This window comes from Pinus tabuliformis, chromosome X, assembly GCF_031772625.1.
Source record: "Pinus tabuliformis cultivar Carrire ecotype Pingquan chromosome X, CPIR1, whole genome shotgun sequence".
In the NCBI taxonomy this organism is placed as follows: Eukaryota; Viridiplantae; Streptophyta; class Pinopsida; order Pinales; family Pinaceae; genus Pinus; species Pinus tabuliformis.
Genome location: NC_142308.1, coordinates 828,504,089 through 828,576,177, shown reverse-complemented (window position 1 = coordinate 828,576,177; position 72,089 = coordinate 828,504,089).

The following is a 72,089-nucleotide window of genomic DNA, read 5'->3' as shown; positions in this document are numbered from 1 at the left end:
TATTGGAATCGCAAGTTTGATAGCTAGTTTCTGCACAATGAAAGCATCCCAGGGGTTTTCCAGGGTGCTGAATCCAAATATGCAGTTAAAAAACCATTTTAACTGCAACAAATCAAGATTTAACCTCAATTTCTTCTGCCGGATTCCGTCACCGGAATCTCCAAAAAGTCGCATTATAGACAACTCCATTAATTACAAATCACTTTGAGGTTTATTACAACATTATTCTCAATGATGATTACACCATGGGTTAAACTGGGTTCACTACTCCAAAAAATAGTGATAGGGAGAAGTGATAGTGAAATTATCCCCAATGGGGTTGATCACGCAGACGTACATGTATCTCGTGCGAGGCCATTGGGGCTTGCTCCTCTTTCACACGAGTATTAACTCTCCCTTATGTGTCGTCACTGAATTCATTCCTTATGCTCAATGATCTCCCTCACACAATCGGTGGTTAAATTTGGAGATTGGAAAACGGTCCGCTTCAGTTTGGGCAATGAATTTGGGTTGGACAGAGAGTGAAGGTGTCTGGGTCTGGGTTTATGGCACCTCACTAGGACTTCGATATTGGGTGAGTAGTGCAGACGACAATTGCAGTTTTTGAGTGTGGGTTGGGATATGGCTTCTGGTTTGCCCTTGGGATCTAGGCACACAGACAATTATGGTTGGTATAATTTCCACGCCTTCGCGGGCTGTATGCCCTCTTTGCACCTACGGAAATTTCTGGTTCCACTCCCATCTGCGAGGGCTCTTTCTGGTCTTGACAGGTGTGTGGGTATCATTCTAGTCTCTGGTCAATTGTGTTATTGGCTTAGGTCTCCTCTCTGGTGCGAAGTCAACAATATTATCCTATTTTGTAATTGGGGTTGCACTCTCTTTTTGCGTCAAGATTTGAGGTCGTATACGGGGGATGCTCCACTTCGCTCTCCGGTCTGGGTGAACTCTAGCTTGTCTTTCCCCTCCGGTTGTGGTGTCGGTTTGGTGGTTCATATTTGTTTGGGGAAGTGGTTTCGTGGTATTGGGCAGTGTTGTGTTTTTTGTAGGTCAAACAAAGGTCTCTCTGTGGACTCTCTTTGTAGCTGGCCATCAACCTCTGTCACTTTTAGCATGCCCCACCAACGGGGCTGTTTTCACCACAGGAGGGGCCAATGTGCCTAGGTTGGGCGTCCCGAGCCAGGTCACAATTCATCCTCTACCAACTCGGCCAGCCGAGAAATAGAGGATGCTGAGGCTATCTCTCCAGCTAGTTCGACAGGTCACCTTGTGGCCCCTTCTTCCATGGAATCCATTGCAAAGCAGCTGCGACACATGCAACTTTACATTGACATTCTTGGGGACCATAGGTATGAAGACCATAATGAGATAGTGGCCTATCTTACTGATATCCAATATAGTCAAAATGCAATTCTGGAGCAATTGGACAACCTCTGGCGCAGCCATCGCCGCACAAATGACCACCTTCGCAGCTTGGAAGCGCAAGTGGAACACATTGACTTCCATATTCATGATCGTGTTGGTTACTTTGCAACTCCCCCTGTAATGACCCCCTATCCCCTCCTTGATATGTTGTTGTCATTTCAGGTCTCTTTTTGTGTTACTCCTAGTATTCTAAGGCCACAATGTCCTCCAGAAATAATGTATGCAAACTGTCTTTCTTGGTATTCTCCAGCTCCCAATCTCAAAAAGTCTAGTCGGAATGAGAGAGTGAGAACTGTTAATATCATTTTTGTATGCTGTGCTATTTTGAAAATCCAATGAAAGCCATTTTGAACGACAAAAAAAAACAATAGTGAAATTACATTTAATATTTACTTTTGGTAAAATTACCTTTATAGAAATTTCAATCCATACCACTCCCCATTAATTTTTTTTTGGGTGATAATAAGAATTTCATATACAACATTTATTTAATAAGATTTTCACAATGTAATCTAAATTCTGGGTAATAATATGAATTTCATATACAACATTTATTTAATAGGACTTTAACAATGTAATCAAATCTGATTTAACGGTTTCTAATTTTAACGTATCTTGTAATTATATTACTTATTATAACTTTCAATATGAATAATTTCATAATTATTGTATTCCTATCTTGAGGGTATATTTAATTCAAGGATTTAATTGATAATATCTTGTTCGTTAGGATGCATATATAAGAACCATATGCTTATGGAGGGAGCACGAGGGAGCACTTTGATAATAAGAGGATACACAAGAAAGTGGGTGATATAATTATTATCATATTAATTTTAAATCCAAAATGTTAGTTTTGATCTTTCCAACCATCGCAGGGGATTCAACTATAGTTTGTTTTACCACAAAATTATAAGAGATTGAATTAATGAATGAGTATTTTGTTTCCACAAACATTAACAAAGATGTGGGAGGACCAATTGTGTAAATAAATGTCCATAATATTTACGTAAAAGGAAAAATAATTTTAATAAAATGGAAACATCATTGTGCATGAAGAGAGAATTTATTCAACATAAAAAATGTGAAAAATATGAGAAAGTTATATTTTCATTAGGAAGTAATATCTTCCCAAGTGTCACATTAAAATTGAAACTATGACCAATGAAAAGACAATAAGAGCTACTTGATAAATATTTATTATAAAAATTGATTTTTCATAGGATATCCATACATGAAAGGTGTATAGAATAGAAACAATTGATTTATGAAAACTCACGAAAATGCTAAATTGATTAAGAAATATTTAAAGGGAAATAAATTGATTTGGAGCCTTTTCAATCGAAAGTTTGTTTCGGAAAACATTTACAAGAAAGGGCCGAGTTAGTTGTATAATGAAAAAGAGAAACTAATTTTCAAAAAAGATAAAAGGGAAGCCTAAAGAGAGAATAGGGGTTGGAGTCTACTATGGAAGGGGAGGCTAAGTGCTCAAGTTCAAAGGGTCGTTGCAACACTACAAAATATTGTGCCAATGGATGGATTCGCTATTCTTTAAATAGATCGCTTCTTTATCTCTTCTATTCCTCCACATTTTTTTCTTGGATTCGCTATTCTTTAGATAGATCGCTTCTTTATCTCTTCTATTCCTCCACATTTTCTTCTCCTCATTATGGTTGTATGCCTATGTAATGTTTTATTTTAGTTATAATAAAATTACAGGCTTCAACTTAATTTATTATTATTATTGTTCTGAATATTATGGTTGTATGCCTATGTAATGTTTTATTTTAGTTATAATAAAATTACAAGCTTCAACTTAATTTATTATTATTATTGTTCTGAATATTTTGCAGAGAAATTATTCAACATAACACTTATTATTTTATGAATTGGTTAATATAGAGCTCATTTTTTGGATTATAATTTCCTTTGCAAGCTTTTAAAGAAGTTTTATATTTATTATTTCATGTTTTCATAAAGATCTTATATTCTCAAGATTTAAAGCTTAGAGAGGTTTTATTTGTTGTTGAATCTATCGCATGTAGGTAGGATTTAATTATTTCTCACATACAGTAAAGTATGTTTACATATTTTTAATATGCTTTCATCTATCAAGGGGGTTAAACACTGCCACCCTCACCATTCACCTAAATTTTATGTGTCTATGTGATGGGATAAAGGTCCCCATCAAAACGAGTCTGGTATGCTAATATAGTTCGAGATGACTAGTGTCTCTCACCCACTATATTACAACAATATTTGTTTATTATAATATTTAAATTTGGAAATAGAGGGTGTCTAAGGAGGTTGTTTTGAAGTTATTAGAACAATTTTTATTTTGGTAGTTTGGGGGATTACTCCTTGGCCAAAGATCTAGCTTAGGGCATAAAGCAGGGAGGAAAATTTTTCCTCCAAAGATGCCTCAACATTTTTCTATTCTGCAGAATGGTCTCAAGGGTTACAACACTTCCATAAATCAATTTTCTCATTTGGATCTTGGTGGCAACATGACTTCAAACCAATATTGCTAAATAAATTGACACACTTAAGTTGATCAAGAAGATCATTAATATGGGGGATCAAGTATCTATTCTTGAAAGTGATTTTGTTCAAGTCTTTATAATCAATATAGAGTCTCCAGGTCCCATCCTTCTTCTGCACCAACACAATTGGGCTCTCCCAATATGGTGGGCTTGGTCGAAGTGGACCTTTTTTATGAGTTCATGAATCTGATGTTTTATTTCCTCATTCTATAAGAGAGAGCATCAATATATTGGGTCATTAACTGGAGAAGCACCAAGTATTGTTTCAATTGAGTGTTTAATATGGAAGTGTAGAGGCACCCCCACAGGGGAAGCAAAGATATATACGTATGCTTCTACAATATTTTCCACCTGCTTATATTCTATAGAGAACTGTTGCGTTGATGCTATGGTGGTCACAATGTCATTCCTTTCACCTTCTGAAGAGGACAAACTTTGCAGTCTGAGAGATTACCTTTCAACACTGATTTGTGGAGATCAATGAAATTACAGTAGTTGGAACTACCTCTAGTACATTATCCAGCTAAACCCTAAAGTAAAAATGACACTAAGTGGACACGACTAAAGAAAAATTTCCACGTATGCAATTTTCCTAAAAGAACATCACAAACTTTTAGTGAGGCAACATCACACAGTACCTCATTTTTTAAGGGTTTGATGTAGTAGGACATGGAACATTACTAGCTGACATGGATGTATTTTTAATGGCTCAACCAACCAATGGTGCGTCGTTGGGGATGTGGAACTATCAACAACCTCAATGTCTTGACAACCTTGACTGATACTAGGTTCTTTTAGCTCCCATTGTTAACAATGAAATGTGTTGTGATCCCCTTAACCCACATCTACAAATGGAAGAGGCACTCCCATGACTCCTTCAATTAGATCTTGGTGATCGTGATGGTAGTATTGAGTTCGACCTCGATGGTTCATTTTCATTTATCATGTTCTAAATCAGAATCTAAACCAGATTTTTCTTCTTTCTCTTTAAGCTTAGCCAAAAATGATTGTTTCCAGAAGTATTCATCAATGTTGTGCCAAGGGATTTTGTGGAACTCACACCACTTTCCAGTGTCTTCTTCGAATTCCCATTACCTTTGTTTTCCTGTGACTTGGGCTGGTTGTTTTGAGCTTATATCTCCTTGCTTTGTCCCTTGTTCTCTAAGTTTATGCTACCTTTTTTATGATTTTTTACAGTTGATTTGTAGACCCAAACTTCTACTTTCTCCTCTACTTCAATTTCTGCTCAATTTTGAAAGCATATCAATAAGTGGCTCCTTATGAGGACATTTCAAATAAATTCATCTCCATTTGGATGTACCTATTATGCCACTGTGGTACTTCCAATGTAAGTGATGCTTAAATTCTCTGATACCTAGCTTTGAGTGCAAGGTATGGAGACTATTGGTGTACTATGGAACCATCTAGTATCTCTCCTATTGTAGAGTTGTCCATATCATGTATTGGTCATCGTAGTTCCCTACAAGGTAGGATTCCTCTTTGAGGGCATGAAAAAAAGTGGAACAAGTGCATCTTGCATTGAACATCACATACTTGTCTTCATTGTGTCTCTCCTAACAACCTTCCAACATCCCATTTGGGGTGTGCAACATCCCATTGGAAATAACTAACTAAGGATTACAACTTTTGGAAGAGGCCAAGGCATGCTAAGGCAACCCCTGCCTTGTAACTCACCAAAAAACATCATTTAGGGCCTCAAAACAACCCCAAGAGTTTGGGACTTGGGAAACCATAGAAAAAATACCAAGAATATGGAGAATCATTCATTCAATGGAAGAGATGGGTGGATATAAAGATCAAGAGAAAACTTAAACATGCCATAAAAGCAGATATTATTTTTCTTGGGGGAATTCCTTACAAAGATGAGCTATGCATGCTCGAAAATTTCATGCATTCTTACTCACGAAAAGAAAATCATTCTTACTCATTAAAAGAAAACAATGATGGCCATGAATTAGAGACACCTTTTCTCAACATGGAAAGGCTCTTTGAATCCTTCATCCACCAAACTTTGAGAAGGTTGCACTCTTCAATCTTCCATTTCTTCTATTGTACTCACCCAACATATCCTTGCATCTCCTTATTTCATTCTGCACTACAACATTCATTTTTAATGGTCTACATTTGGAAGGCCAACTATCAAAATGGTTGGTTTCCCCTTCAAACTTTTTGTTGCATATCATAACAATGAAGCTTTATTTGTTGGGGAAATTTCTTACAAAGAGAGAGCTACGAATGCTAAAAAATTTCATGTATTGTTACTCACTAAAATAAAATTGTAGATGGCCATGGTTTAGAGACACCTTCACTTAGGGTGGATAGTATCTTTGACTACTTTGTCCACCAGAATTTGAGTAGGTTCCACTCTTTAAGCTTCCATTACTAATATTGTTGTCAGACCAGGGTAACTCCAGACTTGGCAGAAAAGACTGATTGATTATTTCATTAGGTAACTATTGTTTATATACATGAATGTGACTGATCAGTTCATCTTCTTGATGACTGTTCACATTCCAGTTTACCCAACCGTTGAGGATTAGGTGTCAACATTCCCCCCCTTAATCTGAAGGGATGTTGGTGAGTCCAAGCATCGTTCTGAATCTTTCAAGCTTTTCTCTTCCAAGCGCTTTGGTGAAGATGTCTGCAATTTGTTCATTTGTGGAACAATGACGGAGATGGATTGTTTTGGCCTCAACATGATGTCGGATCAGATGATATTTAGTATTGATGTGCTTACTACGATCATGGAACTTTGGGTTCTTGGCCAACTTTATTGCAGAGGTGTTATCAATCATGAGTGGAGTTGATTGTACTTGTTTTACCTGCAAATCTTCAAGAATTTTCCTGAGCCACACAATTTCTTTCGTTGCTTCAGCTGCTGCCACATATTCTGCTTCTGTTGTGGAATCTGCTGGAACTGATTGTTTGCGTGATCTCCAGGAGACAGCTCCTGATCCAAGACTCATAGCATATCCTGAAGTAGATACCCCAGTTTCTTTGTCTCCATCGAAGTCTGAATCAGAGTATCCAATCAAGCTGAAGTCGTCCACCTATGTATACTTGATTCCAAGGTCTTGAGTTCCCTTCAAGTACCTTAGAACTCTTTTTGCAGCAGACCAATGTCCCTCACAAGGCTTTTGCATAAACCTGGAGAGGATTCCAACAACAAATGAAATGTCTGGTCTGGTAGTAGTGAGGTAGATGAGACTTCCTACAAGCTGTCTATACTTTGTTGCATCCTCAAATTCCTTTCCTTCAATAGATGTGAGCTTCAAGTTTTGTTCCATTGGAGTAGAAAGAGGATTGCACTCTGTCATGCCAAATCTGTTTAACAAATCTCCAATGTATTTCTTTTGAGAAAGAAATATGGATTTTGTATGTTGGGTTACTTCAATACCAAGATAGTAATGAACATAGCCCAAATCAGTCATTTCAAAACTTTTTCCTAATTCTTTCTTTATGGATGCAATATAGCTTTCATTGTTCCCTGTCATTAAAATATCATCTACATATACCAAAAGATATACAACTGTTTTTCCAACTTTCTTGACAAATAAAGTTGTATCATCAAGATCAAAATGATTGAAGTTGAGTTTCAGAAGATGTTCAGTTAGTTTTTCATACCAGGCTCATGGTGCTTGTTTGAGGCCATACAAGGACTTCACAAGTTTGCATACTTTATTTTCATGTCCTTTCACAGCAAATCCTTCAGGCTGGGACATAAAAACATTCTCTTTTAGATCTCCATTCAAGAATGCAGTTTTTACATCCATTTGATGGACTTTCCAACCGTTCTGAGCAGCTAGTGCAAAGAGTGTCCGGATGGTGGCCCATTTTGCTGTGGGGGCAAAAGTTTCCTCATAATCGACCCCTTCCTTCTGTGCAAAACCTTTTGCCACAAGCCTAGCTTTGTGCTTGTCAAGTGAGCCATCAGCTTTGTACTTGTTCTTGTAGACCCACTTGCAACCAATTGGTTTGGTTCCACATGGAGGATCAACCAGCTTCCAAGTGCCATTCTTTATGAGAGCATCATACTCCTTTTGCATCGCTTCTTTCCATTCATCATGAGAAGCAGCTTCTTTGAAGGAAGTTGGTTCAAAATCTGTAGACAAGTTCAATTCACAATCATAAGTAACATCCATATCAACAGGTGAATTAGAGTCATCTACATCACCTCCATTTTGTCGGTTTGAATTTCTGGTTCCTGTTTTTCCAATTTCATCAGGATGAACACTTTCAAGTGTCTTTGTCAGCCACTTTGGGGGACCTTTCTGAGATGGTCCTGGCTGCTCTGTTGATTGAGTTGGGACTGAATTAGGATTGAGTCTCCCAATTCTATCAATTACATCACTTAAAGGATCATCCGATGTTGAAGTTTCATGCAAGGGAGATTGTTCTTCAGAAGAAGATTCCACATGTTGATCTAGTATAGGAATCCCCCCTTCAAGATGTGGAATCTGATTATCAAACTCTTGAAATGATTTCGTTTTTGTGAATATATCCAAGCGATCAAGTTGTTGCTCAACAACACTGTCAGATTTGGATGATTCAAGAAAAATGACATCTCTAGATACAACAAACTTTTTATTTACTTCATCATAGAGACGGTATGCTTTAGAGGTGTTTGAATACCCCAGGAAGATACACTTACGACTTCTAGCACCAAGTTTGTTTCTATGTACCTTTGGTATTAAAGCATAACAGGTGGAACCAAAAATCCTGAGATGTTTTACCGAAGGAACATGTCCATACCACAATTCATAAGGAGTCTTGTTTCTTATAGCACTAGATGGACATCTATTCTTTATAAATGCAGCACATAGAACAACATCAACCCAAAACATTATCTTTACATTTTTGAAGAAAAGCATGGATCGTACCATATTCAAGATTGTTCTATTCATTCTTTCTGCTACACCATTCTGTTGGGGATTATAAGGTACAGTTGTTTGATGTTTGATCCCATGTTGGCGAAGATAGTTTTCAAATTCATTTGATGTATATTCTTTTCCATTATCAGTGCGAATAGACCCAATATGAGATTGTGCATCATTTTCAATCCACTTATGAAAATTCTTGAATGTTTGAAAAGCATCAGATTTGTTCTTCAATAAATAAACCCAACACATTCTGGTGTAATCATCAATAAATGTCATGATATATTTATTTCCATTTGCAGAAGGAACAGGCATTGGACCACATAAATCTGAATGAATGAGTTCAAGCTTCCTATGTGCTCTTGAATGTGAATCATGAAAAGACTGTTTGCTATGCTTTCCTAGAATGCAAGCATCACATTGCTTATGTTTTCTAGGAATTGTAGGCAAAACCCGCAACACCATTTTTCTTCAACAAGCGGAGACTATCATAGTTTAAATGTCCAAATCTAGCATGCCATAATAAACTTGACGGAAGTGTACCTTCTTCATGATGAGAAATATATGAGAAATGTTGTGCATGAGCAGAGGTTCCTTGCAGTTTAAGAAGTCTTTCTTCTTCTATTCCCCTCATGACAAGTGAGTGGTCAGATGCTTTTCTTACCTCAAGCTTGCCATTAAACATATGAATGGAGTGACCTTGCTGGCGGATGTGGACCAAGGACAACAAGTTTCTTTTGAGCTGTGGGAGATATAGAACATGATCCAGAAGAAAGTCTGGAAGACCAGGCAGTTTAAGCCTGATTGTGCCAAGCCCTGATGGCTTGATTTTTGACTGATATGCAAAGTATACTGCTTCATCAACATTGTCAGTGAAATCTTCAAAAAAATCTTTTCTATGAGTCATATGACAGGTTGCTCCTGAATCAAGCAACCAATCATTTTTCGAAGAAGCAAGTGAAGCATTAAACAAATCTTCATTTACTCCAATGTTACATTGTGCCTCAATATAGTGAGCGGATTCAGGTGCTTTACCTTTGTCTGTATCATCAGTTTTACATTTCTACTGGTTTCTTCTCTGCTCAATTTTGTCCCATGGTAGCTTGCATGTAGAAGCATCATGTGATCCATTTCGTTTGCAGCGAATGCAATGCAGATCTGCCTTTTCTCCTTGAGAATGTCTGCCCCCCCTGCCTCTGAAGTATCTTCCTCTTCCTCTTCGTCCACCTCTTGTTGGAAATAATACTGAGAGGGGGGGTGAATCAGTATTATCTAGCAATTAATAAATCTTCCTTATTTGATCTTTGAATTATTTTTGCATGTCAGTACCATAAAATAATGAGCATGAACAAAGAAAACAGATAGTCACACCAAAGAACACAAGATGTAAGGTGGAAACCCAATGTGGGTGAAAACCACCTGTTGCAATATGTCTCTATCTTCTTTCAAATTAGAAACTCCTTTTACAATGATTTTGTACTGGTGCAATCCTTTACCAGTACGCAGGCTGCAACCTGCAGAGAGCTACAACTCTCTCTCGTTGTCCAGTCTTCTCCTGGAAGGGAGCTACAACCCCCTACTTCTTTTCATAAAGCATCAAATTATCATCAAGTATATAACAGTTACAGTCCACTACAGATATCAGATCAGCAATAACAGAACTAACCCAGAACACCTTATCAGCAGAGAAATTCAATCAACAGAACATCTTAAGACAGAGACGTAGTTTTCCCTTCTGTGGCCTGCGTCGCGACGCAATTCGCCTTCTGCTTTCCTGCGTACACCCGCAGGTATCCTTCTTTTGCACTGCGTTCCCACGCACTGTTCCTTGAACTGCACTGCGTCCTGTTGCTGCAGGGATGCATCCAGAAACACTATCGCGCCGCGTACTTTGCTGCAGGGACGCACCCAGAAATCCTATCGCGCCGCGTCCTTTTGCTTCAGGGACGCACCTGAACCTTAGTCGCTTTGCGTCCCCTCGCGGATCACCTGTTACTGCACTGCGTCCCGGACGCACCTGAACTTGGTCTGCCCTGCGTCCCCACGCAGGTCTCCTGTTACTGCGCTGCGTCCCCACGCATCTTTTCTGATAAACACCTGCGACCTTCTGATTAGGGCTGAATAGACAGTTCACTAGAGTGGCACAGATACTCAGATCTGATCATGCGCTCGAAAGATCACCCTTCACAGATTCACCTTCAACTTCCTTTTCATATAGATCAAGCTTTTAAGACCATAACCCAAAAATTTCAGATCTAAAGATATTCAATTGCAAAAGATGATTAGCCAAGTGATCTCCTTTGCTTTATATAGGCAAGCTCCTCCTCAAATCATGGAACAATACCACGAGCCGACACCATAATAACACAATACCGTCAGCTAGATACCAGGAGTAAAACACAAGAAACCCCCACGTGTGCTTTTCTCTGCCTTGAAATGTGTGCACTGGGTGGACGCACCTCCTGAACGGCTGGCCTGCGTATCTGGACGTGGTCCCTGCATGGTGTACCTGCGGGTACACACCTTCTGAACTGCTTTCCTGCGTACTTCTTAATTTTCAATAAATTGAGAGCCTTGCCACGGGAGTTGCCATCAAGTACAACATCTGTAACATATAGCCATACCAAAAACATAATGCCAACAATCTCCCCCTTTGGACTTGATGGCAACCTCACAAACTTCAGCTTCATTCTCCCCCTTTGACATCAAGGGCAAAGGGGTATGCTCCCCCTAAGAACATGCTCCCCCTGAATATGAACCAGATCTGCAGCAAAGAACCATAATCCACCATGAAAGAGATAGAGACATATTGCAGCTAGTTCCAAGATCTCCTTTTGACCATCCTCCATAATGCCAACAATGCATTATATGCTCCCCCTGAACCTGTACTGTCAATCAGAAAATGTTCAACAATAAGATGATGCATCAACAACCCCCAGCTTTTGCATGAGGTATTCAAAAGTGTCCCTGGGCAATGGTTTGGTGAGAATATCAGCAACTTGTTCCTTAGAAGGAACATACTCCAACTTGACCTTCTGTTCAAGTACTTGTTCCCGGAGAAAATGGTACTTGATTGGTATGTGCTTGGTTTTTGAATGCATAACAGGATTCTTTGAGATGCTGATTGCACTTGTGTTATCACATAAGATGGGGATTGGAGGTGTACAAGTGATTTGAAAATCCTGCAAAGTCTGCATCATCCAAAGGAGTTGGGTGCAACAAGATGTAGCAGCAACATATTCCGCTTCAGCTGTAGACAAGGCAATTGAACTCTGTTTCTTGCTGAACCAAGATACCAGTCTGGAACCCATAAAGAACGCACCACCACTTGTGCTTTTCCTGTCATCCACGCTTCCGGTCCAATCTGCATCTGTATAAGCATGAAGAGTAAGATCTGTATCTCTAGGATACCATAAGCCATAATTTTGAGTCCCTTGAAGATATTTGAAAATTCTCTTCACTGCCTGAAGATGAGTCTCCTTCGGATTTGCCTGAAATCTTCCAACTATTCCAACTGCATGCATGATATCCGGCCGGGTACCTGTCAAATAAAGTAAACTTCCAATCATAGATCTGTAGGTTGGTTGATGTACTGCTGCAGATTCATCATTTGCACTGAGGCTACATCCTGTGACCATGGGTGTACATACTGGTTTTGCATCTTCCATACCATATTTCTTCAAAATCTGTTTGAGGTACTTGGTTTGAGATAAAAAGATTCCTCCTTCTTTTTGTTGGATTTGCAAACCAAGGAAATATGTCAGTTCTCCTAGCAAAGACATTTCAAATTCTTTCTGCATGACCGAGGCAAAGCTTTGACTCATAGCTTCTTCATTGCTCCCAAAAATAATGTCATCTACATACACAACAAGAATTAGCAATTTGTCATTTTCAACTTTTATATAAAGATTGCTATCTGCTGATCCTTTTGAAAAACCTTGTTGATGAAGATATTTGTCCAAACGATAGTACCAAGCCCTTGGAGCTTGTTTGAGACCATAGAGCGCCTTTTTCAATCTGCATACAAGATTTGGATCATTTCCAAGAATGAACCCATCTGGTTGTTCAATGTACACTTCTTCTTCCAAGTCTCCGTTCAGAAAGGCTGATTTCACGTCCATTTGAAATACTTTGAAGTTTTGAAAACTTGAGAGAGCAAGGAACATTCGGATGGCCTCAAGTCTTGCAACAGGAGCAAAGGTTTCTTCAAAGTCTATTCCTTCTTGCTGCGCATACCCTTTACAAACAAGTCTGGCTTTGTTTCTAATTACTTCTCCATTTTCATTCAATTTGTTTTTGAAAACCCATTTTGTCCCGATAACATTCTTATCTTTTGGTCTAGGAACCAGCTCCCAAGTGTTGTTCTTTTCGATCTGCTCAAGTTCTTCATCCATTGCTTTCACCCAACATTCATCTTTGCATGCTTCTTTCACATTTTGTGGTTCAGTAGAGGAGAGTAATGCCAAATAGCTTGAAGCTTCTGCAACTGTTCTTCGAGTCTGTACACCTGCTTCTTTCTGTCCCATAATCTGAGATTCTGGATGGTTCTTCTGAACGTATCTGGATGGAGTCTTTTCTTCTATTCTTGTTTGCTCCTCTGGTTCTTCTTGAGGTTCTTCTTGAGATTTTTCTTCTTCATCATTCTGTCTTTGAGGGTAGCCTTCATCTTCTTCGATGTCTTCACGATGTACTTGCCTAGGAATGTATCCCTTCTCATCAACCACTACATCAATGCTGTCAACAATTCTGCCAAGTCTTTTATTGTAGCATTTGTATGCTTTGCTATATGGAGAATAACCAAGAAGAATGCCTTCATCTGCTCTAGGTTCAAGTTTGCCAAGCTGCTCATCAGTATTCTTGATATAGCATTTGCTCCCAAAGATTTCGAAGTGCTTTACCGAAGGAGTCCTACCACTCCAAAGCTCATGAGGAGTTTGAGTGCTGTTCACCCAGACATTTGTTTTGTTGAGAATAACAACCGCAGCATGTGCAGCTTCACCCCAGAAAGTTGCGGGAGTTCCTGATTCATCAAGCATAGCACGAGCCATTTGTTGGATTGTTCTGTTCATTCTTTCCACAACTCCATTTTGCTGGGGAGTTCTTGCTGTAGAGAATTCTCTTCTTATCCCATGTTCTTCACAGAAATCAAAAAATTCATTTGAAGTAAATTCCCCACCTCTGTCGGATCTGAGGCACTTAATTTTGTGACCTGATTCATTTTCAACCAAGGCTTTGAAGGATTTGAATTTTTCGAATGCTTCATCTTTGTGCTTCATAAGTCCTAACCAGACAAACCTGGAGAAATCGTCAAAGAATAATATCAAGTATTCTTCTCCTCGAGGTGTTCTTTTTCTGAAGGGACTGCATGTATCTGTATGTACTAGCTTAAGAGGCATGCTAGCTGATCCTTCTTTCTCTGGAAAGTTAGTTCTGGTTTGTTTTCCAAACTGACATGATTTGCATATGGTGTTGTCAGGAATTTTGATATCTGGAAGATCGCGAATTGCTTGATATTTGCATGCTTTCCGTATTTGTGAGAAGCTTAGATGTCCCAACCTTCGATGCCATAACCAGTGCTCTTCATCCTTGCTCAGATAGCATTGTTGTTGTCCTTCTTCAAATATGTACAGATTATTTGGAGTTCTTTTGCCTTTGAGCACTGTTTTACCTGTATCAAGATCACGAACAAGGCATCCATTCGATCTGAATATAACCTCAGTTCTTTGATCACACATCTGGCTGACACTTAGAAGATTATGCTTCAATCCATCAACATACAAAACATTTCCAGCCTTGACCTTTTCTTTTAACTGAGCAATGCCCTTTCCTTTTATAGTTGCAGGAGTATCATTTCCAAAAGAGACTTTCTTTCCCTTTTCTAGAGCAGAATAAGATTCAAGTTTTTCTTTATCACCTGTCATATGCTTCGAACATCCACTATCAATGTACCATAGATTTTCCTATCCCTCTGCATAAAAAGCTATCCCGCATCTTTCTGTTTGAGGTTCCTTTATTCTCCATGTTTTGGTGCTTGAGGCTTGTTCCTTTTTCTGCTGAAACCTGCTCCTGCATTCAGAGTCTTCATGACCAAAATGATTGCAAATAGAACATTCAACTTCATTTTCAAGAACCGAAAAGTTGTTATAGGTCCTTTTTGTAATCCCTATCATACTTCTTTGTTTTTGAGCTTCCCTAGTCATGATCGTTTTATATGCAACACATTGAGCTACTTTGTGACCAAAGTTATGGCAAGAAAAGCATTGTCCATTGAAGAAACTTCTGCGGTTATCGAATCTACCAGCCAACTGATTGTAATTTCTATTTTCATCTATTCTTGAACCAAATTGAGAAGATTTTACCTGTGGCTGGTTGTAGCTTTTGTTCACCCTTAAGATGGATTGCCCCTGATAGTTTTTGTTTGTAACTCGTCCCTGCTTTACCTGATGATCTTCATTGTTCTTCTGCCCATTTCTTCTTGCCGCATCAAGATAACTCTTTGAGGTGGATGCTTGAGAGGTTTCTCCATTATAGCCCAGACCTGTCTTGTTTAGAGGAGACCGCTGCACATTGATAATCTCATCCAAAGTTTCAGATCCTTTGACAAACTTAAGATTAATAGCTTTTGTTTTCTCAATCTCTTTTCTAAGACCAACAATTTCACCTTCTAGTTTTTCAAGATGTTTTTCTTTTTCATCAATTTGAAATTGTAGAGTATCAATGATCACATTCTTTTCTTCTATACATCTCTTGAGTCTAGTAATTTCCTCATAAAGGTTATCCACATCTACAGCATCCATATAATCATCATCTTCAAATGCCATTAACAACTTATATTCATTACCTCGTTCATCTTCATCACTGTTCGATAGACCATCACTATCTTCATGGGTGTAGTAGCTTTTCTTATTTGCACTTTGTTTCTTGTTCCATCTAGCAGGTTCCTTTCCTTTATCCTTATAAGGACATTTTGCAGCATAATGACCTACTCTTCCACAAGCAAAGCATTTAAAAGGTAACTTACCTCTGAATCTTCTAGAACCCCTTTGAAGATTTCTGACAAAATTTGATTCTTCTTCCTCTTCTTCTGGGACGTGGCTTGCTTCATAATAATCTTCTTTACCTGATGCCTTGAAAGCAGCTTCTCTTCTGTCTGATGGACCTCCCTTTCTCATTTCATAAGCCGTTAGAATTCCATGTAGCTGAGACATAGTGAGAATTCGTAGATTTTCCTTTTCTTCTATTTCAGATACTTTAGATTCAAACTTGGGGGACAATGATCTTAGAACCTTTTCAACCACTATAGCCTCTTTTATTTCTTCACCCAAATTTTTCATACAATTAACAATCTCATCTACCCGAAGAAAGTAATTAGCCACACTTTCATCATTATACATATTGAGAGTCTCATACTGAATCCTGAGAGTTTGAAGTTTAGCACGCTTTACCTGTTCATCTCCTTCATAGCTCGTGACAATTTTGTCCCATATCTCTTTTGAGGATTTGTAGTGCATTACCTTCATGAATTCCGTTTGGGATATACATCCTAATAGAGTACTGACTGCTTTCGCATTTGTTTCATACTTCTTCTTCTCAGCTGCATCTGTAGGAGTAGCTGAAGGAAAAGCGTAGCCTGTTTCTACAATGTCCCAAACTTCTGTACCAAGAGATTGAAGATATGCAGTAACTCTTACCTTCCAATAATTGAAGTTTGTCCCATCAAAAACCGGTGGCCTGATTGATGCTTCTCTCTCGTAGTTGCTCATGATGAACGATCTACCTTCAAGCGATCAAGCTTCTCTGAAGGACCTGCTCTGATACCAATTGTTGGAAATAATACTGAGAGGGGGGGTGAATCAGTATTATCTAGCAATTAATAAATCTTCCTTATTTGATCTTTGAATTATTTTTGCATGTCAGTACCATAAAATAATGAGCATGAACAAAGAAAACAGATAGTCACACCAAAGAACACAAGATGTAAGGTGGAAACCCAATGTGGGTGAAAACCACCTGCTGCAATATGTCTCTATCTTCTTTCAAATTAGAAACTCCTTTTACAATGATTTTGTACTGGTGCAGTCCTTTACCAGTACGCAGGCTGCAACCTGCAGAGAGCTACAACTCTCTCTCGTTATCCAGTCTTCTCCTGGAAGGGAGCTACAACCCCCTACTTCTTTTCATAAAGCATCAAATGATCATCAAGTATATAACAGTTACAGTCCACTACAGATATCAGATCAGCAATAACAGAACTAACCCAGAACACCTTATCAACAGAGAAATTCAATCAACAGAACATCTTAAGACAGAGACGCAGTTTTCCCTTCTGTGGCCTGCGTCGTGACGCAATTCGCCTTCTGCTTTCCTGCGTACACCCGCAGGTATCCTTCTTCTGCACTGCGTTCCCACGCACTGTTCCTTGAACTGCACTGCGTCCTGTTGCTGCAGGGACGCATCCAAAAACACTATCGCGCCGCGTACTTTGCTGTAGGGACGCACCCAGAAATCTTATCGCGCCGCGTCCTTTTGCTTCAGGGACGCACCTGAACCTTAGTCGCTTTGCGTCCCCTCACGGATCACCTGTTACTGCACTGCGTCCCGGACGCACCTGAACTTGGTCTGCCCTGCGTCCCCACGCAGGTCTCCTGTTACTGCGCTGCGTCCCCACGCAGCTTTTCTGATAAACACCTGCGACCTTCTGATTAGGGCTGAATAGACAGTTCACTAGAGTGGCACAGATACTCAGATCTGATCATGCGCTCGAAAGATCACCCTTCACAGATTCGCCTTCAACTTCCTTTTCATATAGATCAAGCTTTTAAGACCATAACCCAAAAATTTCAGATCTAAAGATATTCAATTGCAAAAGATGATTAGCCAAGTGATCTCCTTTGCTTTATATAGGCAAGCTCCTCCTCAAATCATGGAACAATACCACGAGCCGACACCATAATAACACAATACCGTCGGCTAGATACCAGGAGTAAAACACAAGAAACCCCCACGTGTGCTTTTCTCTGCCTTGAAATGTGTGCACTGGGTGGACGCACCTCCTGAACGGTTGGCCTGCGTATCTGGACGCGGTCCCTGCATGGTGTACCTGCGGGTACGCACCTTCTGAACTGCTTTCCTGCGTACTTCTTAATTTTCAATAAATTGAGAGCCTTGCCACGGGAGTTGCCATCAAGTACAACATCTGTAACATATAGCCATACCAGAAACATAATGCCAACACCTCTTCCTTTTGTAGAATCTTGAGCAGGATGATTTTCTTTATGAGCAAGGCAAACAGTCTCTTCAGAAGATTCAGGGACTGTCTTCTTTCCAAAGGCTTTCTCTCTTTCAGCAAACTTTTTCACACGAGAGTCAAAGGTTATATCTTTAAGATTTCCATTTGCTTGTAATGACTCAAGATAATTGGAGTAGGTAGGATAGAGTGCTTTGAGAAAGGCAATAAGAGGGATATCCAGCTCAACCTTAGTGGATTTAATATCATGCATTATAGACTTTACTTCAGATGCAAGAGCAAGAGGATCATTATTTTTCAGTTCAAGAGTGAAGAGTTTAATCATGAGCTGAACAACTTCAAGTGCAGAATGTGAGTCATAGAGTTCTTTCAGCTTTTGTAAAGCTTCAAAGGCAGTGGAATAAGATGAAATATGACGACTTACTTCTTCATTTACAGATGCTGCGATTAATGCATAGGCTTTGCTGTTCTTATTTTCCCAAATGGCGAGTTCTTTGTCTGATGTAGGCTGCACAGGGTCTTTGTCTTCTTCTCCGACACACACTCCTTTCCACAACTCATTGTAGATGAGGGTGTGTTTTACCATTCAGGACCATTCAGGATAGTTCTCCTTGCCAGTGAGAACTATTCCTACCATAGAGATGATTGAATGGATTATGTAAAAAATACTTCTGCTAAAAAAAAACTTTTGCTGATAAAAAGAACTTCTGCTGATAAAAACTTTCTGCTGATATACAATGAAATTGTACTCAAAAGGGCAACAGATTTCAAATTCTTTATGCACTAAGTTTTCTTCAAATGTCTCCAAAATTTTATAAAATATCCTCCACAAAATATTCAAACAGCGTCCAAAACACATTCAAAACTTATTCAAACAGCTTACAGCGCATTCAAAACTTATTCAAACAGCTGGTCAATATATATATATGCTGGTCAATCATCAACAAGGCATATACATGCGGTTTAATACCAAACTTTATGGAAACATATACCACTCAGACGGTGCTAATAGTTCTCAGACAGGAGCTTTTAGGCCTTCGAATAGTTGTAACCTTCGATGGATTGAATCGTTATGTGCCTTCCAAGAGTTTGGCATTGAGCACAGGTTGGAGGGTCGGGTCAGGGCACTCCAGCAGAAGCTGAAATACCTCGTTGACGCCGAGGAGGCAGCAAAAATTCAAGAAGCCGAAGCTGCTGCCTTCAAGGAGAAGACAGATATCGAAGCAACTCGCAAATGATTTCTGCTGGATTGACCTACTGACTGGACCACTGGTTCTTTGAATGCTTCATGTTAATATGGATGCGGAGACTATGACCATAAATGCGAAGGCAAATCATACACAGTCACCCTTGATTGGACTCTGTGCTATTCAAAACCCACGAGTGTGAAGACCAGAGCCGAGGCGCAGAGCGGACTTCAATAGATCGAGGTAAACGTAAAAAAATATGAATTGCTGTATAACAAGGCTTTTAGCCTTTTTGATACAAATAACCCAGCAGTCCCATACCACCATAAAGCATATAACTCTTATGGAGATACAGTTCCCAATCAAGCTTGTAATGAAGAACAATGTACATCAATTAAGAACTGCAATGCGAAAACAAAGATTTGTTAAAAATCGAAAACCAGGAATATACTTGGTAGAAAGCGTCTTGCGAAAAGATTTGAATCTGATGCGCCGTTTCCTTTGAAATCTCCGCAACGGAAGGATTTTAGAGCCGGTGCATCAGGTGTGGACAAAGGCAATCAATGCTCAGAGAATCAATGACTTTTAACGGATGTGCATAGAGTCAAACGTTTAGGCAGATGCGTTATGGCCAGACAAATGTTCAGGCAGAGGCGTTATGGCCAGACAAACGTTTCAGGCAGAGGCGTTATGGCCAGACAAATGTTTAGGCAGAGGCGTTATGGCCAGATGCGTTATGAACAGAGGAGTTACAATGAATCTGGGACCTGCGCTCTGATACCATGTCAGACCAGGGTAACTCCAGACTTGGCAGAAAAGACTGATTGATTATTTCATTAGGTAACTATTGTTTATATACATGAATGTGACTGATCAATTCATCTTCTTGATGACTGTTCACATTCCAGTTTACCCAACCGCTGAGGATTAGGTGTCAACAATTGTATTCCCCCAAGTTCTCCTTGCATCTACTTCTTGCCTTCTTCACTATAGCCTTCATTTTTAATGGGATACCTTTGGAAGGAAAATCATCAAAATGGTTGGTTCGCCTTCCAATTTTCCCAAAAAGACAAAATGAAATGATAATTATAATTACATTCTTATTGCAAAATCTACAAAATATTTTGTGGAAGGATCTAATTTGGATCATATTTATATTTGAGCTAAACTTGTGTTGGATGTTTTATGATTAGAAATCCACCAGTTGACACCCACCATTCTAATAATATTTATATCATCATACTCTTATTGCATGCCAATTCTAGTCCTTTCCATCTAGATCATATAATCAATTCCCTCTAAATTCTCATGGCTGGTAACCATCATGTCCCCTTATTTCACATTATTGTTGGTACTGAAGGATTGTTTTAGTTGATTACATTTTCACCAAATATATATAAACCTTACTTTTATATTGCCTATGTTTATATCCTTGAAGAGCTTGTTTCAAAACAATATGCATGGTAGATCAACCATTAATCTATTCTTGCCTCACCCTTAGCAACAATACACAAGTGAATTGTTGTTTCTATGGTTCTTTCAATTGTGATCCATAATTACCACTTCTTGCAAACTTTTCTTTACATCTTATAACACCTTTTTCTAAACCATTTTGAGCTTACTATTATGCATATTTATGTACTTTATCCAAGGTATGATTTTACCTCATTTAACATCTTTTTTTTGAATTATGCTAGTGTATGTAACAACCCCTAGTTGATTTCCCATGTAAAAAATATAAGACCAAGTTCATGGGACATGTATTCCAAGTTGAATGGTGGGAAAATATTATAATGGGGATCACTTTTAGTTTATTAATGGCTATGGAAATTTTCGAAGGCATTAGAAAAGGCAAAGAGGAATTAATTGACATTTGTTTATGTAAATAAAGGAAAATAGGAGAAAATGAAGGTGAGGAGACACATATTTCCATGCAAGGGAAATTAGAGGGAAAATGAAGGAAAATGAAGAAAATAGAGGCCTCAATGATAAAAAGTCTTATGAGGATCAATTCATGGCTTTTGTTGGTTTAACTTTTGTTAGTTCAATTTTGGAGCTCTCATTTCATTCTCTCATTCTCTCATACTCTTGCACACTTAGAGAAATATTGGAGCATTCTTGGAGCATGCTTGAAGCACTCTAGTATTCACTTGGATTTGGAGAAAGAAGGAAAATGAAAGTAGGAAAGTGCAAGGGAGTAGTTGGATTAACAACTAAAACTAGATTTCTTGGTAGGTAACAGGTTGACTGTGTGATTTCCTCGTTGATTTATGGATGTATAGTATATGCATACGATTTTCTCATTATTTGTTGTCATTTACATGGAGATTTTCTTGGATTGACAGTGGTTTTAGCCTTAACCTCATCATTTCTTGGATATCCATGGTGTTGTGGGTTTTTCCACTTCTTTTTTTTTAATTAATTAATTTATTTATTGGTGCTCATGTTTCTTATGGCTATATGTTGGAACAAACACTCTAGAAGCCCTAGAACAACTTGGGTTGAGTTACTAGTCCTAAAGCCTAGGTTGGGACAAACACCTTGGAGCCCTTGGTCGATTGAGTTACTGGTCACTGGAGCCGGGTTGGACAAATGCTCTGGAGCCCTGGAAGCTTGTGGGTTGAGTTACTAGTTCCTGGAGCCATGGGCAACTTGGGTAGAGACCGATCTAGTTGGTGTTAGTGATATTCAATAGTAGAGGTGGAATCACTGTGGTTGAGGGTTGAGGTGGTTTTGCCTTTAGAAACCCTAGTTTTATTTTGTCTTGGTTTATTCCATGAGATCCCACATTCATGCTTAGAATATGGCGTGAGGGTGATTAGATGAAAGAGTGATTTGGTTCAACCCAATATATGGTCAGTGGCACATGGAAGTCCATAAATTGGTTCGTATTTTCATATATTAATGAGTTATTCTTCTACTGTGACTCAATATACTTGTAGTGATTATTATGGTGATATGATGGCTGAGTTTCCATGGTTTCTATGTTGGATATTTGTTGGTTACATGATGGACGTCATCTATGGCTCATGTCATGATTTGTTTAGTAATATAATGGGTGATGAATATATGGAATAATAAGTGTTGTTGCAGCTATGTGGAGAGGGAACATAGCCTTCTTTGTGATTCTCAGATGAATCTCAAACTCTTATGATCATATATGCATTCATGACTTGTAGCTTACATGTTTTCCATGTGTTTGACAAAATGTCTAGTGTGTAGTAGGCAGTCTAGGTCAAGTTATGCCTTCAAGTTTGAATGATTATCATTTTTGTTATGAGAAATATGATTTGAAAAATTTACAGGAAGTTCTGGGAAGTGTTTTGGAGACTAGCCTAGAAAAGTGGCGTAGATCCTAGGACCATAGGCACAAAATTTGAGATCTGGGGTCATAACCACATGGAGCAAGGTTTGAGAGTGCGGTTGGAGGCTCAAAACTACATGTAGGTAGTGTTAAGGGTGTGGTTATAGGTCTAGGTCAGTGAAACATGATTCCAGCTAAGGTATTGACCGTCTGGAGTGTTTCTTCAGCTCCTGGGTGATTTGTAGCCCATGCAAGATGTTAATTTGTGGTCAATTTGTAGACCCCACTTCCTTAACTGGAATTAGGCAGTTAGGTCAGGTCAAGCTTGTGAATTTGGGTAAATGTGGGAGGAGGTGTTACAGGGTGGTGTCAGAGCTCCAAGTTCAAACACTTGGACTAGATATATATGGCTATGCATGCATAGTAGGTCAAACATGCATCATGGTGATCACTATGCAGTTTATGTCATCATGATGTTATTGGTATGTTATGAAGCTGATATGTTGGATGAGATGGAGCAGGAGATGCAGATTATAAGATTGAGGTTGCAGCACTAGGCCTCGAGGTAAGAGAAAATTATCATACAAATTTTTATGTTGGGCATGCAGGTATGATGGTTAACAGTTTTTATATACATTTTGGTTATATATATGCCTATAATTCTATTGTTGTTGTGGTTACATGCATGATAGATGCTAGTTCATCTATGAGGTGATATGCATGTGTGTCAGTTAGTCATGAATGGTAGTTAACTTGTTGTTATATGCATTATGGTCATACAGATAATGATTATGGTCATTGCATTTAATATCTTGATTTTATATGTATTGTGATAATCTAGATTGGCCTATGCAGATGGTTATGGTTATGATATTCAGGTATGAGTCGATATACTTGTGATATTATGTCATGATAATCTAGAATGACTGCATAGATTTGATACCTTCCCCTAAGATACGTTAAGGTATGAGTTTGATTATTTCATCTATTTGGTTTATTTAAGATGCTATGTCGTTCTATGAGACCTATGACCATAAAATCTCCGTGGAAATGATGACACATAACCATAAAATCACATTCATATACCATGCATCCAGAAATCAGCAAGGAAATCACACATGCAACCTGTTACCTACCAAACAATCCAATTGTAGTTGTTAATCCAATTGTTCCCTTGCATTTTCCTGCTTTTCGTTTCCTTCTTTCTCCAAATCCATGTGAATACTAGAGTGATCCAAGCATGCTTTATGAATGCTCCAAGATTTCTCTAAGGGTGCAAGAGTATGAGAGAATGAAATGAGAGCTCCAAAACTGAACTTACAAAAGCTAAACCGATAAAACCTATGAACTGATCCTCAAAAAGCTTTTTATCACTGAGTCCTTTATTTTCTTCATTTTCCTTCATTTTTCCTCTAATTTCCCTTGCATGCAAATATGTGTCTCTTCACCTTCCTTTTTTCCTATTTTCCTTTATTTCCATAAATAAATGTCAATTAATGCCTCTTTGTCTTTTCTAATGCCTTTTCCAATTTCCATATCCATTAATAAACCAAAAGTTATCCCACTATAACATTTGCCCACCATTAAACTTGGAATATGTGTCCTATGACCTTCGTCTTATATGTTTTACATGGAAAATCAACCAAGGGTTGTTACAAACCCCTCCCCCTTGGGGGAACACCGTCCTCAGTGTTCTATGACACCTATGACCAACAAACCACTGAAAACATAACATATTGCCTATGGAGCTTTATAACTTAGCTCATTGCAATATTTACAATGACCATTGTTGAAAACATGGAAATCATACCGTTTACAAGAGATTTATAACATAGTTCATTATGATATTTACAATAACAACCATATATATACTCATGCACATTTTCTTTAACCAACAAATAATCATACTGTCTATGGAGCTTTATAACCATATATCAATACATTATTTAGAATAATATACACATATACATATGCACATTTTCACAAACCAATAAATAAAAAGATACAGTGCTCACATTAGTCAACAAGGGAATCCATAGGCTCACACCTCCACCCTCAAAAGTAGTACTATGATTCACCTCCTTCCCAGGAAGTCCAGAATCCACTGCCAAATTCAAACCTACATCCAATCTCTAGCGCTACAATCCTCGCGCTACTTGTTCTCTCAATGAATAGTTATCTACTATTGTTATAGGGCCCACTCCCAATGTGCTTCTAATTCCATCTAGAAATGCTAATGACAAAAATAAATTCATTCCCCAACCTTCCCTTCTCTGCTACATAACCCCTCGAGCAATCTTGTCACCCCCTTACATGAAATCACACATCTTCCAAGTTTCGTTGGCATTCCCTTCTCTCCTACATAGTTCCTTAGGTGATTCATCCCTTGGAAAGGTTTACTTGCATCGAAAGGGCCAAAAACCAAGGCATATCCCTACCTTAAAACTATCATATCAGTCATAGCATGCTCATGAAAATCAATGGACACTATTGGGTACTAGTGTCCCATAATGGCTCTGCTCCTAAATGCTTTACTAGCATAGTAATGCCTATTCCAATTCCTTTCACTGCTACTGCTAACATTCTTGCAATCGGTTCCAACCACCCAAACCAGGCATTTTTTAATCACCCAAACCTAGGTATTTTCCATGATTTCTTGTAAAAGCACATAATTGCCATTAGATTCAAAAGGAATTGAAATAAATTCAAATCATAACTCATTGGTAGCCCATCAATAAGGTACACCTGCAATTTTGTTTTCTTCTTGTCACAATAACTCAAATTAGCTCTTTGATCAAATCATCATGTATAAACATATCACATTTGGTTAGCTAAAAAATAAACCATCATAAATCGAAATCATAGGTCACATGCATCCATCATAAATCAGAATCATATGCATAATTAAAACTGAAATAAAATACCGATACTTATCTTTCAATTGGTTCTTTGCTTCTACCTTTGTTCTTTGTTCTTTCCATACATACACCAGATCGGTTGCCAAACCTGACAAGTACTCAGTGGCTTCTCCTCTCTTCAATCACATACACATACACACAGTGTACATCACACACATACACCCACACACAATGTACCACATAATACATATACCTACACCTGGTGTACAACACAACACATACACCTACACTCAGTGTACAACACAATGAATAAACATGCCACGATATAATGACTACACAATACATGTAACACAATACCATATGTACACAACACAACATGTATGGCATGTACAACATGTACACATCACCACATGTACACAACACCATGTGTACAACATGTACACAACACCACATGTACAACATGTACACAACACCACATGTACAACATGTCCACAACAACACATTTACACAACACCACATGTACATAGCACCACCTTCATGCAACACCACATGTACACAACACCACTTGCACAACATGTACACAATAATAGTATTGCACATTAGGAAACCATATTTTCTTTACCAAGAAACCTTTCTTCTAGTGTCTTTCCCACGGCTTACTACGTGCATCCGCAATCCAAATCTCAAGTATGTGTTTCTTTATACTATCTGTTAGAGCATAGATTTGCCTCAGGCTGAAAAGGCAAGGTTCTAGGTCCACATCAAACCACGCTCAGCCTCATAGCTAGCCCTACGAGGACAGGAGAGGGCTCTCTCCAGGTCAATCTCAGCGAAAGATAATTGATGGGGCTTGAGATGACTGATTTAACAACTGATCTTAGGCTAGGTATGAAGTGCAAGGATTTGCTTTGAGTTTTTGGGGGTTTTGTTGGAAAAAAGGGACAAGAAAATTTTGGGTTCGGGGATGAGGCCAGATTTTTGCAGAGTTCTGATTGGGGCAAGGAAGGAAATCATTTGATGCTTTGGATTGAATGAATGGATGGATCAGACTGATGAGAAGCTAAGGAGGGCAAGAGGGTCTCAAGAGTCCTCCTTAAATAGATGAAAACATGAATAATTAAACAAAATATCCAGGCAGATCATAACAGTCCAATGAATTCTACCTCAATCACTCATTTGTTTAATTGCAGAAGACAAGAGAAGGGAAAATGATACACATAAACATCAGTGAAATTACAAATGCATAGAGAAAAACACCATCAAAACATAGAGCCACATGGATCCCAACAAGTGCTGCAAAGCCCTGGTCTTTCCTTTGCCAAAATTGCAGAAATGAAATGTACAATAGAGTGCCAAGCAATCCCAAGTCTCCAACCCTGAAAATGACTTAGAAATTACATAATATAGACAAGCCAAACCTATTCCCTTGCCTCTAGGGGTCGAGGTCATCATTCTAGGAGCTGTTTGAACTAATTCTAAACAAGGAACTGAAATCTAGGTAGTCAAACAACTTACCCCTATATGCTAGGAAACTGATTCATTCATTCAATTTTCAATTTTTAGTGAATGAATCCTCTAGAACAAGTGAAAATGTACCAAAATTACATCATGGTTATGAAATTACATCGTGGTGGATCATGAGTAACATCAAAAAGAAAAACTGGTCAAAACTGGGCGAATTTCTGAGCTGAACAGTGAAAAATAGGCAAAAATCCTCTATGCGCCGCGCCTAATTCTCTATGCGTCGCGCCACTTTGGAGCTGATTTTGAGGCACTTCCTGAAGTCCAAATTTAGCCCAAGTGTGCTTTTTGGAAAGCCCTTCCTATCTACTTTCCAACCCAAGTGGAATTTTCTGAATTTGGATGTCATTTTCCCCTCCAAAACTTCAATCTCCCAAGACTGCTTCCTGTGTGTCAAAATAGGGGCAGTGAGGTTATTTTTTGAGTGTTTTTGGCCTCTTGAGGACTCAAAACCTACCCAAATTTCTTGGCCATGTACCAAAAACCATGATTTTTCATGTCAAATCCAAAAATGAAATTTTTTTGTAATTTAGAGCTCCCTAGCAAAAGTGCGCGCCACGTGGCGCAGCGCATAGGGAGAAAAACCCTGTTTTTTGTGCCAAAATTTGTCAAAATGACAAAAATGCCCCAATTTTTTTGAAATTTGGGCTGGAGCTTCTCCATCAAGTGTCATGCTGGGCTAAAGAGGCTTCGGCCAATATCCGAAGATGATCATGCTCCTTTTGCCTCTTTTGCTTCCTTATTGCCTTCTTTAATTTTGCCTTTAGATTCCTTATTCGTGCCTTGCAAACCTTGTTCCACGCCATGTAGTGGAAAGCCATGTGTCTCAAGAATGCTTTGTCTCTATCAGCTTTGTCCAGCAGTCCCTCTAAGTGGATGTTGACTCTCTTGAGCCAAATCTCTCGATCAGCCTCTATCTCCTGCTGAATGGGTGTCATCTCATTTAGGCTTCTTTGGGCAGCCTGCTGGTCTTCACAGATGTTTTGCCACCTCTATGAGGCCTCCGGGGTGCATGTTCCTCCATGGGTGAATCACTTTGGGTCTCCACTCCATAATCAGATGAATGACCGGATGACATAACTACTGCTATACAAATTGCCTTAGAGAAATAGATGCTGGTGTATGAAACTGTGTTGGACTACTCTTTAGTGATGTGCTTGACCTCCGTCACCAAGGGGAAAACAGTGAAACAAGGGACTACAAAGGGAGGGGAGAACAGTGAGGGATTAGGGACTGTTGGGATAAAATCAGTTAGGGAAATATGGGAGAGTTTGGGAATTTATGTATAGGGTTGGGAATTTTTGCATAGGGTTAGGGTTTGAGGACATTAGGAAATTTGGGACAGAGAATTTGGGATAGGGGTTTGATGATTTTAGGGAGTAGGGAAACTTAGGAATGATGAAAATAAGGGAGAAATGGGATGGGGGAATGAATTCGGTGACAACCAATAAATTTGAAACCCTAAACAACAATTTTCATGTGAAGATTTTGACATGGTAGGGTTTGAGTTTTTGTTTTGGCATTCACCACATCAAACATAATATACACCATAAACTTGGATGGATGAACAGCGAAGGTGGAGCTTAACCTACTTGAAATCAAGAGAACGCAAGTGATTTTGGCAATTGGAGACTGTTCTAGAACTTTTTGGGCCAGCCAGCTGTTTGCCCAACGTGCCGCGCCTTCTTGGTGTGCCGCGCCCGTGTTAATTTACATTGTATGATCATGCCCAATGCGCCGCGCCGGCTTGGAACACAGCTTTGGCTTGAAACTTCACAATTTCGCCCTCTCACCACTAGACTTCGACGCTCTTCGATCTCTTGGATGCAAATGAATGTTTTAAAACAATGAGAACATCTTATAGTGATGGATTTAATTTTTTGTTTCTCACAAACCCACTTTGTAATGTTTTGACTTGGCACTTTTTTCACAATTAATACAACTATGTCTTTTTGTTTCCTCGAATTTTTGGCTTGAATGATGTTTTCTTTTGGCAATTTTTGCAGGGATAGTAGCATGTCTTGACAAAGGAAGACCAGGGCTGCACCTGGAGAATTTAGCAATTGAAAAACTTTTGAAAATTACATGGGAATTTATTATAAAACGAAATGACGAATTTTCTTCAAAACAGAGTTTTGAAGAAAAGTCATAGTCGAGCATATGATGATGAAAATATTAAAAATGAAAACTTATTAAGGACCTCCCTCATGGGTCTGCTGGCATTGTTGGACATTGTTGAGGACAAAATTGACTAACCCTAGACCTAGTGACCAAAATGACTCTTGCTGATCAATAGACTAAAACATGACTGTAAGTGATTTTAAAACTTGATTTTGATGAACAGACCTAAGCCAACATGGATAAGGCATGAAGGGTAATGAATGACAAGACCCTTCCATCAGATTATGGCATGCCCCTAGCGAAATGCAACTGAGTGAATTGAGCGAGACACCTAAAAATGAAATGCAATAAGAGAAATGATCTCTGATGGAGGGATGACCAGACTGACTCTAACACTATCCATGCTTGGCCCAACATGTCATAGATCACACTACTTTCATTCCGCTGATGTATCCTTGAGCAGTACCTTCCATAGCATAAAAATAGGCAAAGTATAAGCACATAATATCAATTCATATCCACTCGATACTAACCTCATAGGTCCATCAGGATTACTCTTCCCACTTGATTCCTCATAAAACCAAGAACCACTTCGTGCCATTCACCTACATAATAAATCATTCCTCCACAAGCATGATCCTCGACGACCCTATCAAACAACGACGTACATACATACATATATACATATAAACATTAGCATAAAAAAATCGTGATCCCTGATGACCCTGTCAGACAATGGCATACATACATATATATGCACATATAAACATTAGTATAAAACAATCATGATCCTTGAGGACCTTGTCAGACAATGACATACACACATATGTATATAATCATTAACATATTCATAATCACAACACAATTACCAACGTTCATAAGATCAAGTTTAAGAGAAATCCCTTTATTTGAGTTTGATTATGTCATCTATTTGGTTCATTTAACATGGTATGTTTGTAGGAAAATGGAGGACTAGGGATGAAGAGCAGAGTAGTGGACTATGGTTCACGTGATTCCCTTAATTGTTCTAACGTGAAATCTAAAAAATGGAAAAGTGGCATGATTATGTGGTATGTTTTCAAGTACGAAATGTATGAGAAATCAAAATCAAGTTTTGGCAAGTGTGGTTAAATCTAGTAGAGATTTGGAGATCAGGCCATTATAGTAGCTTCCTCCTTCTACCTTAGTGTGGACCATGGACAGTAAGGGGGTTATGTTTACAGGTTGGCTGAATTTTTTATTAATTTAATGATATGGGTGTGTGTCTATAAGATTGCATGAAAGAATGATCTTGTTTTAAGACGGTTATACTAACATAATATGTGCTGACACAACTAATATGCACATGAGTGCAAGTGGGTGCTAGTTGTAGTATTATGACTAATTCCTGTGAGTTGATTTCAGATTATGACATGGCTATTAGTTTTGGTAAAGGATGATTTCAATTAACTGACACGATGTCTTGATCTTTGGAACATGCGACTGGAATGTGTGAACAATTGCAGGGAAACATGCTTAGTATGGCAAGGTAACATTTGATTTGTCTATATATAACTAACAATTGGGTGATGTGATAGCACATAATAAGACTCTATTGCAACAAGGAAAAAGGTAAAAGAAAGGAATTGGGTGAGAATTCCATTAGCTATGTTTGGAACCCACAATTCCAAATGAATGAGTGCTTTGCATGAATACAAGAAGTCTTCTTAACCTTTATTTTGTCTGACATTATGTGGATATGTGTTATATTCATGAACATGTTTTTGACAGATATAACAACTGGTTTTCAGTTATGACTAGATTTGTTAGGGAATTGGAGTCCCTTGAGACATGATATATGTAGGTGTTCAATTATAGGTCAATGTGTTGGGTACAACAAGGCAAGGTAACCGATATATTTTTATGTTTATTTATGCACTGACAATTGTTTGTTTACGACAATATGATGTAGGGGATTTCATGGAAAAAGAGACTGCTATGAAATCTTGAAGAAGGCCCAGGTTGAGATTTTCCTTGGAAACATTTGGAACCCATGGGATTGAGTCATGGTGTATGTTGAAAGCTTTGTGCTTTCGGTGCTTCATGGTTTGTTTGCACTTTATTTGTAGTTTTGTTTATGCCTATTGCATGGCCATGCCACATTGGTTGTGGTGTCGTATTGCTATTGGTTTTTCAGGGTTTTCTTCTTGTTTTCCTTTTGTTATTTCCTTTTATGTTTTGATGGCCTTGGGAATTGGTTGGGGATAGAGGAAAGTCAATGGAGCTTAGGGATAGCTAAATAAAACCCAAAATTTAATTTAAGACTCAGGTGAAGCCTAGTGCATGAGTAAGGGTAGTTGAAGGCAAGCGTATGACAATTGGTTGAGCTAGTTGGGTCCATTGGGGAAAATGGGCGGTGGCAGGACAATCATGAGAAAGGTAACAAGAAAGGTAAAGTAAATGGATTTGAGGCATCAAATGCCTTGGTTAACTTGGGAACTATTGTTCTCAATGTTGTGCATGTGATGCATGGATAAAGGGAGTTCTCTTATGATCCGAATTTAAACAGGAACATAACAAATTACATATATAACCATAAATACAAAGATGCAGCAGAAATAGCAATTCATTTCATTAATATCAAATAGAAAAATATTCTTACAAACATAGTGGAAATAAGACTAACTCGTGCGATGGTAGCTTATCTTTGAGAAGAGATGTGGTGGCTACATGCCTATGAACTGTGTTACAATGAGGGTCCAAGGCCTATTTATTATCGAGAAACAATGGAAAACCCTAAACATCCAGAAACCTAACCATAGGAGATGAAGTGCCAAAATTGTGGGCCCCGTTTGGGTAAATTGGTACATCAATTTCCTGGGATCGTAACTTTGGCATACAATCTCTTTTTGGATATCATAATACCTCGTTTTGAAGATATCAAAGAATAAGGCTAAAAAAAGAATTACCAACATTAGAACTTTTACGGTCTCTCTGTTTTCCCTAAAATCGTCATTTAGGGCCTCAAAACGACTCCGGAAGTCCAGGACCCCAAAAAATGCCAAAAATAGTAAACTGTGCTACAATTAAGGAAACTAAAAAACTGAAAGAGACAATGTTGGGGGTCCAAGTGGAATAGGAGGGTGGCCACCAATATCCACTTGGATCAATCCTCCCCCCTTAGGAAGAAATGGTCCCCATTGCATTGAGTGCTTCCATGAGATGGGGAAACTTCTGCTGAACTTGGTCCCTGGTGAGCCACTTTCCTTGGTGCAGGAGTTGGCCGGCTTTGACAATCCGATATAGTTGGATATTTTGCTAGCCAGTGTTTTTGACCTATGTGTCCATAATCCGATCAGTTGTGGCCTGTTCCATGCAGTCCGAGTTTAACTTTGTTGGTGTGAGTTGTTCTGCAATGTCTGACGTGTCCAACAATTGTGGGAAGTATGGTCGAAGGCGATCCACATTAAACACTGGGTGCAGGCCAAGTAATGGGGGAATGATGATCTCAAAATAATTATCTCCACAACCTTGGTAATGGTGTAAGGACCATATTGAAGTGGTCTGAGCTTTCGATGTGCTCCAGAAAGGCGTCTGTCTTGATTTCAAATGGATGTTGTAGGTCTGGAAGTGTGATTACCAGTGCAAAGTAGAGGCAATGCTTAACCTCAACGGACACCTTTTGTTGGGAATCGGACCAGGAAAACTTTTCTTTTGCCCCACCCTTAGTAATCTGACTCAAAGGCCAAGTGATATGGGAGAATCCCAACGAAAACTTCCGATAGAAACTTGCAAGGTCCAAAAAGTTGCGAAGCTCTATTAGAGTAGTCGGGGTTGGCCAATCCCGAATGACTTGGATCTTGGCCGGTCCACATGCTCACCACAATCATTTATGATGTAAGCCAAGTATTGGACCTCACTCATGCCAAAGGTGCATTTCTCCAAGTTGGAACATTATTTGTGTTGCCAAAGGGTTTGGAGGGCCTGTCGAATGTGTTGCAAGTGTTCTATCCAACTCTTGCTAAAGATGATGATGTCATCCAGATAAACCACCACGAATGAGTTGGTGAAGCGCGGAAAGATGTCATCCATTAGCTTCATAAAAGTAGTAGGGGCATTCTTCAACCCGAAGGGCATAACAAACCATTTAGAAAGGCCTTCCTTGGATTTAAAGGCAGTCTCCCATACATCTGTGAGATCTATTTGAACCTGGTGATAACTAGACTTCATATCAGTCTTGCTAAAATACTTGGCCCCCTTGAGTTGGTCCAGAAGGTCATCAATCTGTGGGATTGGATACCTGTTCCTGACAGTGATTTTTTTTAATGAACAATAATCATTGCAAAGCCTCTAGGTCCCATCCTTCTTTTGTATGAGTACAATCCGACTCCCACAAGGTGAGGAACTTGGTCAGATGTTCCCTTTATGTAGAAACTCATGGATTTTCCGCTTGATCTCTTCATTTTCCAGAATGGAGTGGTGATAGGATAGAGGTGCTCTGGGAGTTAGATCAATTGAATGCTTGACCTGACAATGCAAGGGTATCGTTGTGCATTAGTAAATATGTCCCTATATTCTTCCACGACCGTATCCACCTGCTTCTGTTGCTTGGAGGGACCCTTCCCGGGGGCCATGGATGTGGCTACAACCTTCCCCTTACTTTGAGAGTGAATCAGAAAGAAAAAAAATTTCCCTATCTGGGAGATGACCTTACTGCATTGCTTAGCAGAGATCAAAGAGATGGCGGTAGGTGGGGCTACCTCCGATATCCTGTATAATCTAGTACCCAAATAAAAAATAATAGAGCAAGCTCTAGACTCATATACATCATGTCGCTTCCATAAGTATGGTTTTCCTAATAATACATCACAAACTTCAAGAGGAGCAACATCACACAATACCTCATTCGTGAAGGGCTTGATGCTGTAGGGAAGGCGACACTGCTGGCTAACACAAAGATCCCGTACTTGGTGAAGCCTCCTGATGGTATACGATTGCAGATGTGATGTATTCGATAGGCCTAGCTACTTCACAACCTATGTTGAAATGAGGTTCTTTTAGCTCCTACTCTCGACAATGAACTGCAATGGAGAACCCTTCACCCACATTTGTGAGTGGAATAGGCGCTCACCCTCTTCTGGATCTTCAGGCTCAATCTTTAGGATCTTGGTGGTGGCCATAGTGGCAATGGGCTCCGCGTCAATGATTTTCTTCCCTTTGTCACCCCCCTTGTTAGGTTCTGACTCAGAGTTAGAACATGTGTTAGACTCAGAAGCCTTCAGCTCGGCCACCAGTGACTTCTTGGCTCAACACTCACTTGTGTTGTGAGTGGAGCTCTTATGGAACTCACACCAATCTCTCATGTCCTTCTTTGTCTTCGTGGTGTTGCTCTTTGCTTGCAGCTTTGACAGGTTCTCTTGGGTCACCCCGCATTGACCTTGCCCTTTGCTTTGCAGTTTTGGGGCATCTTTCCCTTGCTTCAGATTCACAAATCCAAAGTATTGCTTTTTCTGTTTAAGCTTTTGCTCGATCTTGACAGCGTATCGGTACACCATGCCAAGCAAGGAGATGTCCAAGAACTTCATCTCATCCTAGATATACCTTTGTAGGTAGCTGTGGTACTTGAGTACCAAATGTTTCTCAGAATCCTTGATACCCAACTTCGTGTGAAGGGTATGAAAGTTTTTTGTAAAATTCAACACGTCTTGATATCTTCCTTGTCACAGTGTGATCCACTTTATGTATTTATCCTCATAGCTCTCGACATGGTAATACTGCTCCTTGATAGCATCCCAGAACGAATCCCAAGTGGGTGCGACCGAAAAAATTGAGGGCGCACTTTCATCCTTCTACTCATAGTAGGTTCCCACCAGTCCTTGACATGGGAGGCGTCTTTGAGAAGAGAAAAAGTAGTCTTTTCCTAGTTGGAAAAATGATGAACAAAAAAATATCCTTCTAGCAGATTTAACCATTTATCTACAATGTCTACATCTATCTAACCCTCAAATATGGGAATGTCAAAGTTAACTTGTACCTTAAAGGGTGTGGCACTTACCACATAGCTCCTGGAAGTAGATGTGTCGCCCTTGGGTAGCTGCTGAAGGATCTGGGAAAAGTTGTCCATCATCGCGTTCCTCTGTCGCTTGAGGGCTTCTTTGAGCAAGATTTTGAAAGGATCTCCTGCCCCCTCATCTTTCTTTTCTTCGCCCATGGGAGGCTGTGAGGATTTGCGAGGCTGGTCTTGCAAAGATTCAACCAGTTCAAGCCCTAACTCCTTATATCCTGACCTCGTTGGGGACATGCAAAGAAAAACAAAGAAAGAGCAGACCGCTTGGATACCACTGATTCAAATTTAATCAAGAACACAACAAATTACAGATATAACCATAAATACAAAGATGCAATAGAAATAACACTTCATTTCATTAATATCAAATGCTGAAATATGCTTACAAACATAATGGAAACAAGACTAGCTCGGGCGATGGTAGCTTATCTTTGAGGAGAGATGTGGTAGCTACATGCCTCTAAATTGTGTTACAATGAGGCTCAAGGCCTATTTATTATTGAGAAACAATGGAAAACCCTAAACATCAAGAAACCTAACCCTAGGAGATGAAGTGCCAAAACTGTGGGCCACGATTGGGTAAATTGGTACATCAATTTCCCGAGGTCGTAACTTTGGCATACGATCTCCATTTGGCTATCATAATACCTCATTTCGAGGATCTCAAAGAGTATGCCGAAAACAAATCAATTACCCCATTTGGGACTTTTCCAATCTCTCTGTTTTCCATAAAAACGTCGTTTAGGACCTCAAAATGGCTCCAAAAGTTTAGGACCCAAAAAAGACCAAAAATAGTAAGCTGTGCTACAATTAAGGAAACTAAAAAAATTAAAGAGACAGTGTTGGGGGTCCAAGTGGAATAGGAGGTTGGCCACCAATATCCACCTAGATCAATCCTCCCCCGTTAGGAAGCAATGGTCCCCATTGCGTTGACTGCCTCCATGAGATGGGGAAACTTTTGCTGCACTTGGTCCCTGGTGAGCCACTTACCTTGGTGTAGGAGTTGGCCATATTTGACAACTCAATATAATTGGATCTTTTGCTGGCAAGTGTTCTTGACCTGTGTGTCCATAATCTGATTGGTTGTGTGGCTTGTTCCACGCAGTCTGGGTTTAACTTTGTTGGTGTGAGTTGTTCTGCAATGCTGATGTGTCCAACAATGGTGGGAAGTATGGTCAAAGGTGGTCCACATTGAACACTAGGTGCATGCCAAGGAATGTTGAGCTTAAAAGCATTGTATCCCACAACCTTGGTAATGATGTAAGGACCATATCAGACTAGTTTGAGCTTCCGATAGGCTCCGGTAAGGTGTCTGTCTCAATTTCAAATGGCTCCTGCAGGTCCGGTAGTGTGAGTACCAGTGCAGAGTAGAGGCGGTGCTTCAACTCAATGAACACCTTCTGTTGGGTCTCTGACCAGGAAAAATTTTCTTTCACCCCACCCTTAGTAATTTGACTCAAAGGTCAAGTGATATGGGAGAATCCCAACACGAACCTCCAATAGAAATTTGCAAGGCCCATAAAGTTGCGAAGCTCAGTTAGAGTGGTCAGTGTTGGCCAATCCCAAATGACTTGGATCTTGGTCGGATCCACATGCACACCACACTCATATATGATGTAACCCAAGTATTGGACCAGGCTCATGCCAAAGGTGCATTTCTACAAGTTGGCATACAGTTTGTGCTACCGAAGTGTTTGAAAGACCTGCCGAATGTGTTGCAAGTGATCTTCCCAACTCTTGTTGAAGATGAGGATGTCATCCAGATAAACCACCATGAACGAGTTGGTGAAGGGCTGAAAGATGTCATCCATTAGCCTCATAAAAGTAGCAGGGGAATTTGTCAACCCGAAGGGCATATCCAACCATTGGAAAAGGCCATCCTTGGATTTAAAGGCGGTTTTCCATACATCCGTGGGCTCTATTGGAACTTGGTGATAACCAGAATTCAGATCAATCTTGCTGAAACACTTGGCCCCCTTGAGTTGGTCCAGTAGGTCATCAATCCGCAGTATTGGGTACCTGTTCCCCACAGTGAATTTGTTTAGTGCCCGATAATCAATGCAGAGACTCCAGGTTCCATCCTTCTTTTGTATAAGTATAATCAGGCTCCCACAAGGCAAGGATCTTGGTCGGATGTGCCCTTCTATAGCAACTCCTAGATTTTCCCCTTGATCTCTTTATTTTCTAGAATGGAGCGGTGATATATTGGCCTGTTGGGTAGAGGTGCTCTGGGAGTCAGATCGATTGAATGCTTGACTTGACAATGAAAGGGTACCCCTGTGGGTGAGGAGAAGATGTCCCTGTATTCTTCCACGACCATATCCACCTGCTTCTGTTGCTTGGAGGAACCCTTCCTAGGGGCCATGGATATGGCTACGACCTTCCCCTTACTTTGAGAGTGAATCAGAAAGAAAACAAATTTTCTAGTCTAGGAGATGACCTTAATGCATTACATAGCAGAGATCAAAGATATGGCAATAGGTGGGGCTACCTCCGGTACCCTGTATAACTTAGTACCCAAATAAATAATAACAGAGCAAGGTATAGACTCATATACAACATGCCACTTTCATAAGTATGGTTGTCCTAATAATACATCACAAACTTCAAGAGGAGAAACATCACACAATACCTCATCTGTGAAGGGCTTGATGCTGTAGGGTGTTGAGGAATATAGGGTAGTTAGCATTAATAAAATTCTTCTAGGCATGATAACTATTTGTGAGGTGTTTTTCAATTTTTCTTCATATTTCAATCTTCACTTATTATTATTAAAGCGTGTCTTCATTAGTTCATCAAATAGCTACCAAAACAAAGAGACAAGAACACAAGATGTTGGCATCTTGCCAGGGCCAAAACCTCTCCCTCTTGGAGAAGAAAACCCACACAACATTCTTCTTATAGAGATTCCAATTGACGAATACCAAGGCCATGACCCTTGACCTACCAGGCCACTCAAAGACCGAGACACCAATCCTCTTCTTACTATTGAGATCATCATCATCATTACTACTTCATCGAGATAATCATCATAGTACCACAGAGGTCCTTAGTTTCACCATTTCCTGCTTCATCATTATGCCAATGAGGTGAGTTGCACTGAGAAATTGATCATGACCTTCACCATTTCTTGCTTCATCATCATGTCAATGAAGTGAGCTACACCGAGAACTTGATCATTCCCTTCTCTTCATTAAGAACGAGACCATGATTGTTGTCTTACTGAGATCTTGAATGTGTCTAGAATGCCGAGAATGTATGTGCTACATTGTGATCTGAGTTCACCTTCATGACTGTGATTTCATCCTTCATTTAGATCAGTACCAAGGAGGAGACTGTGATTTATGGAGAATATAATTACCTTGCACTGTGATTTGTGCCGAGGAGGAGAACCTGTAGTTACTTGCTGTCATTATCAATGAGATCACAGATATGTCCAAGATCCTATACCCATCGAAGTCTTGTACCTCTGTCCTTATCCGAAGTCACTTATTCGATATTTCTTACTGCACTTTTCCTAAGATTTCAGAGCTCCTGTACCTTCATCTGAAATCTTAGAGACATCTGAGATTCTTATTTTCTATGGTGACCTCAGCAGACTATTTATAGTAGTTAGGTCTCTGTAAATAAGCCAACATGTCACCTTAAATTTTTGTGTCTCTTTATTGAGCCAACATAACATTAGTATTCATTTTGAGGTTGACTTAGCTGTTCTCTTCGTCATTTTTCAGGCAGACTTATTCGTGCTTGTCTTGGAGGGCCTTTTAGACTAGTATACATTTACACATAGGCTCAAGAAGAGATCCTTATACATGACATTTACTCTTTGAATTTCCTATACCTATGAAATGAGAAAGAAACTCATTCTAATAATTTACAAAATAATATTTCTTTTTATTGACAAGTACAAATATCAAAGTTACATTTGTAAATACTGAACCTAGTTACATTTTCTTCAACGCTCCCTCTTAACTAGATAGGTATTTATAATGTTACTTGGCATTTATCAATCTGAAGAATTTCTCATAAGAAGAATTAGATTGGTAACCCATCTATATATCATAATAGTAACCAAAATTGTTTCCATAGAAAGGCCTTGAGTGACAACTCTATCTCTCATTAGATCACAACACAATGTTGGTGAGACCAATGATTTTTAGACACCTTTATAATTGTCTCTAAAGGTACATACCGACCCGGGTGTTCACTGAGTATGACCTTCTATGAAAATTCTTATCTTGGGTTCCCATCCCTCAAATAATATCGGTCCTTTTGCCTACTCTTATCTTGGATGCCCTACATATTCTCAAAGAGCATCATGTGTCTACATTTCCATTCATGGCGTTCACCTAGACTTACAACTATTAGTCCCGGTCGAGTGCATGACACATGAGATAGAAAGCACAACTGTCACTCCTTTTTAATTAGAGGTAATCTAATCCAAGCTCCCTCTTGATCAGGGACCTGTCAGAGATCCCTATTATCTGGGGACTCTTCTATACATCAACAACTTCTTCTTCGTGGGTCCTTTAACTGCTTGATCAACTTCTCTCCTTGATGTCATGAAAATTCATTGAGCTTCTTTCTTGTAGGGAAACATTCATTGATCACTTTCCTCCTTATTTCATCATGTCATTCCTTTCTTCATGGAAAGTGGCCTTCTTCATATCTAGAACCTTCGTCATATGACTACTTCTTTCTCATCATGCTTCTTCCATTCATCATATGAATGCTAGTTGTACTTGTAAGTAGCCATGCATGAACTTATCCAGATATTATTCAAGAAATAAAATTTATCATTAACTGAAATCGTACCTTACTAGGTGGCTCTTCACCATGACATCTTTCTGTAGGTATCAACATCTTGTATTCATGTTGACATATCTCCCAAAGATATCCATTGTCAAGGGTCTACAGCTTTTCCATAAGAGTCTTCATATCTTTCTGGGATATTTTCTAGTCAAGTATTCTTGATATTTTGGATGTTGATTGTCTTCATCAAGGTTGCATATCTCATGACCTCTTCCTTCCTTACACATTCCATTCCCATGTGCCTTTTAATCCGAGTTTCTTAGTTGTGATCAACGACCTCATACTTCATATGAGGACATATTATGTTGATTTCATCTAGTGTGTCTTATGTATTCTTGCATCCTTTTAGAGAAGGAGATCCTTTTTCTCTTGATCATGCTTCTCAAGATATAAGTGATTATATATGTTACTTGCAATCACATGACATGTCATTGTAACATTAAACACAAGAATACAACCTTAGTTTTACCTTCAAGTCATCAATGCTTCTTTTAGTAGCTTCCTTGATTGAAAATATCTTCAATCCCTTGATCTACTTCATGTCATCACATCATCATCTCATGGATTCCATAAGTTGGAGTTCCTGTTGAAACACTTGCTTCCTCTTTAGATTAGTGAACCTTGCGATGAGGATTCCATCAGAGAATTTTGAGGATATTGTATATCCCGAACTGGCATATGTTTCCTTTTTGACTTGATGTATGATGAGCCTTGTCCTAGATGACTTCTTTCTTTCCTTCAATGTCCACTGAGGTTCCCAAGAGCTATATCCTTCATATTTTGTCTGTTATGGATTTTTTCCTTCATGATTCCCATAGTGATGTCACGAGCTCTTGCTTCTAATTATTTCATGATGCCACGATGCATCTTAATATCATGGTCATATCTTTAAAAAAAGATTGAAGATCATATGATAATATACTTTTGTGAGGGAGGCCATCTTAATCATAGTGGAGATCTATTGATCAGGTGATTAGTATTTAGCTCAAAAATCAAAGTGCTCAAAATTGCTTAAAACCTGAATGATCGCATTTGTCTTAGTGATACAATCCCAATGCAAATCGTTTCACTCAAAATCAAGATCGTACGAGGAAGATATCACGTTCTGTCCACTTTGCCAAACAGAGGAATTTTCGAAAAAAGGTACAGTCACTGCACAGTCAGGAATCCGTACTACTGATGTGGCAAGCAACTGCGCAGGTCAAATTTGGTCAATGGCCAGTAAGGTTTGGCCAAGTGGCACGTTGTGGTTGGTCTGCAGTGTGGTGATTTGGCTCATTTTCATTGGTAAAAGGATGGACCAATGAGGAAGGGACATGTGGCAAGCTTGGAGGTTGGCACGTTTCCCTCACCAAAGGTCCGACTTATTGGCGTGTACTATAAAATTTTTATGGGTAGGTCGGCGGAGTCAAACACGCGACCTCAGTCGCACAGTTCCAACGTATTACCACTACACCCGCACTTTGGTTCTTAAAATATAACAGTTTCAATGCATATTTAAAGTTTAACTATTGGCGGTTTGAGGGGAGGAGAGGGCCAACCCCCTCCCATGTGACCAAACATTTAGAACTGGCGGCCAGCGCAATCCATGACCGTTAGCTTAACCGTCAGATAATTCGCATGTGACCAATACAACATTTTATGCTAACCATAAACGCACGGTATTAGCGCTAACTACATCATTATTGTAATTAATCTGAGCTTATCCTAATTAACTACGGATTATTTAAGATGGCGGAAAATTTGGCGGTCCCCCAAATTCAACAGTAACTCTAGATTTACTGGAGTTAACTAGAGTTCCTCCAGTTTTAGTGGAGAATTCCTAGGAGGAATTGATTTTGCCATAACTTTTGGAAAATTCGACCAAATTGAGATCAGGAAAAGGTATTCTTAGATGATTTTGATGTTTTGAGCACATTGAAGTAGGTTTCAGGAATAGTAGAGCATTGCAAACAACACTTTTTCCATTTTGAGCTAATACAGGGGCCCAAGCCATGGAAGTTGGACTAAGGAGATGTAGCCCAAGAGGGGTGAACTCCTTCATCAAAAAATTGTGTTAAGTGTTCATTTTGATGGTTTGTTGTACATTTGTTTTCTACTATTCAGCAATTTACTTTCATGCTATACATTTATTTTCTACTATTCAACACTTTACTTTCATGCTGTACATTTGTTTTAATTGTGAAGTTGAAATTAGCACAACAAAACTAACATTCAAAAATAGATCAAGTTGGTATCAGAGAAAATGTTTTTTGCTTGATTGCTTGAGTTTTGTGAAAGTAGGGTTTTAATGGTTGCAAATTTGTGATGCTTACAAGGTTAAAGTTGCAAAGAGGAGAAGGGAAACTATTGGTTGCAAATCTTGAGGTAATGCCCAGAAGAAGGAGATCCACAAGGCCACAATCTCCACCCAAAGTTTCAATCGTAGCTACACTTGAAGCACCTCAAGTTTTACCTTCAATTGAGATTGAGGAGGTACAAGCAGTACCAGAAGTTGAGCTTGAATCCAAAGCCATCATGTCTGGAGCAGGAGATACTGAAGGTCTTTCAGAAGAGGAAGCATTCAAGAAAGATTTCTATGACTTAACTGACATGGTTAGAGTCCTTTATGAAGAGAGGAATACTAGAATGGCTGGAGAGAGTTCTAAGTCCCCACATGGAGAGGGAAGCTCAGGAGATAAAAAAGATGAAAAGAAGGATTCAAAGGGAAATGGAGGAAAGCCTCCTCCATCTCCACCATCTTCATCATATTCATCATCATCCTCATCATGTCAAACAACATCATCTTCCACTTCCACCACAAAATATGTTCATATGTTCATTCAAAAACCCCAAAAGAAAAAACTCCCTTACTCAAATTGGACATTAAGTTTGAACTTCCCATGTACAATGGTGTGGTGAATGCAGAAAAATTACACAATTGGATTCGACAATTGGAGGTTTATTGCATAATTCAGAACCTTCAAGAAGATGACATAAAAATCCAGTTGGGTTCATTGAGGCTAGAAGGAGCAACACAATTTTGGTGGGAAGAAAAGACTCAAGAGGAAATGTGAATTCATGGTACGATATCCATTTCTTGGGTTGAATTTGTTTCTTCAATTAAGTTTTATCCTTTAGCCTATATGAAAAAAGACATTATGAGGTTGAAAAATTTTAGACAACTCAAGGGCCAAACAGTTCAAGACTATACCCAAGAGTTTAGGAAGAGGGCTTTGTTGTCAGGAGTAAACTTGAATTCCCAAGATACACTCTTGAAATATATTGGGGGTTTACATTCCTACTTAAAACATACTATCCTTATGTTCAATCCAAGCAACTTAGATGAGCTATGTGTGCAAGCCACGCACCTTGAAGCAAGAAGAAAGAACATTCGGGAAGAGGGTCGTAAGAAGAAGCCATTCAAGGGTAAGGAGAAAGAGACGGGTGGAAAATGGAAAGGAAAGAAGAATTCAAGTGTGAAGAAAGAAGGGGAGATAACTATATGCCAACATTGTTCCAAAGTGGGGCATGATGAAACCCACTGTTGGAAATTACATCCCGAACTAAGGCCTAAAAGACCAAACAATAAGGTAAAATAAAAGACGACTGCTACCACACAACATGATCTTGGATCTGATTCTGGTGATGAGACCAAGATTTCAGCCATGGTCATAAAAGGAAAGGAAGCTATAGCAAGTATTAGTTCCTCACATAGCCATAACAACACTCCAAATGAAGAATCAAGAATAGAGTTGTTCCATGTAAAAGTAATTTCAAATCATACAAAGATTGATGCATTATTTGATAGTGGGTCACAATCGAACTTAATTTCAGAAGACTTGGTCAAAAATATTAACCTTGAAATCGTAACTCATCATAAGCCATATCCCTTGGGTTGGATAGTCAATAATCCAAATTTACAGGTTACAAGGAAATGCTTATTCAGGTTTGCCATTACTGAAAAGTTCATTGATGAAGTTGAGTTAGATGTAGTTCCACTTGACATCTCAGGAATCATTCTCGGGAGCCCATATTTGTATGATAGGAAAACGGTATTTTATCACCATGAGAACAAATACCAATTTCTTAAGGATGGAGTAGAGTATATTGTGAGAGCCGATCGCAAAAAGTTAAACATTTCTTTGGTTAATAAAGGGAAGTTGAAGAGATTAGTAAATGCAAGTAAAAATTTTGTGCTTCTCATCATCAAGAAAAATAATGATATTTATTATGAATCTTTTGAAGGTTGTGATGATAATTTAAAATTTGACTTGTTTGATGTGGTAAGCAAGCATGGAAAGATGTTTCAGGAACCAAAGGGGTTACCTCTCAAGAGGGGAATTCAGCAGGAGATACAGCTGTAGCAGGATGTTCCACTTCCAAATATTGGCATGTATCGCATGTCGATCATGGAGAGCATGGAAATCAAGAACAAATTCACGAATTGTTGAACAAAGGGATCATACGCCCATCTACTTCGCCATGTGGTTCACCCATTGTCTTGGTGCTAAAGAAGGACAAGACTTGGCGCATGTGTGTGGATTTCCGTGCACTGAATAAAATAACAGTGAAGAATCGTTATCCACTCCCAAGAATTGATGATTTTCTTGATCAATTGAGGTATGAAAAGTATTTCACTAAGTTAGAATTACGAAGTGGTTATCATAAAGTTAGAATAACTGAAGAGGAGATTTGGAAAACCACATTTTAAACTAAACAAGGATTGTTTGAGTGGCTTGTTATGCCTTTCGGTCTTACAAATGCTCCAACTACTTTCATGAGAGTTATGAATGATGTACTAAGACCATTTCTAGATGAATTTGTCATTGTTTACTTAGATGATATTCTCATATTTAACAAATCCAGAGATGAACATCCATTGCATGAGAACAAAGTACTTGATGTCTTGAGAAAAGAACTTTTTTTTTTTAAATGTCAAAGTGTGAATTTGGGAAGACTTCTTTAGTGTATTTGGGACACATTGTTGGAGGAGGTGAGCTGAAGATAGACCCCTCTAAGGTTGAGGTCATTTTGAATTGGCCCAAGCCCAATATAGTTACAGAGGTAAGAAGCTTTCTAAGGGCAACACAATATTGGAGGAAATTTATTGCTAATTTTTCTTCCATTACAACACCACTACATGCATTGACTAGTGTCAAGGAAGTATTCCATTGGGGAGATGTACAACATAAAGAATTTGATGCTTTAAAACAAAATATCAGTTCAGCACTGGTATTGGCTCTTTCGGATCTTTGAGAGCCATTTGAGATTCAAACGGATGCTAGTGATTACACCATGGGAGCAGTTCTTATGCAGCATGGTAAGCCCATTTCATTTCATTCTGAAATTTTTAATGGTGTTGTGACTAACTATCCCACTTATGACAAATAATTTTACGCATTGGTACAATATGTTAAAAAATGGAAACACTACTTGATGGGGAAGAAGACCATTATCCATACCGACTATCAACCATTGCAGTACTTATAGTCACAGTCAAAGTTGCAACAATCACGACACTTCAGATGGATGGATTTTCTACAACAATTTCATTTGGTTATCAAGTACAAAAATGGAATCTACAATAAGGTAGCTGATATGCTTTCTAGGCCTATCGTAAATTCATCTATTATACTCAAGTGCAATTCTGTTTTACATGAAAGTTACATTGAGCAATATGCATATGATAATGACTTTCAAGATGTGTATGCAAGCTTGAGGCGAAGAAATCAAATTGAAGAGTTAGATTACCATGTACATAACAATTTGTTGTATCACTTGGGCAAGTTATGTATTCCATAGGGAGAAAGAAACAGTATCATAAGGGAGTCACACACTTCATTGATTGCTGGACACTTTGGTGTAGGCAAGACAATAGCGAATATCCAAAGGTATTTTTATTGGCCACACATGTTTGATAATATATCTCATTTCATTAGAGGATGTTATTTGTGTGCAATAAGTAAGCCTAGCAATAGGAAACTAGGATTGTACACTCCACTTCCGATACCTTCATGTCCATGGGAGAGTATATCAATGCATTTTGTAGGATGTCTTCCTTTGTCAAGGAAAGGTCATGATTACTTGTATGTAGTTGTAAACCATGTAAAAAGAAAATTACAGCTGAACAAAAAACTCATTTTTTCTTTCAAAATATTTGGGTCGTTTTGGTCTTCCCACTTCTATTGTAAGTGATCGAGATTCTCGATTTGTTGGGAATTTTTGGCCAAATTTCTGGGACATGATGGACACTAAGTTGAAGAAGAGTACAACCTTTCATCTGCAAACAGATGGAAAAACTGAGGTGGTCAATAGGACAATCATTCAAATTCTTAGAGGATATTGCAACAAACATCCCAAGTTGTGGGACGAACAGTTGCATTACATACAACATGCATACAAGAGGGCAAATCATTCTTCCACAAACACATCGCCATTTGAGGCATGTTTTGGGTACTTTCGAAGATCACCATTGGAATTCGTCTTCGAGAAAGATGTTGCCATCGATGGTCATAGCGGAATCGATAAGGTAAGGAAGTTCATAGAGAAAATTAAGTTGATACATCACACAATGCAAGAACAACTTGAAAAGAGTCAAAGAAACTACAAGGAAAGGCATGAAAAACACCGTGTCGATCATAAATTTCAAGTTGCAGATGAAGTTTGGTTATATATTAGCAAATAGAGACTTCAAGGAGAAGGTAAGAACCTGAAGCCAATCCATTAGGGTTCTTTTAAAATTCTTGAAAATATTGGTAACAATGCATTTAAGCTAGATTTTCCTCCTTATATGCAAATATACTCTGTTGTTAATGTTGAAAATTTGAGATTGTTTGAGCCTCCTTTGATTACTGATCAAGGAGAGCATGTTCAACTGCCTTCAATAGATGATTTCTCACCAAAATATCTTGATGAAATTCAACAAAATCTCATACTTGATAGAAGAACCAAATCTTTAAAGAGAGGGGATGTCGAATACCTTCGAGTGGGACTGAAGGGACAAAATCCTTTTAAGGCCAGATGGTTACAGATCGAGAAGGTGAAGGAGTTGTACACTCACCTGCTGAACAATTGATAGTATCTTGTAGGGTCCAAAAGGCTTTCAATGGGGAGGAATGATCAGGTGATCAATATTTAACTCAAAAATCAAAGTTCTTGAAATCACTCAAAACCTGAATGACCATGTCTGTCTTGGCGATACGATCCCAACGCAACTCATTTCACTCAAAAATGAGATTGTATAAGGAAGATATCGCATTATGTCTGCTTTTCCAAATAGAGGAATTTTTGAAAAAAAAGGTTCAGTCACTACGCAGTCAGTAGTCCGTACTAATAACAGGCAGGTGACTGGGCAGGTCAAAGTTGGTCAATGGCCAGTAAGGTTTCTCTAAGTGGCACGTTGTGGTTGGTTTGCAGTGTGGTGATTTGGCTTGTTTTCATTGGTCAAAGGATGGACCAATGAGGAGGAGACATGTGGCAAGCCCAGAGGCCACCACGTGTCCCTCCCCAAAGGTTGGAATTATCATCACACAATGTAGAACTTTTATGGTCAGGTTGGCGGAGTTGAACCCACGACCTCGCCTGCACAGTTCCAACGTATTACCACTACACCTATGCTTTGGTTCTTAACATATAAAAATTTGAATGCATAATTAAAGTTTAACTGTTGACAGTTTAGGGGGAGGAGAGGGCCAACCCCGCGGGCCAGCGCCCTCCCATATGACCAAACATTCAGAACCAGCGGCCAGCACAACCCATGACCGTGTTGTGGTGAAAACACAACCCCCCCATTATTGATTTGCTCAACTCAAATAATGGGGACCCTTTCTATAAAAATTTTGGCTAAAGACCTTTTTGGATTTTTATTTAGTTGATTACCCTACACTTTTGTTAATTTTTCATTTTCTTTGGATTCTTGTTTTGATTGCTTTGTTAAAATCGACTTTTTATAAGCTTCCCATTGACGCTTGTTTCACCTCATTTGGTCAACCGGTTTGAAAATGGTACTCCTTTGAAGTCTCGTCATTTATCTAGCCTGGGTTAAAATGCATAAAATGTAGAATATTGCATTTTGTAAATAAATTAGCTCAATAATGCATTCATTTTAAATATTAACCCATAGTGAATTTTTACTAACATTTTTCCATTTTTAGTTATGCAGCCAAACCATTAATTATCAGGATTTTAAGAAATTCACTCTAATTTCCAAATCAAATCCTAATCTCAAAAATCCAAACATTCAAGTGGCTGTAGTTTATTTTTCATTTATTTTCTAAGTGGCTATAGTTTATTTTTCATTTATTTTTTTAAGTGGCTGTAGTTTAGTTAATTTCATAACTAAATTTCATTAAAATAAAATAAAATCAAAACAAAACATTAATTTTATATATTAAATCTCAAAATAATTAAATTAATTATTATATAAAATATAATTAATTTAATTAAATTAAAATTTAATATATAAAATTAATATATATAAAATAAAATTAATCGCATCGGGAGTTTGTATCGCATCGGGAGTTTTGACTTGACACATTTTAAAAGCCCCAACATTTCATATCCCCGATCGCCGATCGTTAAAAGGGCATGTATCGCATCGGAGGTTTGTTACGTGACACATTTGTGAAACCCCGATATCCCTTCATTCCCCGATCCGATATGCCGATTGCGAAAAGTTAAAAGGCAATGAGGGAATTAACCAAAAGTTTAAAAAACATGTGTTTAAAGTTTCAATGCGAATGCTTCATCGCATCGGGAGTCTTCATCGGTTACAAACTTTATGAGCCCAACTCAACATTTTTCCGATGCGATGAGTCAAAGTTGACTTTCGCTTTGGGCTCATCCATTAATCCATTGCTTTGAAATGAATACGTTACAATATGAGAAGTAAATTAGGTTATTTTTTTTCAATATTTATTAATAATTAATTTTATATTAATTTAAATATATCATTTAAATTAATTAAATTAAATTAAAGTTTAAATATTATTTAAATTAGTATTAATTAGTTTATAAATAAATAATTAATTTAATTAATTAGATTAATTTGTTAATTATATCAGTTAATTATAATAATTAGTTAGATATTAATTAATAAATAGTTTAGTTTATAATTAGCAATTAAATTAGAATTAATTAAAGACTAATATAGGATTAGTTTTTAATTACAATTTTGATTTTTAGCCCAGCAACAAAATTTCCAGATTCATGTCAGATTTGACCCATCAAATTTGGAGGCTTATAGATTGAGTTATACTTGGCCAAATGAGGCCCAGGACGGCTCATTGGAAAGATAAAATCAAGGAGAATATTTCTGAGGAGGTTTCACTAATAGATTTGGTCATTTATTGGATCAAAAATCAGGCAGAAAATCAAGCTCCGAATTTTGAAAACAAAATCAATTTTCCGAGTTTTATTTTTATTTGTCCAAGCCTCTTCTAAATTGCAGATTCACTCATCAATGATATCCTTGGCCAATCAAAACATCACATGCATCAATAGAAAGCTTACATTTTATTTTCAATTATTTATTTAATTGAATTTGATTGGATTTGATTTAATTGCTCGAAATGATATTTTAATTGCATCTTAATTTATTTTGATTTCTTTTTGCAGGAAAACAGTGGAAGAAATATGGAGAAAAGGATTTCAATCAATGAGAATGCTCCAGCAATTGAAGATCAAAATTTTTGAGCAAATAAAATTGGATTTGGCAGATTTCTCTTCACCAAACTTTCCTCTCAAGAATTCCTTCACAAATAGTATAAATAACAGATTGCAGAATGTAATAAAACGCTGCTCTCGTCTGCAATGCTAGACTTCTAAAATCACCACTGTAATAGGAATTTAGAGTTGTAGGAGAGAGGAGAGAAAATCTTAGATCTGGGGATTATTGAGGATTTTTCCTTTGTATCTTGAATTATGTATGAGGGGCAGAGTTTTCACTATTGTGGCTTTAGCTTTGAAGACAGAAGTTCAAGCAATGTAAAGGACTGTTGGAGACCAAGATCAGAGAAATGGATGCAATAAATTGGTATTTTTAATACTACTGTTTCAAATATCAGTTTCATTTTTATGGTAACAGGAATGTCTCATTTTATTCATGTTTGTGCATTATTGTCAATATGGGTAATTTGTCTCAATCTTGTTATTAGGTATCTCTGTTCTTATGAATTAAAATCTGATTTTTGAGTAACTATTTACTCAGAAATCTGTCTTATAAAACTGATTTATTGAATGGTAATGTGCTGTGAACTATTTCCACATATCATTATTCAATTATTGGATTTACTGGTTTGATAATTAATAACATTTTTGTGAACTACTTCCTGAATGTTGTTGGTTTATTATTTCAGTTAAAAGGACTCAATAGGATGTGTTTTGGTAACCATAATATCAGTTAATTGAACTACTTCATTAACTTGATATTTATTAAAATCCCAATACTTTAATTATCTTGCTCTTAGTTGGGTTAGATCTATATCAGCCTAATTAAGATAGGATTTATATTAGTTTCTTTTGCTTGCATCATAGAATAAGCTTGCATTTAGAGTAATTTCTACATTCTTTTAAGTCCTCTTCTCAAAGAGACAAAACTTCAATTGTGGCTTGGCTGAACCCAAATCAGCTAAAGGGTCATTCTCTTGCCTGATCAGCAAGAATAATTGATCTGATATCCCTGTCTATTGGTAGGTAAAGATACATTATAAACCAATAGCAATAGGGAGAAGGTAACTGGACCTAGTTAAACCAGTCGGAGCCACCACACCAAACGGAAAAGGAGCTGCTTTAAGGTCCGGACCGGGTGGTTATCCCCCAATGTTGTTGTAGCGATTTTCGAGGCATCAACATTTTTGGCGCTAGAAAGAGGGCCTGTGATTTTTTGTCTGTTGGAGTCTTTTCAATTTTAATATTTTATTTATTGTGATGGCTCCTCTTAAACTTTCAATTTGGAGTTGTATCCATGGACGTGCATCTTCCAATACTCCACCCGAAGTGGTAAGACTCTTGTCTCAGGTAAAATTCAATGGTAAGAGAAATTCTTCTGCTTTTAACCATGTCTTTCAATTTATTCAAAATGTTTCAAATTACGATTTTCAAGGAATTGATGAAAGCATTTTATGCAGAATTTTTACTATCACATTTGCGGCAAAAGCCAGAAGCTGGCGTAGAACTCTTCCAGTTGCTTCAATCCACAGCTGGGATCAATTTGTTACAATTTTCATTTGTAAATTCGACAGCTATGATTATGAACAGGTATGTGAAGAAATTGAATATCTACGTAGGTTTGAAAATGAGTCTGTTAATAATTTTAATATTCGATTTCACTTGAATTGTTAAGATTTAAAGACGAAGATAAACCTACGGAAGAAGAATCATTAGATTGGTTTGAATATATTTGTTCTCTTCCACCCATTCCCAATCCATATGAAATTAATTCAAGCTTTGTTCCATCCCCTTCCAATATAAATGAGAGTCCCAATTTGGATGTGCAAATAAATTGTGATGAAGTGGTTTCACAAGGCTTGAAAAATATTTCTATTCAAATGCAAGAAGACAACAACAACAATTTGGAGAAAAAGCCACCGTGAAATCTGAAAGCTACTTTGAAGTAAATTCGGAAAATCAAATCGCAAATCAACAGGTACAACCAGCAACCAAAATGCAAACTGCTGTACAAATTTCTGAATTTCTCCATGATGAGCAAATGCCAAAATCAGAGAAGCAAAACAGCGTTCTTCAGGAAAGCATACGTACGCAAAGGAATGATCTGCAATTTGAAATTTACAATGAGCATAATGCACAAGAGTTCTCAAACAGAGACAGTTTTAAATGCATTGTTTCAGGTTCACATTTTTCCCTTTATCCTGATATTTTCAATGATGGTAATATTTTTCCTCTTGGTATTAATGATATTTCAGAAATTAAAGAGGATGATTTAAATGAATTACCATTAAATTTTTATCAAGATAAAGAAACAATAATTGATCATTCTTTTGCCACTAATGAACATGAGATTTTTGTTCCTCCTTGTTTTGGTATATTGGATGAAATCGAAGGGAATTCCAGGCAATCTTGTGAGGTCATTTATGATGATTACTCTGACATTGAGGATGTTGATTTTTATTCTTCTCAAGAGAATCCTCATGATAAAAATCAAATAACATCTGAGGATGAAGAACGCTTCAATTTAGAAATTATCTCAACTAATCCTCATTTTAGAGCAGCAAATTATCTTCATGATTTCACCATTCAAGAAATCATTCCAATTTATGATTCATATGAGGATCAAACTCCCATTCCTATTCATAATCATAATTCGTTTTCTATTTCACAAGTTGGAATTCGAAATTACCCAAATTTCATAATTCTAGGCAATCCTTGCGAAAGAAAAATTATTTCAAAACAATCCCAATTGTGCTGTAACATTAGTTGTACAAATAGTGATTTCATTTTAGTTTTTCTTTCACAGCTATTTTGTTTAAACTTAGATTTATTTTCTGATTTTATTTTGCAAAATTTTCACACTTTTCGCTGGCATATTGAACACCTTACTATTAAACACTCAATTGATGCATTGCCCGATTGGGAAATTAAAGTTTCATATTATAATCATGAGCATCAAAAGATATCAATATTTCAATTTCAATCAATGCTAATGTTTCATCAAAAGCTTCTATTTTTTCAAAGGCAATGTCAACAAGAGAATGTATTTTTGCAATCTGGCCAGCAATTCAATTCAATTAATAATTTTCCATTTCATTTGAAATATTTCCATCCATTTTTCATTAATTCATTTGAAAAATATTTGGAATTTTTTCTCTCAAAGGAAATTGTTAATAGCTTAACATTTGTACATAACACTAACAATTTTTTCCAGGCCTTTGAATTTGAAAATTCATATCCACCATTCGGCCTGTCATCTCCTCTTTTGAACGTTCCCCAATCATTAATGGAAATCCATCCAAATTTTTGTGATCCAATTGGTGAAGAATTGGAAAACAAATTTCAAAAGAAGGAGATTTTAATCAATTTGCTAATAATAACTGTACATTCTGATTTCATATTTAATTTTCTTAGTTTAATTAGATTTGTATTTTTATTACTAACATTTGAACTGTACATAGATGCAGCAATTAAAATGAGAAAATGGCTACACTGGAAATATGACTATATCTAGTCATTTTCATGTATATGGTTAGAATAGGAGTAGAATTAATTTAGTTAGCTTGTTTTATGTAGTTAATTTATTTGCAATAGTTCTGTAGATTAAAAAATTAAAAGCAATCAGCCTTCTCATACATGTTCAGTGGAAACAATTTTCTTTATCAGAAAATTTTAATCCTTGCTTTCCTTTTTTTGAAATTTCTTATAGCGATATCTCTACTCTGCCTATTTTGAATAATGTCTTGATTAAATTCAATTAAAGTTGCACTTGGTATCGATTGCCTCAAAGCCACTTTTCTTCATTTCGGGATTTCCTTCTAAGATTTTCTTTTGAAATTTATATGGTAAGGATTTGAGGGTAAAAAAGCTTCATGACCCCATTATCCCATGAAATGTATGACTGTCTATGATAAGCTTAATTCTAATTCCATCATTATTAGTCAGTCCAACCTTTCACGGTAATCATATGAAGTTCATATTATCTTCCTCGGAATTTGCTAAAAGCTGACCTTAAAGATGTCCATTTTGCCAAGTGCACACATTCAAATCTGTTTTGATATTTTTCTACAATTAGTGGCTTAATCTCATTCTTATCTTTAGTTTATTATTTGACGCTGCAATACGAATCATATTCATTCACTAAAGACATTATTGAATAGTCACTATAACAATATGCATTCTTCTCAAGTTATTCAGAATAAGCAGAGGTAATAAATTGTTGTTTCAATTCGAAAGGGAAGTTTATTTTTATATTTATTTCTGGTAAATTTTCTGTTTAATGAACATGAATAATTGATTTCATTTACGCTGATTGCACACTTAGATTTAGAATAAATAATGAGATGATTTTAATCAAAGGAATAATTTGAAGATTCATAAGGTAAAATTTGCAGACAATTTCCTTTCAGGTATGCATTTGCAAGTTCGTTCTCATCTCTTATTAGTTTCTATTTTCCTTAGTTTATTTTTTTATTTATTTGTGTTCTGTTTTATTTATAGGTTTTCATTCGTTTTCGAAACTTGAAGTAAGCAGCAAACCCATTTGAAATTGCAACAGGTTCAGGGAAATTTTATTTTTGATTCATTAGAATTTGAACATTCTTTAACTTTGCTTTTATTCACTTAGAAAACACAATTGAAATTTTAAGGAATATCATAAGACCATTCACATCATAAGATTTCATCGGAAGTAGTTCTTAGCATTTATTTTGATAACAAATCGTTCATAAAATACCTCCGATGTATTATCTTACTCCTATGCCATATCTCATTTTGCATATCGGAGCTTTGCAGTTCAAGTATATTTCCATTATCATGAATTGTCGATCTTCGATAATCGACTTTACCAATATTGCAATGAACACATAATTCCGGGCCCGATATGAAATTCAAATCAAATTCATAAAAAATATCGCGTCCGCTCAATTACAATAATGGTAGGAGCATAACTTTAAAAGGGCCGATGTCTCGAATCCGATATGTTATTAAAATCCCATCATAAAAAGTTATCGGGTCCGCTCTTCATCGCATATCGGCATCACAAGAATCATATTGTGTTACATCGGGTGCTTAAGATTACCGGTCGCCTATTAGTTGTGTCATCCATCGCATCGTCGATATCACAATCGCTTCCTTGCATCTTTATTTATGGCCATATCACTATCCCAAATTTGCAATGCGCAATGTGCAATGTGCAAAATACAAATCGCGAGATGCAGTGTACGATCTCCAAATTGCAGCATGACTGTCCCCGATTTGCGGTATAACAGCGCTTCAATAGTGTGATCACTACATCTCATCGCACATATTTTCTTCGCATGATCTCATATCTACAATTTGATATTTCAACCACCGATGCAATAGCTTCCAATGCATGCCTTTGAGCCATTAACATTTTATCGATATATGGCATAGCAACAAAATTGAAGTCTTGCAAATTAAACTTAAAGCATGGTGAAGAAACATGTTGTGTGGATCATCCGATGAGGCGATGTGTTAAAGCAAGCTTGGAAATTGCAGCATACAAAAATCATTTCAATTTCTCATACATTTTAGTTTTAAAAATATAATTCCATAAATGGAATTCAAGACCTCTCTATCTTCATATTTGAATTCTATTATCTTCGATTTGGTCTTGATTTTGGATTTTATAAAATCATGGAGTTTATATGAAACTTATAATATTTTGAGAAACATTTGTTACTGCACATTCTCATTCTTATTTCTGATGCATTTCTTATAATTTCAATTCCCCTGAGCATTAAGCATTCCATTTTTACATTTTACTGCTTGCTTTAGTTTAAATAAAATAAATAATGATTTTGGGTTATAGGATTTTGGTTAGTAGGACTTCTTCATGTTTTTAATGATAATTAAAATAAGAAGGCAGCTAGTTTGGAGAAATTGATACCTTTTAGGTAAGATCAAAAGAAATTATCCAATGGTAAGATTCATTTACTCACTTTCATTAATTTCCATTTCAGCAATTTACTCTCAGTTTTGTTTTTTCTGATATATAAATCTGTTTTGTAGTTCTCCATTTGAAGTTTCCAATCCTCTGCCAGATCATATTTTCGAAGTCCATACTCTTCTCCAGGCTTTATTTCAATAAGCAGCAATAATCTTCATCGAAACAGCCACACCAGGAAGTTTCTGAACCTTTAGTTTGTTTCTTTAAGTATTCCTTTTATTAGAAAATGATTAAAATAATGCTTTGAAACAAGAAGAATAATATCAGACAGAAAGTTTTCATTGTGGCTGAATTTTACAATCACTGTTATCTAAAAGCCTAAAGCATTCACAACTCTGCAAGGTATGTTTTTCTAAATCTCAATATAAGAAGGAATGATTACATGCTTATTGTCTTTTTCTTCATATTGTTGGAGACATTGGTATAAACATTCTTGTATGAGTTTATCTTGTGAAACTTGGATTTTCCTTTCAATTTTTAGAGATATCTTTGTTTTTATTTTTGTTCGCTGATTTCTTTTCTCATTTTAGCATAAGAATTTTTTTCCTTCGGATTTCAGTTTTGATTTTGGTGACTTTGCCATTATTTATATGGAAGGCCTGTTTGTTACCTAACAATGGTCAGGATACGTGGAGAAAAATTGTTAATAGTCACCTATTAGCTTTTTCTTGAATCTCTTAGTAAAGTTTGATTTGCTTATTATAAAGGTAGACATACGTAAGGAAGAAATTACCAATTTAGAGAAGTTGGCAAAGTATCATAAAATCTGAAAATTTCTTTTTCATCAAATTGTAATAATTTTGAGATTTCAAAATTTTATTAAGATCTTTCAAAGTTTTATTATCAGTCAAGAAAAGTTATTTATAACCAAGTAAAGACACTTTACAGCAAAGCACCTTTAACTCTGAAATTGTCATTCTTAACTCTTAAGGAGTCAATGATTCTTCTTGTCCCAAAGAGTCTTATTTTTCTAGAGTATAATCCAGAAATATATTTTAACTTAAAAGATAAGAGGTCTCATCGTGAGCTTGCTTACCATGATCATAGGGAAAAATAGGCTGACATTACCAACACTGCTAAACAAACCAGGGTAATGCCTTATGATTGCAAACAATTATAAGACAAGGGGTCTCATCACGAGCCAGCTTGTTTAGTCCGATTATAACCAGTGAATGGCATTGTCAACTATCTGGCCACCAAACCAGGACAATGGCTTTTAAAGATTTATAATAAAGATAAAAAATAAAAAAATAAACATATATATATGGATTTATTTCTAGATCAATAATTTTTAAAGAAATGGGATTTTGAATCATTGATGATTAAAAGGTAACCCTGTCGAGACTATAGATGTTTGCTGGCAGCAGTGGCTCTACCTATGACAAATGAGTATATTTTGAAAGCTAAGCTGTAAAGTGACCCCTGCTTTATTTCTACAACTAATTAATGACTGATATAGAGTTTTGAAATATTTTAATTTATGAGAAGTTTTAAGAAAAATTACAGTTAGATGATTCTTGTTTTTATTAAGATTAATGAACCTAGTCAAGCATTTCAAGCATAATTTTCTCTTCTTTAATTATTTTTACTTTAATTTTAGGAAAATCTTATTCATATTAAACAGAGATAACTGGTTCTTCTCCCGTGTGTCACCATTGTTGTGGTGAAAACACAACCCCCCCATTATTGATTTGCTCAACTCAAATAATGGGGACCCTTTCTATAAAAATTTTGGCTAAACACCTTTTTGGATTTTTATTTAGTTGATTACCCTACGCTTTTGTTAATTTTTTATTTTCTTTGGATTCTTGTTTTGATTGCTTTGTTAAAATCGATTTTTTATAAGCTTCCCATTGACGCTTGTTTCGCCTCATTTGGTCAACCGGTTTGAAAATGATACTCCTTTGAAGTCTCGTCATTTATCTAGCCTGGGTTAAAATGCATAAAATGCATAAAATGTAGAATATTGCATTTTGTAAATAAATTAGTTCAATAATGCATTCATTTTAAATATTAACCCATAGTGAATTTTTACTAACATTTTTCCATTTTTAGTTATGCAGCCAAACCATTAATTATCAGGATTTTAAGAAATTCACTCCAATTTCCAAATCAAATCCTAATCTCAAAAATCCAAACATTCAAGTGGTTGTAGTTTATTTTTCATTTATTTTCTAAGCGGTTGTAGTTTATTTTTCATTTATTTTTTAAGTGGCTGTAGTTTAGTTAATTTCATAACTAAATTTCATTAAAATAAAATCAAAACAAAACATTAATTTTATATATTAAATCTCAAAATAATTAAATTAATTATTATATAAAATATAATTAATTTAATTAAATTAAAATTTAATATATAAAATTAATATATATATATATATAATAAAATTAATCGCATCGGGAGTTTTGGCTTGACACATTTTAAAAGCCTTGACATTTCGTATTCCCGATTGCCGATCGTTAAAAAGGCATGTATCGCATCGGAGGTTTGTTACGTGACAAATTTGTGAAACCCCGATATCCCTTCATTCCCCGATCCGATATGCCGATTGCGAAAAGTTAAAAGGCAATGAGGGAATTAACCAAAAATTTAAAAAACATGTGTTTAAAGTTTCAATGCGAATGTTTCATCGCATCGGGAGCCTTCATCGGTTACAAACTTTATGAGCCCAACTCAACATTTTTCCGATGCGATGAGTCAAAGTTGACTTTTTCTTTGGGCTCATCCATTAATCCATTGCTTTGAAATGAATACGTTACAATATGAGAAGTAAATTAGGTTATTTTTTTTCAATATTTATTAATAATTAATTTTATATTAATTTAAATATATCATTTAAATTAATTAAATTAAATTAAAGTTTAAATATTATTTAAATTAGTATTAATTAGTTTATAAATAAATAATTAATTTAATTAATTAGATTAATTTGTTAATTATATCAGTTAATTATAATAATTAGTTAGATATTAATTAATAAATAGTTTATTAATAATTAGTTTAGTTTATAATTAGCAATTAAATTAGAATTAATTAAAGACTAATATAGGATTAGTTTTTAATTACAATTTTGATTTTTAGCCCAGCAACAGAATTTCCAGATTCATGCCAGATTTGACCCATCAACTTTGGAGGCTTATAGATTGAGTTATACTTGGCCAAATAAGGCACAGGACGGCTCATTGGAAAGATAAAATCAAGGAGAATATTTCTGAGGAGGTTTCACTAATAGATTTGGTCATTTATTGGATCAAAAATCAGGCAGAAAATCAAGCTCCGAATTTTGAAAACAAAATCAATTTTCTGAGTTTTATTTTTATTTGTCCAAGCCTCTTCTAAATTGCAGATTCACTCGTCAATGATATCCTTGGCCAATCAAAACATCACATGCATCAGTAGAAAGCTTACATTTTATTTTCAATTATTTATTTAATTGAATTTGATTGGATTTGATTTAATTGCTCGAAATGATATTTTAATTGCATCTTAATTTATTTTGATTTCTTTTTGCAGGAAAACAGTGGAAGAAATATGGAGAAAAGGATTTCAATCAATGAAAATGCTCCAGCAATTGAAGATCAAAATTTTTGAGCAAATAAAATTGGATTTAGCAGATTTCTCTTCACCAAACTTTCCTCTCAAGAATTCCTTCACAAATAGTATAAATAACAGATTGCAGAATGTAATAAAAGGCTGCTCTCCTCTGCAATGCTAGACTTCTAAAAGCACTACTGTAATATGAATTTAGAGTTGTAGGAGAGAGGAGAGAAAATCTCAGATCTGGGGATTATTGAGGATTTTTCCTTTGTATCTTGAATTATGTATGAAGGGCAGAGTTTTCACTATTGTGGCTTTAGCTTTGAAGGCAAAAGTTCAAGCAATGTAAAGGACTGTTGGAGACCAAGATTAGAGAAATGGATGCAATAAATTGGTATTTTTAATACTACTGTTTCAAATATCAGTTTCATTTTTATGGTAACAGGAATGTCTCATTTTATTCATGTTTGTGCACTATTGTCAATATGGGTAATTCGTCTCAATCTTGTTATTAGGTATCTCTGTTCTTATGAATTAAAATCTGATTTCTGAGTAACTATTTACTCATAAATCTGTCTTATAAAACTGATTTATTGAATGGTAATGTGCTGTGAACTATTTCCACATATCATTATTCAATTATTGGATTTACTGATTTGATAATTAATAACATTTTTGTGAACTACTTCCTGAATGTTGTTGGTTTATTATTTCAGTTAAAAGGTCTCAATAGGATGTGTTTTGGTAACCATAATATCAGTTAATTGAACTACTTCATTAACTTGATATTGATTAAAAACAAGACATATTTAAATCCCAATACTTTAATTATCTTGCTCTTAGTTGGGTTAGATCTATATCAGCCTAATTAAGATAGGATTTAGATTAGTTTCTTTTGCTTGCATCATAGAATAAGCTTGCATTTAGAGTAATTTCTACATTCTTTTAAGTCCTCTTTTCAAAGAGGCAAAACTTCAATTGTGGCTTGGCTGAACCCAAATCAGCTTAAGGGTCATTCTCTTGCCCGATCAACAAGAAGAATTGATCTGATATCCCTGTCTATTGGTAGGTAAAGATACATTATAAACCAATAGCAATAGGGAGAAGGTAACTGGACCTAGTTAAACCAGTCAGAGCCACCACACCAAATGGAAAAGGAGCTGCTTTAAGGTCCGGACCGGGTGGTTATCCCCCAATGTTGTTGCAGCGATTTTCGAGGCATCAACAGACCGTTAGCTTAATCGTCGGATAATCCGCATGTGACCACTACAACATTTTATGCTAACCATAAATGCGCGGTATTAGCTCTAACTGCATCATTATTGTAATTAATCTGAGCTTATCCTAATTAATTGTGGCTTAGTTAAGATGGCGGAAAATTTGGTCGCTCCCCAAATTCAACGATAACTCCAGATTTAGTGGAGTTAACTTGAGTTCCTCCAGTTTTAGTGGAGAATTCCTAGGATAAATTGATTTTGCCATAACTTTTGCAAAATTTGACCAAATTGGGATCAGGAAAAGGCATTCCTAGATTATTTTGATGTTCTGAGCACATTGAATTAGGTTTAGGAGTAGTAGAGCATTGTAAACAACACTTTTTCCATTTTGATCTAATACAGGGGCCCAAGCCATGGAAGCTAGACCAAGGAGATGTAGCCCAGAAGGGGTGAACTCCTTCATCAAAACACTGTGTTAAGTGTTCATTTTGATGGTTTTCTATAGATTTGTTCACTGTTATTCAACACTTTACTTTTATGTTATTTTTCTCATGAATTTGACATAAAACTTGATAAAATTTACCTATTACATTCACAAACACCATAAGGGAACCTATGTACATGAAGCAAATGATAAGCAACCGTTTTTTATTCTGAAGTTGAAATTAGCACAACAAAACTAACATTCAACAACAGATCATCTATTGCTCCCTCTTTCCTTGGTCCTTTTCTTTAGCGTCCTCCATCTTTCTGACGATATGAGATTCTTTCCATAGCATTAAGTCTTATACTATACTTATTTTGTCTTGCTTGAGGACCAAACTTGCCTTTCCTTTTTGCACATGTTTTAGTCCTTTAACCTCCAATACTCTTGCCATAAACTTGTCTTTCTCTATTTAGCATAGAGAACATAAGTTGTCGAATGAGTTAACTTTCTTATCCCATGGATATTTGTTACCTTGATTATCTATTAGAGCATTATAGATTAGTGATGGTTATATTCCTTCCTAGTTCTTGTAGGTGGGACCTTATGAAGATATCCTACATCCTTTGATACCCTTTACTTTCATGTAGATCAGATTTCATGTGACCTTATTCATTCCACCTTCGGGGAGTGAGTTTTTCTTTGATGTATCCAATATTTCTATATGAGGGGATCTTTCATATGTATCCCTTTCCATGAATTCAGAGGAGACCTTTTTAGGACTTCAACTACGTAGAGGACTATGCCTATCTTCCTTCTTCATGCAAGGAATCTTGATGACCTATCCAATTTATAAATTTCCTTGCAATCATGAAGTCATTTAACCAAACTTGATTATAGAATGAAAATATAATTATTTGTCATGTGAAGATGAAATCTTCACCTTGATTTCTTTGATAATGGTTGAAGAAAATATATGAGGGATTCTTCTTTGATGATCTTCTTTCAAATGAGAAATCCTTTTCTTAGTAGAAAAAGGTTGCTCCTTTTGATAGGGATGATTTGATGCTTCCTTGGATGATCTTCTTCTCGGATAAGGAGATGATCCTTGCTTGATTATAACCTTGAATATGACAATGCCTTCTTGCCTTCAATATGATCTTCCTTCTTTTGCAGGGTAGGTCTAGGCTACTTCAATCTTTTCCAAGATGATAAGATCTTCATTTTTGGGTCCTTTGAGTTTCGTTTCTTGATGAGAGTCTTGGTAGTCTTTGGATGATGGTGATGTGGAGACACAAGTCCTTGATGTGGAGTTACCTTCCTGTTGTAGAATGCTTGTTGTAGACTTGATCCTTTAATATTGACAAAACCCTTAAACTTGTTTTGATGCCCTTCTTGAAGACTGATCCTTGTATGTCTCTTTTTCTGCCCTTCATTTGACTTCAACACCTTAGCTTTGATAACATGTTGAAGAATCTAGGGCAATTAACATTAATAAGATTCTTCTAGGCATGATAACTATTTGTGAGGTGTTTTTCAAATTTTCTTCTTATTCCAATCTTCGCTTATTATTATTAGAGCATGTCTTCATTAGTTCATCAAATAGATAGAAAAACAAAGAGACAAGAACACAAGATGTTGGCATCCTGCCAGGGCTAAAACCTCTCCCTCTTGGAGAGGAAAACATGCACAAAATTCTTCTTATATAGATTCCAATTGACAAATACCAAGACCATGACCCTTGACCTAGGCCACTCCAAGACTAAGACACCAATATTCTTCTTACTATTGAGATCATCATCATCATTATTGCTTCATCAAGATAATCATCATAGTACGAAACAGGTCCTTAGTTGCACCATTGCCTGCTTCATCATTATGTCAATGAGGTGAGCTGCACCAAGAACTTGTTCATGACCTTCACCATTGTCTTCTTCATCATCATGTCAATGAAGTGAGCTGCACTGAGAACTTGATCATGACCTTGTCTTCATTAAGAATGAGAACATGATTTCTGCCCTACTGAGATCTTGAATGTGTATAAAATGCCAAGTATGTATGTGATACAATGTGATACAAGTTCACCTTCATGGCTATGATTTCATCCTTCATTTAGATCAGTACCAAGGAGGAGACTGTAATTACCTTGCATTGTGATTTATGCCAAGGAGGAGAACTTGTAGTTACTTGCTGTCATTATCACTGAGATCCTAGATATGTCTGAGATCCTGTACCCATCAAATTCCTGTACCTCTATTTTTTATCCGAAGTCACTTATCCGAGATTTCTTACTGCACTTTTCCTAAGATTTCAGAGCTCCTGTACCTTCATCCGAAATCTCAGAGACATCTAAGATTCTTATTTTCTGTGGTGACCTCAGTGGGCTATTCATAGTAGTTAGGTCTTTGTAAATAATCTGACATGTCACCTTGATTTTTTGTGTCTCTCTATTGACCTGGCATAACATTAGTATTCATTTTGAGGCCAACTTAGCTATTCTATTCATCATTGCAGACTTCTTCGTTCTTCTCTTGGAGGGCATTTTAGACTAGTATACACACATAGGTTCAAGAAGATCTCCTTATACATGAATTAAACTCTTTGACTTTCTAGACCTATGAAATGAGCAAGAAACTCATTCCTATAATTACAAAAATAATATTTCTTTTTCTTGACAAGTACAAATATCAAAATTACATTTGTAAATACCAAACCTAGTTACACTTTCTTCAACATAGGGAAGGCAAAACTACTGGCTGATGCAGAGATCTCATCCTTGGTGAAGCCACCCGATGGTATATGGTTGTGGATGTGCTATAGTTAGTAGGCCTAGGTGCTTCATGAGCTCTGCTAAAATGAGGTTCTTTTGGCCCCTGCTGCTGACAATGAACTACAACAGAGAATCCTTCACTCACATTTGTGAGCGAAATAAGCGCTCCCATCTTATGGATATTCAGGCTCAATATTTTGGATCTTGGTGGTGGCCAAGGTGGCACTGGGCTCTGTGTTAATGATCTTCTTCCCTTTATCATTCCACTTGTCAATTTCCAAATCAGAGACATAACATGCGTCATACTCAGAAGCCTTCAACTCAGCCACTAGTGACTACTTGGCCCAACACTCACTTGTGTTGTGAGTGGAGCTCTTATGGAACTCACACCACTTTCCTATGTCTTTCTTTGTCTTCATGGTGTTTTTATTTTCTTGTGGCTTTGGCTAGTTCTCTTGGGTTGCCCTGCCTTGGCCTTGCCCTTTGTTCTGCGGTTTGGGGGCGCCTTTCCCTTTCTTCAGATTCGCAGATCCAAAGTCTTGATCTTTTTTATCATGCTTATGATCGACCTTGACAGTGTATCGGTATGTCATGCCGAGAGAGATGTCTAGGAACTCCATCTCATTTTGGATGTACCTATGTAGGCAGTCACGGTACTTGAGTACCAAATGGTTCTTAGAATCCTTGATACACAACTTTATGCAAAGGGTATGAAAACAATTGGTAAACTCTAGCACATCTTGGTCCCTTCCCTATCGCAGTGTGGTCCACTTTATGTATTTATCCTCATAGCTCCCAACAGTGTAGTACTACTCCTTGATGGCTTCCTAGAATGAATCCCAAGTGGGTGCGGCCAAACATAGTGACGATTTACTTTCATCCTTCTGCTCACAGTATGTTTCCCATCGGCCCTTGACTTGGGGGGCGGCTTTGAGAAGAGAAAAAGTAATCTTTTCCTGGCTAGAAAAATCATGAATAGAAAAATATCCTTCTAGAATATTTACCCATTTATCTACAACATCTGCATCTATCTAATCCTCAAATATGGGAATGTCAAAGTTAACTTGTACCTTAAAGGGTGTGGCGCTTCCAGCGTAACTGTTAGATGTAGATGCATCGCCCTTAGGTAGCCACTGAAGGATCTAGGAAAAGTTTACCATCATCCCATTCCTCTATCGCTCGAGGGCTTCTTTGAGCAAGATTTTGAAAGGATCTCCTGCCCCCTCGTCTTTCTTTTCTTCCCCCATGGTAGGCCGTCAAGATTTGCGAGGCTCGTCTTACAAAGGTTTGACCAGTTCAAGCCCTAACACCTTATATCTCGACCTTGTTGGGGACATGCAAAGAAAAAAAGAAAGAGAAGACCACTCTAATACCACTGATCTGAATTTAAACATGAACACAACACATTACAGATATAACCATAAATACAAAGATGCAAAATAAATAACACTCAATTCATTAATATCAAATACTGAAATAGGCTTACAAACAAAATGGAAATAAGACTAGCTTGGGTGATGGTTACTTATCTCTGAGAAGATATGTGGCAGCTACATGCCTCTAAAATGTGTTATAATGAGGCTCCAAGGCCTATTTATTATTTAGAAACAATGGAAAACCCTAAACGTCAAGAAACCTAACACTAGGAGATGAAGCGCCAAAACTGTGGACCCCGTTTGGGTAAATTGGTACATCAATTTCCCGGGGTCATAACTTTGGCATACGATCTCTGTTTGGCTATCATAATACCTCATTTCGAGGATCTTAAAGAATAGGATGAAACAAATGTTGTTTAGGGCCTCAAAACGGCTCCAAAAGTTCAGGACCTGAAAAATGCAAAAATAGTAAATTGTGCTACAATTAAGGACACTGAAAAGTTGAAAGAGACAGTGTTGGGGGTCCAAGTGGAATAGGAGGGTAGCCACCAATATCCACCTGGATCAGTCCTCGCCCCTTAGGAAGAAATGGTCCCCATTGCATTGGGTGCCTCCATGAGACGGGGAAATTTCTGCTGAACTTGGTCCCTGGTGAGCCACTTGGCTTGGTGCAGAAGTTGGCTAGCTTTGAAAACTCGATATAGTTGGATATTTTGATTGTGAGTGTTCTAGACCTGTGTGTCCATAATTCGATCATTTGTGGTCTGTTCCATGCAGTTTGGGTTTAATTCTATTGGTGTGAGTTGTTCTGCAATGTCTGATGTGTCCAACAATGGTGGGAAGTATGGTCAAAGGTGGTCCACATTGAACATTGGGTGTAGGCCTAGTAATGGGGGAATGATGAGCTCAAAACCATTGTCTCCCACAACCTTGGTAATGGTGTAAGGACCATATACTAGTGGTCTGAGCTTCCAACGGGCTTCGGTAAGGCACCTGTCTCGATTTCAAATGGTTGCTACAGGTCTGGTAGTGTGAGTAACGGTGCAGCACAGAGGCAGTGCTTCAACTCAACGAACACCTTCTGTTGGGACTCGGACCAGGAAAACTTTGCTTTCACCCCACCCTTAGTAATTTGACTCGCCAAGTGATATGCGAGAATCCTAAAATGAACCTCCAATAGAAATTTGTAAGGCCCAAAAAGCTGCAAAGCTCCCTTAGAGTGGTCAAGGCTGGCCAATCCCGAATAACGTGGATCTTGGTCAAGTCCACATGCACGCCACACTCATCTATGATGTATCCCAAGTGTTAGACCTGTCTCATGCTAAAGTTGCATTTCTCCAAGTTGGCACACAATTTGTGCTGCTGAAGGGTTTGAAGGACCTTTCGGATGTGTTGAAAGTGTTCTTCCCAACTCTTGCTGAAGGTGAGGATGTCGTTCAGATAAACTACAATGAATGAGTTGGTGAAGAGCCTTAAGATGTCATCCATTAACCTCATAAAAATAGTAGGTGCATTTGTCAATCTGAAGGGCATAACCAACCATTCAAAAAGGCCTTACTTGGATTTAAAGGTGGTCTTCCATAGATTTGTGGGCTCTATTGGTACCTTGTGATAACCAGACTTTAGATTGATCTTGTTGAAATACTTGGCCCCCTTGAGTTGGTCCAACTGGTCATCAATCCATGGGATCAATTACCTATTCCTGACAGTGATTTTGTTTAGTGCCTGATAATCAGTGTAGAGCCTCCAGGTCCCATCCTTCATCTATACAAGTACAATCGGGATCCCACAAGGCAAGGAACTTGGTTGGATGTGCCCTTTCTGCAACAACACCTTGATTTTCCCCTTGATCTCTTCATTTTCTAGAATGGAGTGACGATATATCGGCCCATTGGGTAGAGGTGCTATGGGAGTCAGATCGATTGATTGCTTCACCCGACAATGCAAGGGTACCCATGTTGGTGAGTAGAAGATGCCCCTTTATTCTTCCACAACCATATCCACCTACTTCTATTGCTTGCAGGAACCCTTCCCAGGGGTTGTGGATGTGGTTATAACCTTCCCCTTACTTTGAGAGTGAATAAGAAAGAAAACAAATTTTCTAGTTTGGGAGATGACCTTACGACATTGCTTAGCAAAGATCAAAGAGATGTTGATAGGTGGCAATACCTCCGATATCATGTATAACTTAGTACCCAAAGAAATAATAACAGTGAGGTTTAGACTCATATACAACATGCCGCTTCCATAAGTATGGTTGTCCTAATAATACATCACAAACTTCAAGAGGAGAAACATCACACAGTACCTCATCCGTGAAGGCTTGATGTTGTAGGGAAGGCGTCACTGCTAGCTGACGTGAAGATCTGATCCTTGGTGAAGCCACCCGATGGTATACGGCTATAGATGTGTTGTAGCTTGTAGGCCTAGCCACTTCACGACCTATACTGAAATGAGGTTCTTTTGGGTCCGGCTATCGAAAATGCGCTACAACGAAGAACCCTTTATCCACATCTATGAGTGTAATAGGCACTCCCCCTCTTCTAGATCATTACACAATATTTTGAATCTTAGTGGTGGCCACAATGGGACTGCGCTTCGCATCAATGACTTGCTTTCCTTTGTCATTCTCCTTGTCAAGTTCTGACTTAGAGTCAGAACATGCACCGAACTTAAAAGCCATCAACTCGCCACCAGGGACTGAATGGCCTGACACTCACTTGTGTTGTGAGTGGAGCTCTTATGGTACTCACACCACTTTCCCATGTCCTTCTTTGTCTTCGTGGTATTTTTTGTTGCTTGTGGCTTTGGTGGGTTCTCCTCAGTCACCCGATCTTGGCCTTGCCCCTTTCTCTGCAGTTTGGGGGCGCCTTTCCCTTGCTTCAGATTCATAGATCCAAAGTCTTGATTTTTCTGTTTAAGCTTCTTCTCGATCTTGACATAATATCACTACATTGTGCCAAGCGAGGAGATGTCCAGGAACTCCATCTCATCTTGGATGTACCTGTGTAGGCAGCCGCGGTACTTGAGTACCAAATGTTTCTTAGAATCCTTGATACCCAACTTCGTGAAAAGAGTATGAAAAACATTGGTAAACTCTGACACATCTTACATTAGGGGAATTTTGAGGTCTAAAATGGGCCTCCTAAGGAAATTATAAAATAATAGTGGAAATTGTAAATAAGATTAGGTTACGTCATCAAACTTTAGAGGGAAAAAAGAAAAAACTATTTTTTCAACTCGTATTTTGAACTTATCTCCTTAAGTTTTTACTCAAATTTTGAGGAGGAGTACTCATTGGATGAAAACTTTGATTCCTCATCCAAGCAGTACCCATGTTGCATACTTTCGATGGACCCTTCTACATGAAAAATGAGAAATACATGAAAAACATGATTGCAATCGCGTTTTTTAATTTATTTCTCATTTTTCATGAAGCAGGGTCCATCAAAAGTATGCAACATGGGTACTCCTTGGATGAGGAATCAAATTTTGCATCCAACAAGTACTCCCTCTCGAAATTTGAGTAAAAAATTAGGGAGATAAGTTGAAAATAAGAGTTAAAAAAGTAGTTTTATTATTTTATTATTTTTTAATCTTTTTACTTTTTTACTCCAAAAATGGTGAATCATTCCCCATGGTTGGCATCAACATCCTGAATCTTATTGGTTCTTATAAAGTTTATTTTGGTTGTACATTTTTCTTAGGAGGCCTATTTTAGACTTCAAAAGTCCCCTAATGGGTCCCCTCCCTGTCGTAGTGTGGTCCACTTTATGTATTTATCCTCATAGCTCCCGACATGGTAGTACTGCTCCTTGATGGCGTCCTAGAACGAATCCCAAGTGGGTGCAACCAAAAATAGTGAGGGTGCACTTTTAACCTTCTGTTCACAGTAGGTTTCCCACCAGTCCTTGATGTGGGGGGTGGATTTGAGAAGAGAAAAAGTAATATTTTCTCAGTTGGAAAAATCATGAACAAAAAAATATCCTTTTAGCAGAGTTAACCATTTATCTACGATGTCCACATCTATCTCACCCTAAAATATGGGAATGTCAAAGTTAACTTGTACCTTAAAGGGTGTGATGCTTCCAATGTAGTTGCTGGAAGTAGATGTGTCGCCCTTGGGTAGCTGCTGAAGGATTTGGAGAAAGTTTTCAATCATCCTGTTCCTTTGTCTCTCAAGGGCTTCTTTGAGCAATATTTTGAAAGGATCTCCGCCCCCTTGTCTTTCTTTTCTTTCCCAATGGGAGGCCATTGGGATTTGTGAGGTTGGTCTTGCAAAGGTTTGACTAGTTCAAGCCCTAACTCCATATATCCCTACCTCGTTGGGGACATGCAAAGAAAAATAGAGAAAGAGAAGACCACTCTGATACCACTGATTCAAATTTAAACAAGAATGCAACAAATTGCATATATAACCATAAATACAAAGATGCAGAAAAAATAACACTTCATTTCATTAATATCAAATACTGAAATATGCTTTCAAACAGAATGGAAATAAGACTAGCTCGGGCGATGATAGCTTATCTCTTAGAAGAGATGTGGTGGTTACATGCCTCTAAACTGTGTTATAATGAGGCTCCAAGGCATTTTTATTATTGAGAAACAATGGAAAACCATAAACATCCAGAAACCTAACTGTGGAGTAGGAAGATTCTCTCCGTAGACAGAGAAAATCCCTTTAGCCCAGGGGAGAGGGTCTAGCCACAAACAAGACAATCTGACATAAGTTCCCTTATATTGAAAATGGATAATAACCTACCTCTTGTATCTCTTATCCTTGTTTGATGAAGTCCTTGTGCCTTTGCTCCAACGATTGATGCCTTAATATCAATCAAACACTTGAAACAAATAGACAAGAAACCAAAGCACACATGATAGGATATAATAGATTCAACATACTTAAGAGGCTAAGGAGTCTTAAGCTACCAAATACCATATGCGATTGATATAGGAAACAAAATATCAGCTGTATTAGTATGACAAAAAGGAAAGTACAACCTTTGTCTTAGTGTTGCAGATTTCCTTCGACGTGTTTGGGTTTCAGTACCACTGTTAGAATATCATGATTCACCTCAAACAATACAAGTTCAAGGCTTCTTCCTCTTTGCTCCAAACCAGACAAATTACAAACTTATTCTCCCTTTACAAGTGCAAACTAGAAGGCTAAGGCTATCAAGAGTTGTTTAGGATATCAAGATTTTGTAGATTATTCCAGCCCTTCCATTAGCTAGCTGAGGTTGGAATAGGAGAAGTTTATATAGCTTTAGAGAGGGGACATGGATCCTCTTATGATGGGTGAGGTCTCATCCCTTTCGGTTTGTTCCATTTTAATAGGGGAAAAGAGCCCAAACAATCTCTCTCGGCTCTATCTGGACTAACCATTTACCAGCCTTCCGTTCACGAAGCTTCTAGACCTAGAAGCTTCGACTCCATTTTTAAAAAACCTTTCAAAATAGACTCAGCATGGGTAATGGATGGATACAAGTGCTGATCAGCACTAGGCTCAGTGTTAAACTCTGCAAATCAGCGTGGGGAAGAAACTAAGGGATAGCGTCGGCCTTTAAAACTGAGTTTGAAGGAATATTCTCTGGAAATGATGTAAGCAGGAAATGTTCTGTAGATGAAGAGTGATGTAAAGACATGTTCTTCATGATAGGAAAACACATGAGGTTCACTATAGAGGTCCTCCAAGATCAAGGAATGGGGAGTACAGGGACAGTGACAAAATTATGTGTTATAGATGCCCCCTAAATCGTGAAGGCCGAAAAAGAGTGAGGGGTGAAATGCTTTACGAGTAGATGCATGGAACCAGAAACTGTCATTGGAAAACCTGTAAGCAAGCATAGATACATATACATTACTGAAATATCTGATAAAAGATACATGAATCATGGTATGGATACAATCATCTAGAAAAATATCATGTAAATGGATCCAAGGTATGGGCGCAACCATCTAGTAAGAAGGATCATATCTAACCCAAGGTATGGTCACAACCATCCAATAATGAGAAGGATCACATATAACAGACTCATGGTATGGTCACAACCATCTATCTGAAGGAGACATGTGTATAATCATGATCATGTCACATCGCCTCGCAACCTGGACTTTTGTAATATGAGCCCAGGTTCTTGCACTCGAACACGACCCGATCAAAGTGCAAATTCTAACACATGAATAGATGTCTTGAAGTCGAACATGCTAGAAAGTTGCTTGATTACCGGTCATTGATCTGAACCGTTAACGAGCGCGAGAGAGACCACCAATAATGACAATGGCTCTCAAGGTACCAACAACACAATTCACAGTGTGAATAAGGAACTAAAGTCGAACACCCATGAAGTCACTCAATCGAAAGCCAATGATGAGAACCTATCATCTAGTGCGAAGAACTTTCCATTAGGGCATGAAAGCTCTAAGGTACTGGAAGGGAGTCTCTCAACCAACTTCCTGGATAATGAGCTGAAGTCAACAGGAAGTGACCTTATCGAAGGAGGGCCATGATGTATCCCACATCATCGACACAAAATAAGGGGATGAAATGATTATGGATGATACAGAGAATCAGGAATGAGTGTAAACTGCGGAAGGATTAACTCTTGAACATATCAGTGACACAACTACAGAGTTTAGAAGCTCTTTGGATCCATAGGATGGGAGTCATGATGACGTGGAAAAGATCAAATGGAAAGGAAAAAAGTGTAGGACCTAAACCTAGGAAGGTCAATGATGAAGTGAGGATATCCCAACTCGACATGAAGAAAAAGAGTGTCATGTTCAAGGGTGACAAGTTGCCGACACAACTGGTAAAAAATTTCCATTTTCCCCCACCATTCCTGGCAGGTACCCCAATTATTTTTTATCACAAGCTTGAAGGGGATATGATATGATTGTAATATAGGTCCATCCTTCGGATGGATCCGACCTAGTAAGATTAACGAGCCTTAGGAAGGAGAAGCTCATGTCCGTCATGGTGACGAATCCGATGTCGTTAAATTTTAATGAGTTCAACAAAGGAAAAACTCGGTATCTTTTTCATGTTTAGAGAGTTTGAAAAAGACACAGAAAAGAAAACTCCAAAAGGTCCCTTTTTGTAAAGTTGTCTCTCGAGCCCGAAAAGGTAGAAAACAATACTCGAGAGAACCTCTTGGCCATGTCAACCAAGGAGTACCTTTTT